This window comes from Euprymna scolopes, chromosome 15 (assembly GCF_053919585.1).
Source record: "Euprymna scolopes isolate OS-2025 chromosome 15, ASM5391958v1, whole genome shotgun sequence".
NCBI classification, from domain to species: domain Eukaryota; kingdom Metazoa; phylum Mollusca; class Cephalopoda; order Sepiida; family Sepiolidae; genus Euprymna; species Euprymna scolopes.
The window spans coordinates 39,113,090-39,185,178 of NC_136496.1; the positions used below are offsets into that span (position 1 = coordinate 39,113,090).

General features: G+C 33.4%; 1 non-coding gene across 1 annotated transcript; it reads left to right on the forward strand.

The window, feature by feature from the left end:
- Window positions 1-33,653: 33,653 nt before the first annotated feature.
- LOC145294314 (U2 spliceosomal RNA) lies at window positions 33,654-33,840 on the forward strand. Its single transcript, XR_013869858.1, has one exon. It is a non-coding gene; the product is annotated as a U2 spliceosomal RNA (small nuclear RNA).
- Window positions 33,841-72,089: the final 38,249 nt, after the last annotated feature.

Genomic DNA, 72,089 nt, shown 5'->3' on the forward strand with positions numbered 1-72,089 from the left:
CGAAATTGGACATGAAAAGACGTTTCAATTATACCAGTCATCATAGGAGCAACTGGGCTTATGAAAAAGAACTTTAAAAAGTACATAGCAAGCATACCCGGTGAACCAAGTGCAAGTGAAATACAAACGATTGCACTGAAAGGGACGGCTAGAATCCTGAAAAGATCTCTTGGTTGGACTCACTAAAATAGGGGTAAATGTCAGACATCTGGTTGGATGTCCCATCCCCTAGAAGAAAAAGTTTAAGAAAAATGAAAAAAAAAAAAGAGGTACTGGAGATAATTATTGAATTGTTGAGAACACAATGGAGTCAGCAACCCAACAACCAGTGACAGTCAAGGAACTCACAATCCAGTTTCACAAAGAAAATGAACGTCCTGCGAGGAGGAAAAATTCTGAAGTGAAGCTGTTGAATGGAGCTAATGACTGGAACATCTCGGCGGATCTGATTATATCTCTACAATTTCAAGCCCACATAATCCAAACTGAAAAACGACCAGACATTGTAGCATAGTCTGACACAAAGAAGAGTGTCCTCCTGATAGAATGTACGGACCCCTGGGAGGAGAATGTAGAAGACGCACATGAACAAAAGAAAAATCGTTATGAAACACTACGCGCCGATTGCATAGAAAAGAATTAAAGGTGTGTTATAATTCCTGTTGAGGTGGGTTGTCGTATGTTTCTAAGCCACTCAGTCATTTCGCTTCTTACCAAACTGGGAATAACTGGCCATAAGCTGAAAGCTGCCTCTAATTGACTTAAAACCATAACTCAACAAGCGTCAGCTTGGATCTGGGTGAAGGAAAAAAGACTTCAGCGTGAACAGTCGTTAGAATTGAATTACCGTCGCAGGTTAAAAAACCAAAATTAGAAGACCATTAAAAATTAATATGAGAAAGCATTCAAAATTAACCGTTACTTGGCAAAAAAAAACCAAAAAAAAACGAACATTAAATATTTATTTTTTATATATATTTATGTATTTATTTATTGTATTGGTTTAATTTTCTTATTTATTTATTTTAGCATTAATTCTTTATTTTTATTTATTTATTTTATTTTTATTTTTTTAATTTTATTTATTAAAATTTTTTTTTTTTCATAAATTCACAAACAGTCTATTTCAACAGACTAGCAGTCACATGATCTGATATATTTTTTTAAAGAATAAAATGCACTTCGTTAACGGCGGTTTGTTTTATTTAAAAAAAAAAGGACGTTGCGTCAATTAAATTATCAAACTACAAGGGAGATAACTCAAATCTCAAAATATCTTATTTAAGAGAAAGAACTCTTATTTTTTTTATTTTTCGCGTGTATTCTCGCACGTTCAATGTTAGTTTTTTTTCTTTCTTACTTTTTACCACGATTCCAAATGCGCTGTTTGTAACGGTCGCAAATTCGAAGGGATCTGATGGGATACATTCAGTATCCGACACATGAAAAGACGGTATTTTTACTATATTTTTTCTCTTTTTTTCTAGTTGATTAAGTTTCTTTGTTGTGATTGTTTTCATTAATACCCTGCTCGGCGGCTAAGTTCTCATAGCTGCTGGTGGCACCAATAGTTTAAGTCCTGTCTTGGGCCACCGAAACTGTGTTATCACTCTGGTTGACAGCTGATGAGAGCAGTGTATTGCACATGCTTTCACATGGTGTATGATAAAAATAAAAATTAAAAACATAAATAAAATAAAAAACATGCAAATAATCGAACCGGCTCCACAATGTGACGTCAAAATGTCCCACTTGGGTGGAGAAACAGGATTAGAAGCGTAGGTTACGTCATAGCAGAAAGTGAAGTTAAACATAAGATAAGCATGGATAAAGTTTTTTTTAAACCTGAAACAGTGAGTTTAATTTTTGGTCCTTTTTCTTTCTTTCTTTCTTCTGTTTCCGTTCGTCGGAGTCTACATATTAACGATACGTTACAAGACAAAATTCATATTGCTTGGCACGAAGTTTGCTTAGGTATTTAACAATTTCTTGAAGTATCAGAGAATTAAACTTAGTCATTATACAGCACGTTCTATGAGGGTAGACGTCGTTTGAAACTGAGATTCTCGTATAGACCCCGCCAATCTTACCTCTAAGCAATGTTTATATATTTATTTGCATAACCGATTCACGAAGAACTCAATTTTAATTAACAAGATTTATACTTTACACCTTAAATGGAAAGCAATATTTCCCATACATATCGCTCACCTGACGAGTTTAAAGCAAATCCATAGGTTTTTATTGCGCTTTATAACGCCTGTTCTTATAGAAAAGCTACGTAGCTTTCTCTGGATGAAGGGATAACACCAAATATTAGGTCAAATGTAAGTGCAATATGTCTAGCTTCAATCAAACATCGAGGAGGGTGTTTTTTTTATAGAATGATGTATTGGTTTGCCAGGCCGAGAGCATGCCAAAGCATTTCCTCGAAAAATGAAGATCAATCTGCCGGTTTCAGGGTTAGGTAGCTGTGTGAGCTAATATGAGTAAAAAGTGCCTGAAATCGATGATGAAAGAATCGCATCGCTGATCCCCCTTGATTCATCTGGAAATGTATTTTGGACAAAAATGTGAATGTAGTTTTATATAATGGCGATAAAACAATCCTTTTTTTTCCGTTCAACTGATTTTACTGATTTATGTTTGCAATTCATCCTGCGAGGCATACGTTGGCAATTAATTTTTTATTGATTTGCAAAGATCAATGATAGCTTCGCTGATCTGATTGGAAGCTTTAATAGTGTTAAATTGTGCGAATGGACGTTCTTTAAACTTTCATAGATTTTTATATGATGATTTATATTTATTTTACTTTTAAACGTTAAAAACGAATTCGATTTTAGAAAAAAATGGAAAATAACATTTTTAATATTAATTTTATCATTTTCTGTCCAATCAAATCGCCAAGAGCAAAATTTGATTAGAGTCAAACTTTCAGATTTTGTTTTATTTGTTTGATTATTTTTCTCACACATATTTTCAGTAATACTTGTTGTATTCACTCTGGACACGCATCCCGCGTTTACTTAAATAGGAAGTTTTTTTGGGAATATTAAATTCAGATGTAGTTCCCAGTCAGAAAAGATGAGGTACAGCGCCCAGTATTCTCAAATGGTCACCCATTTGGTGATGACCACAGTGATTACGCTATGACTATGATATTAACCTTTCCAAATATGAATGCAATATAGAAATCCGCGATTAAGAGTAAATATACACAAACGATAGCAAATGTGCCTGAAATATGTTAATGATGGTTTATTAAAAAAAAAATAATATCTTTAAATATTTAAGGATTATTTTTCTTTTATAAGTTCAATTTTATAGTTTGACATATTCCAGAGAAAATAATTAATAACTTGTATTATTTAGTTTATCCGAATTACTGTCTCCCCGCATGTATTCGAACAACGTTTCGTCCGTTGTAACTTTGAATGTGTGTTTTGGTGCATTTTGTTGAACTTAAAATTCCAAAAGATTGCGAGACTATAATTTGATATGAGAACCGTAGTTTGAATAATTTAAATAATACAAGGTGGCTACAATAAGTTTCCAGTTTTTTTTCGTATGGGCACTTTTATTGATAGTACTTTTATTGAAAGTACTTTTATTGATAGTACTTTTATTGATAGTACTTTTATTGATAGTACTTTTATTGATAATACTTTTATTGATAATACTTTTATTGATAGCACTTTTATTGATAGCACTTTTATTGAAAGCACTTTTATTGATAGAACTTTTATTGATAGTACTTTTATTGAAAGCACTTTTATTGATAGCACTTTTATTGATAATACTTTTATTGATAGCACTTTTATTGATAGTACTTTTATTGATTGCACTTTTATTGATAATACTTTTATTGATAGCACTTTTATTGATAGTACTTTTATTGATAGCACTTTTATTGATAATACTTTTATTGATATCACTTTTATTGATAATACTTTTATTGATAGCACTTTTATTGATAGTACTTTTATTGATAGCACTTTTATTGATAATACTTTTATTGATAGCACTTTTATTGATGGCACTTTTATTGATAGTACTTTTGTTGATAGTACACACATAAAACTAGTCCATTTCCAAGTAATATTTTCCGGCTGAAATACAGTTGTATCGTTCTAACACTTTCTTAAAGGCCCCCTGGAAGTCCGCTTGTGTGAACTTATCAATTACGCTCGTAACAGCCTCTTTCATCTTCTCAATAATCTAATGACAAAGGAGGGTTTCTTTGAGTTTAGTGAATAACCAAAAGTCGCAGCAACATTTGAACTATAGGGAGGGCGATGAACTGTTTTGATGCTCATCTTGGTCAAATAGTCTGTGACAATGATAAAGTTGTGAACTGGTGCATTGTCCTGACGGAAATGCCACTGACCTGATTTGGAAGGGGGCTGATCTCTTCCGACGGAATCTCTTCCTGAACTCTCTTAAAACCTCAACACAATTCCTTATTGACTGTCTGTGCAGTGGGAACCCAGTGCATGTAGATCATGCCTGGGCTATCAAAGAAAAAAGAAAAAAAAGAAAAAAATTATCATATGTTTCTGAGTGGATTTGCTTTGTTCAGCCTTCTTAAGTCTGGTAGGGCCAGGCTGCTTCTACTGGGAACTCTGTATCCTTGTCTCCGGATCATAGCAGTAGATTCAGCTTTCATCGAAAGTCACTAGAGCATCAGGAACTGCGGAATCTGTATTGATCAGCTCGACCATATCTCTGCTGTCATAACAATGGCTCTCCTTCTGATATAGTCATAAAACTACGGGAAAAAAAACTTCGCACAAATCTTCCGTATATTCAGTTCCTCACGAATAATTGTGTGTACAGTTCGCACCCTGGCATCAAACTGCACTTACTGTCTCTATGATAACACGACATGCAATTCTTAATGTAGACAATGAACTCTGGTGTTCTGACTTCTTTACTCCCCCACTTCTTATCATCCCTCACATACCCCTGCCTTCATTGAATCTCTTATGCCACTCAAAAAGTGATGTTTGATTCAGAAAAGATCTCCCAAAAGAAGTTTGAAGCATTTCATATGATTCTGTTGCATTTTTCCAAGTTTAAAACACACTTTTATTGCATATCAAGCTTTTAAAGTGTTCTCACTTCCAGATTGCAGTTTTGAAATTCACCAAGGCGTTAGTAGGGTGTATTCCAATTTCTGCTGTAGCTGTTATTTGAACATGAAATGATAAAAATTGGTTTGTCATCTCATAAGATGTACAGCAATAAGATACTGATTTTCCAAAGTCTACGATATTTTTAAATGCATGTACGAAATAAGCTTGGAAACTTATTTAAGGCGTCTCGTACTAATAGTATTTCTGATCGATAAGCCTTCTATCGGGTGTATGCATTAAACTTTTTTACTGGGCTTATTTTCACGATACAATTGAGTTAAATTCACAAATTTACTATCAAAATATTACCAATTAAAAAATAATATTAATTTAGTTTAAAAAAAAAGAAATTTGTGGAAAGGGGTTCTAATATAACGGTCAGTGTTTAGATTAACAAATGATGAACTCCACAACGCTAAGTATGTTAGTATTAGTTTTATTTTCAGGAAAATATCTTCGGAGCAACATTTAGTAATACTTGGTGTTGATATTAGTCCTTAATTAGATTGAGAAATCAATAATATCGTACAGACTGACGCTTTCGTTTTTTATTTATAAATTAACATGATCAAGAACCTTTCGATGCCTTAACAACTTTTCTTGAAAAAATATAACGGTTTTGAAACTAATCCAAAAAAGATTTTAAAAATAAATATTTATTTGTTTACATTTTAATTTAATTTTCGACTTATATAAGAGTCTTCGTCAGGAAAAGTAGCGCGGTATGTTCTTGTTGAAGATTGGGAATTTTTATGTCCAAGGACAGTGCAATGGTGCGCATGTGTGATTTGCAGTAGTATAAGTATTTCCAGTGTTTAAATTCATAGAAATTTGAAATTTTATCGATTTAGTCGGATATAAAAACAAGAACAGAAGACGACTAAATTAGAAAAATAATTCTGTATCTTGTTGATGAATCCTCTTATATAAATCGAAAATTATAATTTGAATAAATGCTTACATAAAAAAAGAATTATATTTTGTTACTGAACCATTATATTTTTTCAGATTTTAGTGCACTCAAACAATGAAAATGTTTTTACTACAACTGACTTTTCTTGAATGTTATAACTGGTTACGAACATCTATTAAAGGGTTTCACCGTTTCATAATTAAGAAAATACCTGGCAATATTTGGTCGGAAATAACGGACCACAATACAATGAACAAAAAAAAAAACGAAAATTGCATTTTCAGTTGTTTTTATGTGTTTCAGAAGGTGCATGTCAGAACACAAGAAATCTTCGCATGCATGGAATGTTTGAAGGATGGTTTCATCGACAAGGCAAACAGATTTCAATTCTTTCACGCAAGCCGTCGCTTCGCCCGCCGACAGAAAGAATTTATTAAGTCACTAGACTTGCTCAGATATATATTTTAATTGTTCTTATATTCCGTCAATCTCAATTGTTCATATATTTTATATTATTGTAAATATATTTTACAGGAATCTCCATTCGCCTTTTCATCCGCCTTTTTTCGTATATTTCCGTGTATTTGCTCTTGCGTGACAATTAAATTCGCCCTTTTGCATCTTTTGACGACCAACACTTTGTTGGTAAAAAAAAAAAAAACCTTCTGGTTTGTTCGTATATTATTTTCAAAGCACTATATATATATATATATATATATATATATATATATATATATATATATATATATATATATATATATAATCTTTACGCAAAAATATTTCGTTGTATGCAAGTATAATATTTTTGATTGCTGGAAAGTTTATGGCTATTGTATCCCAGCCTTAAATTCATGTTTTCGCTTTACTTATTATTTTCTACAAGTGAAGTTCTGTATTATTTCAGTATAGATGTCGGTGAGAATATGAAAGCGTAAATATAAGTAATAGAAACTGTAGATAAAGCAATGTTTTATACTAATATTTATTTATATTCATTTGATTGTTTTTAATTAAGACTTTCATTTAATTACTAAAAATAAATATGTTTCAAGTAAATATTTTAATAGAATAAATCGACTAAGTCTATGAAACTGCATTACCACAACTTCAGTCACTATGCTCCAGTTCCACTCACGCACTTTCACGCACACACACACACACATACACACACACACACACACGCTCGCGTGCGGACCCCATATATATATATATACATATATATATAGTGACTATTCAATATTTACACAAATAATTATTTATAAACACGAAAGAAAAACACATGTACTAACAGATACACACAGATACATTGATATGCCTACACGCATGCGTTATTTTTGCGATGAGTTTACTTGCTATTTTGTGTAATATTAGACACCCCATAAAACTCGGATGTACTCAGCCGGAAGTGGTTAACATGAATATCTCTGTTTTATTCCTTGTAATATTCCCGAGGCAAATCCGCCCATTTTCTATTTTATCGCTCTTATTCGTGTGATTAGATAATTATTTGTGAAATCGGTTGCGCATGTGCAGTATCAGAATGGCCATAAATTTATAACATGATGACGGGGCATTAAAGATTGCTGCAACAAACTTAACGGCAGAATGAAATAAAAACGGTAGATTAGAAAGATTTTCAGATTCTTTCGTGTCTTGTAATTTGCACTTGATACAAATTTCGAAATTTTTTTTTCGATATTTCTTCATTGATAAAAAGGAGGAAAAAGAAAAAGAATAGTTCTCGACATCTCTATTTATATATTACTAGCATTGGTACCCGGCGTTGCCCGGGTGTTTGGAGGTGTATGCTGAGCAAAAAACAAAACAAAACAAAAAACAAAACAAAAAAAACGGTCAATTTTTTTAACTTTGACCCCTATTATGACCCCTTAAAATTTATTGTTTTGAGCTCAAATAAAGTTAGTAAGTTAGATCCATGTCCAAGGAACCTTTATCTAAAATTTCAAGTGTTTAGACCCAAAATTGTCGGAGGAGTTTGGTAGAGTTCTCAAAGGTTAAATCGTTGAACTTTGACCCCCTAACAGCCAAATTTCTGGCCGAACACCGATCACCTCGATTTTCCGAAATCTCAGTACCCTGTATATCAAATATCGAGTCTTTAGACTGAAACTTGGCAGAGTTATTACGTAGAGAAATGTACACAGACACACACAGATACGTTCACTTTTATAAATATATAGATTGTTTAAATATTTGTATATACAGGAAAATAATATGACGATTCTCAAGGTATTTGCTAGACCTATAATGTGGGTTATATTTAGTTTAATTTATTTTATGCAAAGGGAGTAAAGTAGAGGATGAAAACAGTTTATGAAAATTCAGATGTCACTACAATTCTTTGTCTGGGTGAATGAGAGCAAGCTACCCCCAAAAAGTAAATAAAGGGTTTTGTTCAAAATTTCGTGCAGATTGCAGAGTTCGACAGAAACATTTTCTAGTTCGACAACTTAGACAGAAATACACCAGCCTAAATATGGCAACGGTCCATTTTTGATATTCTGTCAATTATGTCATATTCTAATGCGAAATGCAACTTCTAATTTAATCGCTAATGAACATTTACTTTTTCGTTCTAAATCTAATTTTTGTGACAAAGTTTGTTACGGTAGAAATTGTATAGAATCTGAAAAAATATTATAATAGTGATGAAAACAATTTTAACATTTCTTTCGCGTTTATCTGCATGAAATTATGTATCTTTATCTGACAATAGCGTTCTATACATTTCGCACGCGGAAGCTTATCATATCAATCATAGATTCGCTTGCCTGTTGGTATATAATCCATCCAATAACCATAAAGCCACGGTCATATATCACGAAATCTATCCACGTAGTAGAAATAATTGCATATTCCACTAGTCATTACATATTCATAGTAAATTTGGACGTGGCGAGTGTGTTCACTAAGGTCCCTATAGATGAAGCTCCATTGGCATTTCGAGACAAACCGTCTACAGTCTGCTCTTTGAGTGCTACTAGTATTCCGATTAAAACAGTCTGATATAGTTTATTGACTTTTTGGAACGCATAACGTAGTTTTAGATATTGTGTATTGTGACTTGTTGGATACTGCCGTACGCGATGAATATTGCTTATGTTGAGTTTAACCCTGTTTTATTTATTTGTGGCAATTTACGCACTAGTATTCTTTAAAAAAGGAATTGCATAATTAGTGTAAATCGGCAAATGTCAGTATTGAACTTTATTTAAAATACTTTGAGATATAATCTCGTGCGCTCAACGGAAACGTTACACCTACACATTTTGAATAAATAGAGTAGAGTTATCAATAATGAAGCAAACTAAAAAGGTCATTTTTTATATATAAACTTTAAAAGCTTACGTGTGAATCAGTAGGACGTTGGAATGACCATATTACGCGGGAAGATGCGTTTATGATGTATTTCTAAAGCAAAAATGTAATAAAGAGCCGAAGAAAAAAAAAAACACGAACGAATAGAATATTTGAATCACTAAGCTTACATTCTTATTAGAACATTGTTTTAGTTACATTATTGCAACGTTTATTATTTAAGCCAAACATATCTTTGCCACTTATGTACGTAATATATATTCTCATTTATTAGTTTGTAAATTGTCATACACAACTCAAGATTCTTCGTCATTTCTGTAATAACTCAAGGGTGAAGAAGTAAAGAGAAAACTTACGGGAAACATTCGCGTATCTATATGTCTCTTATAGGAGTATCTATATGTCTCTTATAGGAGTATCTATATGTCTCTTACAGGAGTATCTATATGTCTCTTATAGGAGTATCTATATGTCTCGTATAGGAGTCAAATATTTGCCTCAAGAAATGCCGCCTTGATTTTAAGAATAGTTTTTATTGGGGTGTCTCCACTTATCAAGGCACAAAGGTTAATCGAGGATAAGGGCTTAATGAGTGAGACGACACTGCGATGGTTGGTAACGATGATCGTGATTGTGCTTAATTTGATTATTTTAGAATGGCACTTAACAAAATTTGTTCACATCGACAATGTTGTACGCAGTTGGGTAACATTCCCGCTGCACTCTATTCTACAGATGTGTAGTTCTAGGAAAGAAAATTTTCTCATACAACTTTCGTATAATTTTTAGTAGAAAGAGAGAAGCGAGAAAGAGACAGAGACAGGAAAACTATTGTAAGTTCTGTGCGCGTATATATATATATATAATTATATATATATAATTATATATATATATACATATATATATACATATATATATATAATTATATATATAATTATATATATAAACATATATATATATACATATATATACATATATACACACACACACACACACACACACACACACACACACACACATATATATATATATATATATATATATATATATATATATATATACATACAGGGTGTCCCAGAAGTCGCACACCATATATTTATATTTATATTTTTTTTGTTTCAGATTTTATTCGGCCCAGAAGTCGCGCACCATATATTTATATTTATATTTTTTTTGTTTCAGATTTTATTCGATATGGGCGAGAAATTAACAATGCAAGAAAGAGTTAAATTGATTTTTATGTTTGGAAGAGATGGGGCTACATACCGCTCGGTAGCTAAAGAATTCAACCGCACTCATCCCGAGCGAGAAAAACCATTGAGCCATACCACTGTCTGCCGTTTGATCAAACGTTTCCAAGAAACAGGTTCAGTTGCTGACCGCGAGAGATGTGGTCGACGAAAGAATGTAACTGATGAGGAAACATCAAATAGTTTACCAGAATCGTCCACGCACTCCTGATGATTCGAAAGATGCGATAATAATTGAATGTCAAAAATTACTACTGAAACCCTCATTAGAGTAAAAAATAGTTTTATAAAGAGAATCGATGCATGTATTCAGGCTGAAGGTGAACAATTTGAGCATCTATTGTGATTTTGATTAATAAAATTGATATTCATTCATATTCATTGATATTCATATTTGTTTTTTTATAAATCTACATGGTGCGCGACTTCTGGGACAACCTGTATATATATATATATAGGGAGAGAGAGAGAGAGAGAGAGAGAGGGAGAAAGAGAGAAGGGGAGAAGAGGGTACACAGTGTATTTCTATATATGTATGAGAGCCATTTGCTTTTTCCCTATAAAAAGAAAAGTTAAAAACTATATACACTCTAAAAGTGTATGTTTATGTTAAATTTACAAAAAAGGACATTGAAAGTGTTACTGAATGTGTACGTCACTCCTAAGAGTTCAACAAGAGTCTGATCCTCATTTATTACAAATCTATATATCTATAAAAGGGAAAGTGTATGTCTGTCTGTCTGTGTATCTGTCTGTCTGTGTGTCTGTCTGTCTGTGTACTTTCCCTACACAATATCTCTGTCAAGCTTGACCTTTCAGACGAAATTTGATATACGGGTACTGAGATTTGGGAAAATCTAATCCGTTTTCGGCCAGAAATTTGGGTGTTACGGGGTCAAAATTTTGGGTATAAACACTTGAAATTTTAGATATAGGTTCCTTGGACATGGATCGAACTTAATAACTTTATTTGAGCCCAAAACAATAAATGTTAAGGGGTCATAATAGTGTTCAAAGTTTAAAAAAATTGACCGCTGCGGTCTCTACCAAATTACTCAGACCATGTCTGGTCTAAACATTTGAAATTTTACATAAAGGGTATTCAGAGATAGGGCAAGCTTTTTAATCGATTTGGGTAGAAAATTTGAGCTCCCAATATATAAATGTATGTATGTTTGCATGTCTGCCTAAAACTTTCGACAGAGGCGACGGATTTTAACAAGATTAGTGTCGTTTTTAAGCTTGACCTTTCAGACGACAAATATCGAAAAATTGGCTAAAAACATTTATTTCTCCACCTTCAACTGGGCACTTTTCTACAGGAAGGGGTCGTTTTTTTCGCCGATATTGTAGAAAGTCATCCCCTCTTTTCGATTGTCTAGCCTTAATTTAAACCTATGTCACTTCCGGTTTGGCGGTAGTCGTAACAGCAAAGATGTCACGTTTTTTCCCCATTCTTTTCCTCCTTCTCGGTACGGGTTCGAGCCTGCCTGAGGTACTACTCTTTTTTTTTTTTTTGCTCAACATACACCTCCAATCACCCGGGCAACTCTGGTCTGAAATGCTAGTATATTATATTTTCATGAAATTTAAACCTGTGTATAAAACTTTCTATAAAAAGTTAATCGATATGGTCCTAAATGACTTCATATTAAAGGAACCATGTATGCTGAATCTCTTTTAAAGATTAAAATACATTTTGATGGAATTTATATCATGCTTATGAAATTCTCCAAGGAAGACAATGGAAGTGGTCTAGAATCTCAAAGTTACCATCTATGTGCCGAATACTTTCATTTTTTTACATAGGCATCACCACTTACCAAGGCCCGGGTGCTACCTGAGGATAAGGGTTAAAGAGTGTACAGTAGTAAATTGGATAATATAGTAATTGTCAGTAATGTAATTCAGTAAATTTGTTAACTAAAGGAGAACGGCTTATCAAGAATTTGTTAACATTGGAGTTGAAGACAACCATATTGTAGTCAGCTGGAAAGCAGGAAAACGGGAGATAGTTCCGCAGGCGTGCAGTTCTAAGAAAAAAGCTTTGTTCATGAAATCTACGTTTAGGTTTAGGCACAGATAAAGCGTGGGGAGAATTATTGATAGTGTTTTCAGCTAGACGAGTGTTTCTTGTGAAAGTTTGGCGAAGGGGAAACCATAGATCGAAGCTCAGTCGAACACTTGCGATAAAAATAAGGATAAAGCAAAGACAAACTTGCTACATCTGTTCTGTGAGATAGAGGTTGCAGGGAAGAAAAAAAGAACATCTCCTATGAGGCTACTCTATCAAGGCAGGATAAGTCCTCTCTAGCAGCTCTTGCCCAGATGTGGCAACAGTATTCCATCCTTGGACGAACTTAACTCTTATAGAGATAGAGAATTGCATCCGCAGTGATATATCTACTGGATCGATAGAAGGATCCCAGCATTTTTCCAGTGGCTTTGGCAATATATTTTATGTACGTATTCCATTTCAGATCAGGAGTAAAGGTACAGCACAGAAGCTTGTCAAAACATGAGGCCTCCCCAAGACGAGAGCAATTCATTTCAATTGATGCCAGATGTGGATCAGAGCGTTGAGGATGTAAAGATAGAAGCTTGGTTTTAGATGCATTAAACATAACTAGCCACTCCTTTCCCTATTGTACCAGGTACTCAAGATCAGAGGAGAGAGAATCGAAGAGAACTTGGTCGTTTACGGTCTTAGATGTGCTATCATAGATGGTAGTGTCATCAACATAAATGTCTACGAATGATATAAGGATGTGATTTGGAAGATCATTAATGCAAATCAGAAAGAGAGTTGCGCCCAAGATGGAACCCTGAGAGACTCCAGCATTAATACTGTGAGCTTCTGATTTCTGCCCATCAACTATTATTCTTATGAACCTATCAGAGTGAAATGATTTGATCATTGAGAAGACATTTCCAGCTATATCATGACTGGAGATCTTGTGGAGTAAACATTTATGCCATACCCTATCAAAGGCTTCTTATATGTCAAAAGCAATTACCCTAGAAAGGTTGCCTCCACCGAGATTCGCTAATCCTATGAGATATAACCGTAAGTACATCTGCTGTAGATCTAGCAGAACGGAAACCATATTGTGTGTCACTAAGAAGGTTATTTTTGCTGAGATGGTTGATTACTTCTCTATTTAACACAGATTCCAGCAACTTACTTATGACGCACAGGAGACTTATTGGCCTGTACTGAGAGGGAGATGACCGATCACCTGAATTCTTATATATAGAATAAACTGATGAGATTTTCCAGGGTGATGGGAAGCAATTCTCCTAAAGACAACGTTTACACAATTTTGTAAGTATGGGTTGTAGTTCTGGTTGAATTTTTTGAGTACTATAATTGGAATACATGCGTGTACCTCTGAGTGACCCACTAAGATAGAACACTTAAAACTTTAAATACATATATTCGATTTTTTTCGTGACTTTTATATTTTGAAGTATATTCGACAAATTTCTAGATTGTTAAATTTACAATGTATATATCCTAAAACATCGAATGTTAAGTTTATATTCCACCCACCAATTAAAAAAAATAATATTACATAAAATCCAAAAAGTATTTCTATCCATCTATCTATCTATCTCTTCCCCTCCTCTCTCTCTTTCTCTCTCTGTATATATATATACATATATATACAGAGAGAGAGAGAGAGAGAGAGAGAGAGAGAGAGAGAGAGAGAGAGAAGGAGAGAGAGAGAGTGAAAGAGAGAGAGTGAAAGAGAGATAGATGGATAGAAATACTTTTTGGATTCCATGTAATATTATTTTTTTTTTTATTGGTGGGTGGAATATAAACTTAACATATATATATATATATATATATATATATATATATATATATATATATATACTTGTATTTATGATAAAACTAATATTTTTCATGGTTACTACACGTTCATAACGATGTTTTGGTCCTTTAGTTATAAATGATTAACGACCTTGTCATGCATCAATAAAAATGTTTACCTAAATATAATAAAATTATACTTTGCTCTATTTATTAATGAGTACTATTATAATAACCTCCTAAAATTTATTGATAATAATCTTTGAATATTTTAAACCTAAAGTAATATATACCTGTACCTTTGTCCCGTAAGTGTCCGACCACTGGCTGATTAAGGTGAGCGCGCTTACAACTAAGAAGCTGATTAGCTAACTAGCAAATTCAATATCGTGTGTTTATATAAACATGCTTGATAACCACAATTCTTCGCATAAGCCTGACGAATTCTCACGAGGATAAAACACAGAATATTCTATGTAGATTAATTGCCATTTTTATTTTCATAACTATATATATATATATATATATATATATATATATAATGAACATACACACACGCATATATTATTTCTTATATTCAAATGTGACTTATTTATAAATTTAACAGTAATAATATCTTGAAAGTAGTTGTTTAATAAGAAATAAAACTTTAAAATATATGGAGTAATGCCGTGTAATTTTTGCTCAATTATAAAACTTAAACCGATAAAAAATAAGAAAAAATCGAATTGAAATGATAACATAGGTTCAACTCTATAAGTGGAAGTACACAGAGTTTCCCATTAGTCCACCGCCAGATGAGTTATCGACTAAAACAATAAAGCATAATTATTTAAAGATAAAAGAGAACTTTATAAACATTATAAGCAGTTAATCATAGCCAAAGGTATAAAGGACAAGTAGTCTCACCTTGATTATAATCTTGTCATTTGAAACGAAGCCAACAAATATATTGGGTTTTCAAGTCGTTAAGACAACATTGTGACAGAATTAGAACACCATAAGACCCATTTTTAAGCCGATGTAATTGGTGTATTGCCAGAGGAAACTCGTAATTACTCTCTAGTTGACAATACAGTTCGGGTTTCTGATCATTGTCCTACATAGACAAAATCATTGCAGTAAAAGCTCGAATTTCAGATTAGCCGAAACTTACAAAAATTACCAGCGTGCACCATAAATCAATGTTAGAGCTAATTACCTAAACAAAATGTGTCATACAATGTTTCCACCGCCAGACACGATTAATAATAAATAACCTATTACAGATACAGCATGGGATATAAAGAAGCAAGTATCTAAACTTGTTTAGTTAAATAACAACAGAGACAACAACCATGCAAATAAAAGATGAAATAAATAATTACTCTAAACCCCCATTAATCTTGTTTGCTTGCTTGTTTGCACACTGAATGATTTAGGCAGTGAGAAGAAGTGCGAATTAGCTTCAAAGTGTTGAGATAAGAAATGTATAGGAAAAAATTAAGTGGTGGGAGAGAAAAAAACAAGGGGGTAGCATTATAAAAGAAAGTAAAAGCTCAAGAGGACTAAGGAATATAAGTAATCAGACAATATGTAAACGATAGTTTGGCTAGTCAATCATCATAGCAACAAGAGTTTTAGTTGATGTAATCAAACCGTAAACAAAGGCAATCACATATTCAAACAGATTTCCCGCCACTTTCTTACTTTTCTTTACTCTCGTAACTCTAGTTCCCTTATTTTGTTCTTTAGTCTTAGCATTCCACGAACGATGCTTTTGACAAAGCGGAAGGATTACGGTTTTTGGGGTTGTAATCTATTCATATAGCATATATTGTTCATCATTTCAGTTTTCGACTTTGAAGTAGTATTTTCAGCTGATTACATCAAGTAGTTTTATGTCTTGCCTGGTTAAATTTCCATATTCAAAGTTTCCGATGCAAAGTTTTCTAATCGTCATATCGTTTGGGTAAGTTGTTCTCACAAGAAATTTTTTTATTGGCACAGTGACATCGCCGGACATTCTCCGTGAAATCCCACTATTTCCGTTAAGTAGAAGATGTTTGTAACTTATTTTCCAATTGCTTTTAATGAGCATGCGTCTGTTTGCTTTCACTGGACAAGGCAGGATTGCCTGCTCGTTGTTTTGTCCGAATTTGATGATTTATTTCATCATTTCCTTTTGCAGAAAGATCACCAGTCAAATTTCAAGCAAGCAACTACGCTTATGTTGATGTTAAAATACACCCAGTTTATCAATCGACTAAAAATAAACAACCAATAAATGGATACGAATATCCCCCAACCATATGTAAACAGTCACTCAGCTTAAAACTCTAATATTTATCTGTCTTTGAAACACATAGAAAGACAACCGACTTTCCTCTGTCAGCTCTACTCACACACACACACACACACACACGCACACACACATACACACACACACACATATATATATATATATATATATATATATATATATATATATATATAAATTCCATTATCACGCCAAACAAGGCACAGTGCCACTTTGATATAGGGAGCTACTATCGAGGGCATACGTTACAGGGATACTATGCAGGGAGTTGGGCAACAAGATGTCTGTTCACATTGCACTTGAACTTCTGCATGTCAGTGCAGTTGGGAAAGCAGGAACCCGAAGAGAGTTCCAAAGTCCAGCAGTTCTGAGAAAGAAACTATTAGAGTAGAAGGCCTTCTTACATATAGGGATCACTACTGTGTAAGGGTGGGATTTTGCTGCTTGTCGAGTTTGTTGGGGGTATTTCGTCTCGAGGGCACAAGAGATTGTAGTTTGTCAAAGCATCCACCATTAAAATACTTGTAGAACAGGCATAGGGATGCAACATTTCGTCGATGGGACAGAGGCCGAATCTAAGATGACAGCTCAGGACCTATCAGTTTTGCGACTTTCTTTTGAACCCTGTCCAAGAGACAGAGACTAGACTGCTATATCATCAGTTGTATAACATCGGGATGGTTGTAGTGCCATGTCGTGCATGGAAAGGGACCCTGCACTAATCGCTGGTGGACTTTTCCGAGACTACAATTCTGTAGAAGTCGACTGATGGTCTACTTGTGTTGCATGTTTGCTATTCTGCACAACCACTTTGTGTGTATATATATATATATATATATATATATATATATATATATATATATATTCATTTATATATGAGAGCGAGATATATGACAGAGAGATACTGGTGTCGTTTCGGAGAGAGCATACATTTATCCCACTGATGAGAGCTAGATTCTTACTGGAATAAAACCTGACTGATCAGAGGATTCTCGTATATGGTGAACCTAAAATCACAGTGCCTCACAATCAAAGCATAAAATCTTATATCCAAGAAAACCTTACTATTTCAAAGACTCCAACCAACTTCTTTTGTAGTACTTTTTCTTAACTAAATATTTTTCACTTGCAGGCTTACCGTCCGCATCTAAGCATCGCAACAAACATGCAAACTGGTACATGCTTTCATTTTTATATACTTTTAGAATATCTCCAGTCTTTTAAGATGACGAATAGAAGGATTAACTAATTAGTGTCGTGGAATATAAAAAAGCCTGGTTATATTGTTTGTTTTTGACGGTGGGAGGAAGTGCAAATAGTCCGAAAAGTGATGGCATGGGAGAAATAAGGAATATGAAGTTGTAGAAGTGGGAGAATATACGAATTGGCACAAGAACTTTAAGATTAGATTTAAGGGATGGCGTAAAAAATCAAGTAAAGAATTGATCAACCTATTAATGGTTATTTAACTAGTTATTCACCATGGGAACAAGTCTTTTGATTGGATGGCATAAATATATTTATGCAAGTTAGAAAAGCATTTCATCCAAGGCATGAAAATTGTTAAACAAAATGTTTTTACTATAGGCTTTAAAAACAAAGGTACAAGATTCAATTTGAAATTTATTCATCTTCAAAGTGTGCTTTTATAAATTTTACAAAGTAAGGTATAAAAATTTAATACCTTACTTTGTAAAATTTATAAAAGTGCACTTTGAAGATAAATAAATTTCAAATTGAATCTTGTACCTTTATTTTTAAAGCCTATAGTAAAAACATTTTGTTTAACAATTTTCATGCCTTGGATGAAATGCTTTTCTAACTTGTATCGTATCTTTTTAAGATTATATTTTATTTAATTTATTAATTTGGATTTAAAAAAAAGATGAATGTGCTTTTGTATGTATTTATAAAAAACTCTCTGTCTCTCTATTTCAGATTGTATTTCTCCTCACACCACAACTCATTTTTGCAACCCCCTCTTTGTATTATTACAGGTCTGAATATTCTCTCTGTTTCAGTTCGTAATTCTACTCACACCACACTTTTTTGTGCAACTCCCTTTTTGTCATACATGTCTGAATAATGAGAAAATCTGAATTTTTTTAACAAAAACTTTAAAATAACTTTTTTAGATTAATTTTTTTTAAAACTTCTTTCAGAATAGAAAATCTTTACAATTTAATAAGGGACATATTTCATATAGGTTTCATTAAAATATTCAGTAGATAACGAGAAAAATAGAGATGAAAATTTCAAAAGGAGTCTATAACTAGTTACGCTCAATAGTAGTCCTCGCTAGCGAAATACTTTGTTATTGTTATTCTATTATTATTATTATTATTATTATTATTATTATTATTATTATTATTATTATTATAAAAATTATTATTATTATAAACTCAATGTAAATAATATAAAAATGTCAAGTTATGATAGTATTTAATGACAGATTAGTTTTTTCGCAGATATTTGTCAGTAGAAATGAGGAGGAAATAGAGTGATGATGGAGATGACGTAATTATCACCCAAAGAACATATACATAAACAAAATAATTAAGTCTATTTAAGATACATTCATTTACATTTATCAGGAGATGCTGAGAAGGTCACAACTCTAATCGCTGAGTTGTATACCAAATATTATTAGTGTAAGATCGACAAGAAAACTTGAAAATAATCAATTTTTTATCAATGTGATGATACTATCTCTCCGAACAGAAATCATAAACTCATTAATAATTAGTAAGTTTGTTGCAAAAAGACAACTAGGTAACAACATTGTACGCAACAATTTGACGTCTAAGACATTCATGCTAATTTCAGATAAATTGGAAATCATTTATATATTGACCATTACAATTGCTAATAAAGATTCGCACTCCGTCGCAAAGATACTCATCTCACACTTGGAACAAATTATCAGAGCACGACTCATCAAGGTTAGAGAAAGTAGATTTTTCTTATGAATATCACACAATGTGACGAAATTAAATTTAGATGTTGAAAAATTAAAAAAAAGTACTTCTATAAATGCTAAAAGTGTCAATTCTAACATCCACTAACGCAGACTATCTTTACTTGCGTTTGAACTATGTTTAAAACGAACATAATCCGAAATACTATGCGTGTTCATAGATCACATACCGAAACGGTGCTGCCAACATAATCTCATAACATTTATCTTAGGCAAAAGATGGAATCCGTTTCAAAATTTTATCTAAACATAAGGAGTGATTTTGGTCAGGGTCTATGTTTATAGGGTGAATCCTGAGTTGTGAGTTTTACAGAAACATTTTTCTACATATTACATTTAAATTTTACATGTTAGTGTATTCGGAGCAACAAAAAAAAACACACAGGGTGGGAATTCCATAGACAAACGATCCGAGAAATTTTGAAAAACCTTTTCTCCATATCTGGTACATATAAACTGAAGTAGTTAGATCTTATTTCTAGTCGAGTTCGTTGGAGGTATTTACACTTATGGGATACAATAAGTGTAGGAAGTTTACCAGAGTAGTCGGTGAAAATACTTCTAAAACATTCACAAGAAAGGCACCCAATCTTCTTTAAAAGTACTTGACTTAAGATGCAATTCTCTTCTATATATATATAAAAGGCAAAATGTGTGTTTGTGTGTTAGTGTGTGTGTGTGTGTGCATTTTTGTTTATGTCCGGCAAAGGCTTTTTTGCAGGGAGTTCTCCGGGGGATTACTATGTCTTAGGACTTTTTATATACTCCTTAGATTATAATAGTTACGATTTACGACGTTGTAAATATGTTTTATTTCAGCGACTTTTAGGTTACAAAAATCGCGCTGTGAATTAATTTTCTCTACTACTACTACTACTACTACTACTACTACTACTACTACTACTACGTGATGTTTGACCTAGAAAACCATACGTTGACGTTCAACCACCTGCGTTTTAAACGTTTACTTTCAGCCGTCCTCAAATCCCTAACTTCGTAGCGTCAGGCTATGTCATCAGACTAGTAACCTCAAGGCTTCGTGTTCGAGCCTATCTTAATCCCAAAACTTTTTTTTCTTTTCACACAGGCAACCCCGCGTTGTTTTTTTTCCATTATTTTCGCTGTTTTTGTTTTTGTTTTTCAGATTTTTTTACGAAGTTTAACATCGTTTTTTTTATTTTATAATATTTAAACAGTGCTATTACTTCGCTTTGTTTTGATCTAACTCCCCAACACACACACACACACACACACACACACACCTCCAAACATTGATTGATTGTTGATTGTTTATCTCTGTTCTACCATGGACCATGCTGGTCTAAATCGAGGTTCCTCCTTGTAAGACATTCACAGTAAGGAGTATTATTGTTATCACAGCTTATAAAGACAGTCATATCTCCTTTAAGACTTATTCACATGATCTTTTCACACATAACATGCATTACCGCGGGTAGGCTTTTCATGCAGATTACAACTAAATTCCCTCGAAATCTAATCTAAGCAATTAAAACATTTTAATCCACAATATGAGTAATCAAACGAAATAAATTTTGTAATGGTATGTGTCTTTTGCTTCTATCTCCACCGACGATGTTTGATAAAGATGATTTTCTTTGGAAAATAGAAACACCAGAATGTGAATTTATGTTTGGATATAATCATTTATTTCCATGCGGGGTTCATTCGTCTGAGTTGAGCACACTTAGCAAAAGTCTACACTTTGCTATTTTGTCTCTTTGGCGTGTAACACAACCCCTTAGAGGGGAGCAATTGGTGACTTAAGGAGAAGAATATCGATATAAAAAGAGTGAAATTGTTACCGGATTGAAGATTTATTAGATAAGCTCTCCCGGACAATAGCGGGTGACCTAATAGGTTTCTAATATATCAAATACAGAAACGACGTAGAGTTGAATATAATAACAAATAATTTGCTGAATGCAGAAATTGAAAAAAACAGTAACAGTCATGTTTTGTCTACCGAGGTTACTAAACTGACCTTGGGTCAAGGATAAAATCCTCGAGTGAGACGATATCCATGGGAAATCATTATCAGTGGAAATGACCCGATATGAATGTGGGGAAGAGGTAGCCAACTATCCAATCAAACGGAACCAAGCTGTGTCGGATTTGATGATGATTGGCTGCCTTGAGCATCTAGAATGGAACCTACTCACCCCACCCATTCATATTTAAGCCCGTGTAGAAGCAAGAAATGGCAGTTGAGTTTAAGTTTAAGTTAGAGTTGAAATTGAGTTTCAGAGTGTAGAGCTACGGTTTCTGAGATCCATCCAAGAGAAGAGTCGCCCACCTCTTCCCTTTACCTCTCACCCGCCACCAATTGTTAACTGGAGAGGTTAGAATCCGAGAGACATTTAAAACGAATTATCAAATCTTGTAAAAAGAAATTGTATATATATATATTTTTTCTTTGGACTGAATAATTAGTATAGAAGAAAAAAAAACTATGTTTTTTTTTACTGAATCGCTGGCGATCTGTTGAGTTACTGCTTTTTTTCAGGATACGATTGACCTGCAGAACGAATGGTACATCAAGCCTTGACTAAAGGAGGACTGAGAACACCCAACCACGATTGAAGACTGACATGGCAAGGGAGCAATCAGACTATATCCTGCTACATGAGAAGGTCACAGATGTCCATGGGCATAAATTCAAACACCTGGAGCACAAGACCCTCGTCTGTTCATAAAAGCATTTAATACCAAACTAAACTCTCTCTGAACTATCTTTTCTTTCTCTGACCACGTGACCGATAATAATCTACGTAGCACAAAAAGAACAAGCACCTCATTCTTGCTACGCCTTTTTGTTTATGTTAGTTATGAAAACTAAAATTCCGTTTCATCAAGTTACATCAATGGTACATATTTTAACGTAAATATTTTATCTTTAAATACCTATTCCGTTTCGAGAACATTCTTTTTCTTATTAGAATACTAGCTCGCCGCCGGCGTTGCGCAATCATACAATATGCTTAAACATGATATTTTAATTTATGCAGATTGCACATGAAATATTATAGAATACACCCCCTAGTTATTATTATATATAACGAGGAATAATTTTCCCAGTGGACTAATTCGCAAAAAGATAAGAAATAATAAAAATAATAATGATAATGACGTTCATCAAATTCTGTCTGTGTTTGTTTACAATATCACATCAGTTGATATTTTGGGCTTGACAATGAATGTCCTAGAAACGTCATAACTAATTACTGTTTAGGCTTAAAATGTGCAAATGAAATGATTTGCGGCAATTTTAAATAGTGCCTCTTCTTTTATCGTAAATTAATAAGAAAAAATAAAATGAAATGGTAAGGTACATCTGGACTTAAACAGAGGACTATTCGATCTGTAGTTAAATGTTCTACTATGTTCTGATAATAAATCTGTTTTTAAGAAGAAATGATTTGCTGAGATTTTATTATTTCACTTAGCCGGTCTAATGTAAAATATTACCCTTATAAAATTATTTTTTATCTAAAAGAGAGAAGACTATTTTAAGATCGGATTTTTTCGAGTTTCGGAAATGATTTGCTAAAATTTTATTATTTCCCTTGTCCGGTGTAATGTGAAATATTCTCCTGTAAAATGCCTCATTTTCATCTATAAGAAAGAAAACTAGTTTTAAGATCAACTAATTTCGATTGTTGATACTTATCGGATAAATTTATGCAGAAAACATATTTAAGAACACTGGCAGACATATGCATTAAAAGTGTGTGAAATTTGCAATAGATAGGATTAGCCGTTTCGAAACCTATGAGTAAGGACCCCCCCCACACACAGAAAATGGCTTTTATATGATAGTAGATAGAAAGATTCATCGTTGTTATCAAAATATCCATATTAACTAAACACTGATCAGGTTACGCGGAATTTTCCGGAGAACCATTAATATAGCGCGGGGTGAACTTTTGCAACTATTCTGTTCTTCCACCTAACGATTTAATAAACAAAAGATATTAAAAAGAACAAAAAAACAAAACAAAAGAGCTTAAAAGTACCACAAAAATAATACTGTACCTTATTTTCATAAATACTATTATTTCTTTTAAAAATATGATTTTAGTAAATAAAAAGTTCAGAAGAAATATTGCAAGACATTTCACTAAATGATTTACGTGACAGAAATAGGAATTGAATTTATTTATTTGGTGTAAATAAGTTTATTGTTTGCAGCAGTATACAAGATACACATATCACAACTGTTTTATTCCATAGAAAGAATTCATCAGACTAGCAGTTAAACCTGGTAAATTCTCTTAGTAAAAAAACAAACGTGTGTGTGTGTGGCTTACTTTCTTTAAATATGTATTTTGACACTATTACATATACACATACATGCGTTTATATTTGCTGAATATTATGGTTTGTTCTTAAAATGAAAATGTTTTTTTTATGTGAAAAAAATTTACGTCTTCTTTATTAGTAGAAAGCATAAACATGATTTACTCATGCATTTTTAAATTTTATTTACAAAATTAATTGATAAAATTCACGAAAAGATCAACTTTCATAAAAAATAAAAATAAAAAGGTGGCATTAAATATAAGCAGGTTATTTGTAGCTAACAATGACCAAAACACTTGTAAAACTCTTTTATTATTGACAATTTGACTGCTCAACAGATTCTGCTTGCTAGGACTTTAGACCATGACGTCACATTTCAGTGATAGAGTCTAATATTACGATATTAGTATATAAATATACGACGACCACAACCATGTCAAGTGGAATGGCAGCATGCTATCACCAGGGGTAACATAAAATGTTCCCTTTTGACATTCTGTGGAAATTCTCGAGTTCGACATAAAAATTTCCGAGTTCGACAAAATACACATGAAGAAGGTGGAATGTTACAACGGCTGAAACGTTGTGCGAACAACACTCAAAATAAGAACAGAAGTCCGAATAATCGTACATATATAAAGTTTCTTTCATATTTTGTTTTAGAAAAATTATTTTATATTTGCATTATTATTATAATTACTTGCAATAATACGTCACCTTCTAGTCGCATAATTTTGAAGTATCTATGACGTTAGTTTTTTTTTGTTTAACCATTTGATTTTGACTATTTCTTGTTGATATATATTCCTGAGATGAGGTAATAACTGAAGTGATGGTATTCAGACAAAGATGAAATATTATAGTACTAACCCTAAAGGGGACAGTGATACCTGGGAAAATAATTTGATGACAACCGACTATACACTATACTATCCCCCCACCAAAAATGAGGAGGTAATACTTTGGAGGATAGTATCATGACAATCTCCTCTGTAAAAAAATAGTGCCTTAGGAGAATAGTCACAGGATAACAACAGAAACTACACTAAGTTACTCCCTAAACTGAGCACCGAAAGATAGTATATTAATAGAACTAATAGTTACGGTGCCACTATCTCCATTAATAAAGAAGTAATACTAGGGTTTCGACTTTAAATATTATACCAAATCCCTACTAATAATAAAAGAAAAATAACACATCAATAAAAAAAAATAGTATAGTTTCGGCTTCAAACAAATAGATACTAAATTCCCGTTGGAAATAAGAGTAGAAAAGCAAGAGTGCAATTACGGTTTCAGACAAACAAATACAACATCTCCATTAATAATAACAGTACATTTATATAGTCAATAGTATAGATTCGGTTTTAAACAAAACAGATAAAAACTAACCACTAGTAATCTGTCTGTGTGACAGATATTTCGCCAGTAATTATAATCTTCTCAGAAGATCAATTAACGAAGAGAATATATGAAACACTTTCGGATTTCTGTTAATGGCAACTTACCAAAGATAATATTTATTGCACAAAAGCAAGCAAAACTAAACGAGTTGAAGAATTCCACTGAAAGAAAATATAACAAAATAACAAAATGAAACGAGTTGTCATATTTGCTATTAAATTACTAGCGATTGTTATTTCATATTAATCCTTGTATCCACATTTTCTTCCTTTAATTAAAATCATAAACTTTGCATAATGCGGTATATCATAATCCTTAAAACATTACATTGCTTCCGAAAACGATTATGCTTAAACAATAAATATCAATTACTGGATATTTCCCAGATTTAAGATTATTTCAGAGAGTATAATATAGGGACAATCTTCACTTTCAAAATATAAACATTTCAGATTGTATTAAATTTTATCCATCGTCATCAGAGAGCAATTAAACAAAATGCGCTTTCAATATATTATTAAGATTGCATGATTCTCACCACAACATCTTCTGAAGTTTGAGGATCTTCATATGAAAACTTTGATTTAATTTTAATTTTAATCCCAATTTTTTTGCTGAAACATGTGTAAGATGTATTTACTCTGATATATATATATATATATATATATATATATATATATATATATATATATATATATATATATATCGTGGCATGCTGCACGATTCGAATTCGAAGGAATTTACTTGCACTTGTGTGGTTTTAAAAACCTCTAATTTATATATATATATATATATATATATATATATATGTGTGTGTGTATGTGTGTGTGTGCGTGCGTGTGGTAAATAACAGTAATATATATATATACATATATATATATATACTTCATTTAATCACATAAATTAATATTCGGGAGTATAAATTTATGCGTAAACTTTAAGTATTTACTTCAACAGTGCTCAATACGTAGGTAGAGCTAGGTAGTAAGTTATTATATATATACATACATATATATATATATATATGTATGTATATATATATACATACAGTGCTTTTTAAATAGTGGACGTCCTAAATTTTTGCACACACACGTGCGCACACACACACACACACACACACACACACACACACACACATATATATATAGTGCAACGGTTATAAGCTTCGACTGTAATTTGTGCGATCGGGTTTCGATCCTAGCTTGAGGTAGTTGCTTGTCTAGCCGCACTGATGAGCTGTAAAACAGCGAAGCAGTACTGTGCAGATGACTATAATGCTCCCAATCTTAGGTTGAGACTACTGGGAAGTAATATACAAATTACCGTTATCATATAAAGCGATGCTATTTGTGTAAACAAATTGAGCTTAGGTATTTGGACAATATCAAAACATTGTTAATTCACTGCCTGCATAGCAGCCGTATAGCGCAACGGTTAGAAGCTTTAGGTAGTTGCTTATCTAGCCGCACTGTGAAACAATGAAAGAGTACTGTATGTGGATGTCTATATATATATATATATATATATATATATATATATATATATATATATATATATATATATATCTGTTTCGCTACATACAGGGCACAGTGGTACTTGGACGTAAGGGGCTATTATTTGAGATAATATCTACAGGTACACCATACATGCAGGAGATGTTTGTTCACATTCCACTTAAAGTTCTGCACCTCTGCATGTCAGTACAGTAAAGGAAGGAGGAAACCGGTAGGGAATTTCAAAATTTAGCAGTCTGAGGAAAGCAACTATTAGAGCAGAAAGCCTTCCGGCATCTAGCGCTCTTAACAAAGTATGGGTTGGGATTTTGCTACTTGTTGCGTTAGTGGGTGCTATTTACGTTGTAAGGGGACATAAGTGCTACGATGTCCTCAGAACCCATCCCACTAGAATACTTGTTTAATAGACACATGAATTCACGTTGCTGGTATGCGACACAGGTTTTAGTTAACAGTGGGGACCTATTGGATTTGGTCCTATTTTATACCCTGTCTGAGACCGAAAGACTAGTGGTAGATGCACCTGCGTAGATATGGCAACAATGCGTATATATGCCATATATGCGCGAATGGTAGCTCTGTAGAAATATAAATGCTCCCCTATGTTGGTGTTGTATCTAAATCTTTGTATATATTTATTCATTTATTTGCGAACTATTATCCTTGCCTTCACAGTTGCTGTTGTTTGACTACGTTTCGATTAACTATTCCTCTGGCCTTCTTCAGGTGGTTAACCGCGACGGGATAGAAATGTTGAGTCTCTTAACTGTATTCCCAGTAATTACTGCCTTCCATAGTTGTTGTTTTCTCACCGCGTTTTTGGCCAACTACTCACCTGGACTGCTTTTTGGGTAGGATTAAACCCGTTTTAATGATAATTCCCACCTGGAACCGTAGAGAGTCAACGCCTCTATCGACTGAGCCACAAACGTATAAAAACAACGACTATGACGATCATGATAACAGTCCGCAAATAAATAAATATACAAATTAGCTAGGCTTTAGTATAACAATAGATAGACGCATAAAAAATCACACATGTTGAGTACTGACCTGGATAACTAGTTGTGTTATATTCGAGAACATTCTCATAAAACCCACACCTGAACTTTTGTCTATCCTCCTAGAGAAAAATGTAAACAAAATAAACAGACATTTGTTAATATCTATTAAGTAAAGCTTAACAATAAAACACAACAAATCCCTGAAGAAATCTCAAATAATAATTAATCGTGTTCTATGTTCATTATGTTTTCGTAATATTTTCACCATACTTAATTTTATCCACCATGGCATCAATAGTTACTATTAGGGTTGTGACAACAGTATATATTTTTTTATTGGTTTGACTCTTGAGTATATATCTGTTAATATCTTATATGTTTTTATATAGACGGATGTGGTTTCTGGTTGATTAAGTGTGTCTATCTATTTCGGATATATACATTAGAGTCAGAAGAATGAAAAGAATATTCTGTTGTCACAGCACTAGTTAGGATAAACGTACACATACGTTTTTCTTTTATTCTTATTGATTTGGTGTTGTTATTAAACTTTTAACTGGTAAAAAAACAACCTCCACTCACTTTGGTCCTGGATATGACCTTAAACTATATTCAATGGCGAGGCCCCAGCTTGCGGACTTTGGGGAGTGTGGAGCCACCCTTTACTTGCCGCTGCTCCCAGGTCCACTCTGACCTGGAGTGGTAGTACCCGTAAGGGTCCAAACTATGGGTTAAATAGAAACCGACTTGAAAACAACAAATATATTCCATTAAAAAAATTTCTTCAAAGTCTTTGGATTCGACATTAAATAACCTGAAAAGGGTTGATATGCCGTAAAACAAAAACAACCAACCAACCAATTCACTCACTCTGTGGCTTAAATTCCCAGAAGCAAGAAATCTCTTTTTTGTTACGTACTTTCGGTAGACTTAACCATCAACGATAAATTCCATTTTCTTGCTTATCAAACCTTACCTGGATTTTTCTTTTTAAATCTCTTATTTACATCTGGAATATCTAGTCCTGTTACCCTAAAATCTTACATGAATGGATTAATACATAGGAACATTGTTCTTATCCTGTACGTATGCATCTTTTTATATGCATTGACAAATATCTTTATATGCATTAATAGTATCTATTGATTTATCTGAATTGATAATAAGTATTCATTTATATGCCCTAATAAAATATCTATATGCATTAATAAAATATTTATATGTGTTAATAAGAATATTTATATGCGTTAATAAAAATATTCATATGCATTAATAAAAATTAATTTATATACATTAATAACTTTTCCCTGGAGACGTATGTAACAACCATGTATGATTGAAACTTGGCTTAATTCTACTATTATATAAAAGGAACGTTGTCCTGTGTGTCTCTGTCTGTGAGTTATTTCCCTAGAGAACTCGAAACAGTTGGACCGATTTTCATGAAATTTCACACAGATGTACTTTATGTATCTGTCAGTGTTCTTAGATAGGTTTTTTATCGCAATATCTTCGATAATCATCGATAATCGATAATCGAAAAAATCCGATAAAGAAAGAAACAGACGATTTTGACCAAAGCTAACACCTTTTACAGCCTAATATCACTAGCATTTGAGAAATTTTTTACTACACAAGAAGAAAGGCATATGATATAAAATCAACAGAAGGTTCTTAGATATGCCAGAGACGCGTTTGAAATTAATATTTCAGTTTAAAGAAAAAGTGAGCAATGATACTTTAATCTTTCATTTTAAACTATAATTCAAGCCATTATCACCGCACAAACAGAAAGGCCAGGCATATAAAATCAGTGAGTTCTTTGATATAATATGAAGGCCTTCTGAAATGAATGATTCTGTTAAGGCACAATTAAACTATGATATTGATCTTACCATTTCAAGCTTTAATAGAAGCTATTATATATCAAAATAGTTTTATAAATTAAGAGCAGGATCTCTACAATGCAATGTAAACTACAATGTGGAAAAGATGTGAAGCTTCTCTTTCCGGTGCACCGTGATGGGTCATCAGTTAGAGCATGTGAGTGTGAAACATTCGTTGATCATCATTTAATCTCGGTCAATGTCGCGACTCCCTTAAAACCTTCGCGGCTCATTTAAAGCCTTCGAATTTATATTCTTAAAATTATATCTACTTGTGTAATTAATCTCGCACTGTTTTCCATTTGCGTTTTGTTAAGTGAAAAGGCGTTGAGCTATGACGACAAACATATACCAGCTTCAAAGTGCGTCGTATAATTGTTGTTTTTAGAGAAAAAATAACTCATGTCATAAATACAAACAGTTTATTTAGGTAAAAGTAATTTGTATGCGTGATCAATTGATTTGCATGTGACGAAAGCGAATAATTTTAGAATGCAACAGATTTACCGAGTCGAATATTGGACAGTTAAGAGAAGGAGTTGGCATGTGAAATTTATCAGGGTTCATGTTGCTGTTGAGATCAGTTCCTTTTGAGATTTGTACCGTTTTTAGTCGCGTGCAAGCGACTCTACAGGTCACTCCGTCGGTCCGTCGGTCGGTGGGTCGGTCTGTCGGTCGGTCTGTCCGTAACACTTTTGTGCTTGGCCTTTCTGATTAAGATCAAAGGTCTGTTGTTAATAAATGCTGTTATTAGCTTTTTAAGTGTTTCTTGGCCTTTTGGCCAGCGCGCGTTTGGGGTGGCAGCAGAGTGAGATCCGCTCCGCGTGGAGCTGGGCGCCAGGTTCGAGTCATCTGAACAATTCGGAGTTCTCTCTGACCTGGCGATTGGCCCGAAATGCACTTCCACTCAACAACATACAATGCAGTTCCGGGTTTTTGGAGTCGCCTGATTGTCCCCGTTGTGGGACAACGGCCGTAGAAACTACTGATCACGCTTTCTTCGATTGCCGCGAACTCCACCAGTACTGGTCGTATGTCAGCGGAGTGACAGCTCGCATCGATCCTGAGCATCCTCGCCCAATTACTGTATCCAATGTTGTGGACAATGTGAGTCCGCCGTGGGACCGGGAAAGACAAATGGTCTACGTTACGGTCCTGGCCGTGGCGAGAATGGTGATTTGGACGTCGCGGCTGCAAGGTTGCCGGGGGGTGTTGTCTTTTTCTGATCAAGATCTGATCGCGTTCTTTAAACACCAACTACGGGTGAAGATCAGATGTGATAGAAGAAGGCTGCATCGCGCGGCATTTGACAGAAGATGAATACATGTGGCAAGTCTGTGTGTACGAAGAGGAGCCAAATTTGAATACGTGTTCCCCGCCTAGGTGTGGAACGCGCAGTTCTGTAAAGTTAAATTAAACAAGTAGTCTCTCAGCTAGCTGAGTGTGTGTTCCATCCCTCCCCGATTGGAAGCCTCCAAGATCCCCATCCCCTCTTACCTGCAATTTTTGTTTTCACCCCTTCCTCTAAATTTTACCCATCTTGGAGAAAAAGAAATACGAACTAACCTCCATCCCTTACCCACAAAAATTTCATTTCTCCATTCACCCCCATCTAGAGGGCATCCCCACCTAGAGATTGACCCGCAGAAGCGAGGTTCCTTTTACAAATCTAGTGGTACGGGCAGTCTATCAACTAGACGGGGTTGGGAGGGTCCTACTAAACACCTTTTGTTTTTTTTCTTCCCCCGCCCTCGACACAAATGAATTATTGTTACCATTTTATTGTTATCTTTTTTGTTTTTACACGTCAATAAAAAATGTTTTAAAAATTGGGAGTTACTAGGACGTCCCCCAATATGAAAGGGTGAATGCGGTATTATGGTGAAAGAAGATACTAGCTGGGAGAAACTTTTGACTTTGTTTAGTTCTGGAGTGACAAGGATGACCAACGACCCCCAAAATCCCCCCTTTTGAGTTGGGATAGAGGAAGACACTGGGCGAGCAGACAGGTCTGTATTCAACGTCCGTGTGAGGGAGGTTTGGGAATGCCAGACTTGAGGTGTCATCGAGACGCCGAGAGGCTGGCCTTCCTTAGCCACTACCTTCAAGACGGTCACCCGTGGCACCCCGCGATCACTGCCGCCTTTCCCGACCGCAGGCCGCGAGGAGATTAAGGCTTCCTGAAAGAGTGCCGAGCCACGCTAAAACGACTACCAGGGTCCAGCGACCTTGTGACTGCCACCCGTAGGGAACTCCATAGGGATCTAGTGAGAGGGGTCGCCGACGACTCGCTATGCATGCATTTGGGTTGGCAGTAGAGTGAGATCCACTCCATGTTGAGTAAAGACCATATGTGGGGGAGACCACACCGGGTTCGAGTAATCTGACTTGGCGATAGACCCGAAACGCGCTTCTCCTCAATGCAGTTCTGGTTTCTTGGAGTCACCGGCATGTCCCCGTTGCGGTACGACGGCAGCAGAAACAACTGATCACGCATTTTTCGATTACCGCGAACCCCGCCAGTACTGGTCGTATGTTGGCGAGGTGACGGCTCGCATCAATCCCAACCATCCTCACCCGATTACTGTATTCAACGTAGTAGACAACGTGAGGCCGTCGTGGGACCAGAAGAGACAAATGGTCTACATCGCAATCTTGCCCGTGGCGAGAATGGTGATTTGGACGCCGAGACTGCAAGAGGGCCGGGGGGGGCTGCCTTTTTCTGATCAGGATCTGATCGCCTTCTTTAAACATCAACTACGGGTAAAGATCAGATGCGACAGAAGAAGGCTGCATCGCGTGGCTTTTGAAAGTCTGTGTGTATGAAGAGGGGCCAAATTTGAATACGTGTTCCCTGCTTAGGGGTGGAGCGCTCGGTTCTAGGGTTTCTGTCGGGTCCCCGCCCCTTTCCAATTCTACTTCCTTCAGCCTCTCGGCCAGCCGAATAAATCTTGTTTCCCTTATTAGAAAGCCTCCAAGACCCACAACCTCCCAAAACAACAATTTTTTTCTTTAGTCCTCTCCCCCCTCGTCTCGAAATTCAACCCAATTTGAAGGAAATCAAACCAAATACTAACACCCCCGCCCCCACCGTCAAATTTTTCTTTTCTCCCCTATTTAAGACACAACCCCTACCCCCTCCATTTAGAGACTGCCCGCGAAACCCTGGTTCCTTTACAAACCAGAGTAAAACGGGTAGTCTAGTATTTCAGATAGGGGTGGGGGGCCTTACTAACCGAGTCTCTTTTTTCCCCATGTCCCTCCACACAAATGAAATTTTGTTAATATTATTATTTTTTTTTGTATTTTTTGATATTAAAAAGAAAATTTAAATTGAGTTTAAGTAGGAAGACCCGACCCACACCCACCACATACACATAAATACAAATTTAAAAGGGTAACCATGATTAAAGATGCTGGCCGAGAGACAAATCATTTAAAATTTCCAATAGAGACGAGATGGATCAACCAACCTCACCATCCCCCACTTCTTTTTGAGTTGGCCTTGTGCCTAAGTTTTTTGTTTATTTTCCCTATTGTATTTTTTCCTGTGAATAAAAAATTTAATATCTCAAAGTGTAGTATCTGTTCCGGCAGATACTGCATGCAAAGACCATATGTGGGGGGCAGCATAACATAAGACCTTGGTCAATGTAGGGGCAACCCTTCATACCAATTGTCACTATCCAGCTTCCCTACTCCCCGGGGAGTTGGCCCCCATTTCCCCTGTACTCCTCACATTAAAAATCGGCCTTGTGCCTATTTTGCTCCGTGGGGGAGCAAATAAATACCCTTTTCTTGACCTTTTGGTCAAGATCAAAGTGTAGTATCTGTTCTTACTACATGCTGTACTTATAGTAATTGTCTGTATTTTTGAGATGAGATGTTTTCATTGATTGAGATTGTCGGACTGACTTCCTCATCTTGGTTGGTATTGTCACAACATTTCGGCCGTTTTGCCCTCCGGCCTTCGAACAACCAAGATGAGGAAGTCAGTCCGACAATCTCAATCAATGCTGTACTTATGTTTGTAACTTTGTTATATAAAGTGGGGGATCACTTTTCCGTATTAATTTAATGTAAAATAATAACCCACTTTACAACCAGTCAGTCTCAAAGGCATTCAAGTCATTCTCCAGATCATTCAAGTTGTTTTTGAGGGATTCCAGTTATTTTTGAGCATTCAAGTCATTAAGGTCATTCAATTTATCCTTAAGTTCATTAAAGTCATTCTAAGTCATTTACTTTTTATTTATTTATTTAAGTCATTTCAGCCCATTTTTCGATCATTTTAGTTTATCTTTAAGAATTTCATGTCAATCCTACATTCACACATTCATTCATTACACGAGAGCACGCGGCTAATGGCTATCGGCCTTGTTATAACTTGAATATGAAATCAGGATAATTACATGCAACTTTTTTCGACATGATTAAATATAATTCTTCTAAACTACTCAGATAGAATAGCCATAATTTTCTGAAATTAAAAAAAAACTAAGTCGATCTGCTGTCGTTAACGAATATTATATTAGTTTATTTATCCATACTTATAAATATATGATAAGTTGAATTAATTATAAAATAAATACAATGATTTACGCCCATATCTTCAGTATTTTTTTCACAGAAAATGTTTTATTTCTTTTATATATGTTTTGTTCTATTTGTCTAAGGGTTAACGCGTAGGGGTTCTACGATCCTCATGAACTGACTGTTATCTTTTTCGTCGACAAAGGTAGCTGTTCTTTGGTTAACACGTAAGGTAACAATTAAAGTATTTGTGTGTTCCTTTTTTATAATCATGTGAATATAACAAAATGGAACACAAACGCCAAAAGCAACAATGTTATTACGCGCTCTGACGTTTATTCCTTTAAGCATTACGTTACTTCCCGCTCTAACACAGTTCAAATGCCAAAAAACAAGCCTTTCTTTCTCCTTCGGTATTTTGGATTTCTGTTACGCACCTCTAACTTTAGTCCTAAACATTTGATGGAAATTTCTATTCTTATGCTTAATATGACTTTAAGTGGAACACATCATATTTAACACTACATGTTCTCATCAAATGGCTTATGCCAATCGCAGTGTTATCAAACATCTCAGAGACAGTTACTTCACCAGGTTTATTCATAGTTTCTGGATACATTAACCAATCTTCTCAAGTTATGTTTATCCTAGATAAAAGGTATGTATCTCTATGTTTATATATTCTTACTGAAACGAATTACTTACAAAGTAATTAACCGATCATTATGAATTTTAACACAAACTTAGCGTATGAAATGGGGTATATTTACTTAAACTTAATTTCATTTTATAGGGTAAAAACGAGACTGCTTATGAAACTTTAGACGTACGATCTTTGTGAACTTTCTACGATACGTATTAGACATCATTTAATCAATACTAGCGGACTCATTCATATGGAATATATTGACGTTAGCATTCTGTAAATGTTCAGTAAATGGTGATGCTCTGATATTATTATAGATCTTTTGTTAAAACTGCAAAAGAATTTATCAAAGCTAGCAGGGACGCCCAGCATAGACCGATTGTAAAATACGCTTTAATATGATATTTTAATTCTTGCAGATTTCTTACATTTAATTACATAGTTGAGTATTTATTTTTTTATATTTAAATATAGAGTTGAAAGTTGAATATACATTCATGGAGTAATGTTACATGAAAGGGCTGTCCACTTTTCATGTAAGTAAGAAGACATACTAGATAAGTGAAAATGTTAGTAAGAAAAGGCTAGAATCGAATCCTGTATGCAAGTGGATAATTGAAATCCTAGGAATGTAAATACTTTAAGAAATAACTAAATATTATTTATGTAAAAAAAGAGATTATCTATTCTTTTAGAATAACTGGATATTAAATATGTCAGTTTAAAGATTGGACAATGCGAATTAAAAAATATTGTTTAGAAATAAGTTCGATATTAAACAATTAGGATTGAGAATCTTTTGTTTTTCAAAAATGTGTTTGGACAGACATATGTAAATCCACGTGATAGAGGCACGCTGGAAACCACACTTCTGATGTCATAAACAAAGGAGATTTTTCAATATAGAAATCTGTGGGTTCGAAGTTAGTGAGATGGGGATCAGATAATCAGAGGAGATCACACACACGGTGATAGAGTCAGTTGGAGAGTTGGGGCCCCCTAGAGGCGAAGAGAGAAGAGTAGACCATGTAGTCGAAAAGACTTGAATTCCTGGCATCACCCTTCGGCCGGTTGAATAATAAAGGAACAATCAATGTTTGTAACTGTTTGTCTCGTGTCGTGTTTTATCATCATCTTATAACGAACCCTTACAAGTAATATTCTTCCTCCATCATAAGTGAAGTATCTCCTCCCCCTCTAATATGTGTTAGCTGTTGCCTCAATATCTCCCTCATCGTCGTTGTCCCTGTTCTAAGTCTCCATTAATATGTCCCCATCTGAACCCGCCACACAACAGTAATAGCCATTGGTTCATGTTTTAATTTTTAGCTTTGCGGCAAACATGTTTTGATAGTACATCCATTAACGTCCTAGGAAAAGGTAAATCATGAGCTAAACGTTTTGGTTTCAATTCTCGGTGATGGCACATGTGTCATTTTTTTTTAAAAACTTTTAAAATCATTACTATATATTAAACCCATATATATAATAATAAATACGAAATCTGCAATAATCAAAATATATACGCATATTTTACGACCGGTCAATGCCTGACAGCCTGCTAGTATATAAATAAAATTATTTATAAAAAAATACATTACTAGAGTCCCATCAGCTATAATCGAAACTGAAACCAAAATTCTTGATAAAATTATTTATACAAAAAAGTGACTTGAGTGCCGTAACCAATAATCGAAACCGAAATCCAAACTTATGAAGAATTCTTGGTAAAATTATTTATTACAAGAACTGGAAGTCAATAACAATTAAACGACTCAGATGTAAGCGTGACATAGAAAATAAATAACACACACAGTATCGTATTAATGTATAGATTCCACAATGGTCAGCTTTATTGCATTTAAAAGTGACCCAAGGAGCATAATATGGATATTACAATCATTTTTATAAATTCAAATATTTTTGACTGAATTAATTTCATTCCCTAATAATTAAACATGCATTAGCATTTCTGCTTAAAACCTCTTAAAAACCTTGGAATTTTATACACTTTCTAGAATTAATGGATTTTGCTCTAAAGTTGAATAAGGAATCTAAGTGTAAGGTTTAGAATCATTATATCTTCATTTTAAGCTTATTAAAAAGTATAAAATTTGTTATATATGCTCTATGACATTTACAATCGAATAAAATTTATATACTCCGTTCACATTACGGTATACGAACGATTCATATTTCACACACTCATAAAGTCATTTAATCGAAGCACATATTTTTAGTAACTCAATTAAAAGACAGTTCATTCAACTCTTGGTCTGTGATCGTCTCTTTTTTATATATACATATAGATATTTTATATGTATACATACAGATATTTTATATATGTACATATAGATATTTTATATATATACATATAGATATTTTTATATATACATATAGATATTTTATATATGTACATATAGATATTTTATATATATACATATAGATATTTTTATATATACATATAGATATTTTATATATGTACATATAGATATTTTTATATGTACATATATATTTTTTTTATAGATAAATATAGATATTTTTATATATACATATAGATATTTTATATATGTACATATTTTCTTTTTTTTTTTTTTACACAGTGATCACCACTTATCAAGGCCCGGAAGCCACTCAGGGATAAGGGTTATTGCAAGTACATCACGTTAGTGAGGAGATTTTATGAAGTGTTTAATTAGGGGGGCGGTTCATTAGGAATTTGTTAACATTAGACTTGAAGACATCCAAGTTGTAGTCCGGAGGGAAGCAGGCAGACGGAACAGAGTTCCACAGGCGTGCAGTTCTAAGAAAGAAGCTTTGCTCATGAAATCCGCGTTTTGATTTAGGCACAGACATATAGATATTTTATATATGTACATATAGATATTTTATATATATACATATAGATATTTTTATGTATACATATAGATATTTTTTATATATACATATAGATATTTTTTATATGTAGATATAGATATTTTTATATATACATATAGATATTTTTTATATGTACATATAGATATTTTTTATATATACATATAGATATTTTTTATATGTAGATATAGATATTTTTTATATATGCATATAGATATTTTTTATATGTACATACAGATATTTTTTTTTATTTGGGCACATCAGGAACGCCAGCTTTTTCAAAAACTTGTTTTGTACTTTCAAGTCGGTTACGGTAAATTTCTCTCTTGATCTTGTTCATTGTTCGACGTGACAGATATTATTTCTTACGAATTTTCCCTTTGTCAGTATGTCCGTTGAAAAGTTGAGGATGAGTACAGTATTTTTTTTTATTGTACGATGATCACGGTGTAATTCTTTGGCAATTTTTTATGATGGAAATCTTATTATGTAGCCTTTGAACAATTTTAGCCTTCTCAGCTTGACTTAAAGCAAATTTACGTCCCATCGTGCATATAAAGTTGGCACGCTGAAAAAAACTGCAAGTCACCAAAATGGCTGCTGTTTGTTCGGTATTGCGCTGATCAGCTTAAAATTTTATATCTGGGCATGCGTTTGTCTTGCCGTATAAGTTGAGAAGTTTCACGAATTTTCCTTGCAAACTAAACATCACGATTTGCATATAATTCTGGCACGTGGTAACGGGGTATATATATATATATATATATATATATATATATATATCTACTAGCAAAGATACCCGTGCTTCGCACGGAGCTTTGTTGCGCACTCGGGTACTAAAATCTGTGGGCACCTTTCCAGTAAGTTGATGTTGTAAGAGCAACGATTGCATAAGGTGATTAACATTTTAACTACCTCTTGTAGTGACGGAAATTCAATCAGGAACTTCACAAAACATTTTCATCAAAAAGGAAGGTTACTTGATGTTACATAGTAAATTTTTCATTGAAGTAATTTTCAACTCTTGCTTAAATTTTATCTTGCAAATTCAATACTAAAAACTTACCACAATCAGATCATGTCAGTTTTTCCTCATATCCATTTCTCGAACTTTTCACTGAAGAGCCTCAGGGTAAACTACATTTCTGCTGCTTTGATTTGGAGCCAGAATGTAGAGTTTTTCTGAGCTTCCTGTCCGGCTGATGGAGACGTAGAACATACCGTGACTGAAGCAGTCTGATGTCAAGTCTACGCCAATGGTGTTAAATGTCTGACCTTGACTTTTGTTTATGCTCATTGCAAAACACACCTTCACAGGAAATTGGAGTCTCCGGAATTTAAATGGAAGTTCTGAGTCCGATGGAACTAAGGGGATCCTTGGCATTAGAACGGTTTCGCCTTTGTAGGGACCACAGGAAATGGTGGCCTCAAGTACATTGGTGTGCAATCTGGTGATAACACATCTGGTTCCGTTTGTTGTTTTTGGCGGTTCCAAGGATCGAAGAATCATGATTGGCGATCCAATTTTGAGATTTAAAATGTGTGGAGGCATTCCAGATATCTCCAAAGAGTTTAAAAACTCCACAGGGTAGTGAACAGCTTCATATTCATTAGTAGCCGAATCAACTGACTTGTATTGCTTTGTGTCTCCTGGAAATTCATCCATTATTGAATTGTTCAAATGATTCACATTGCTTTTTAATGGCGAAATAATAGCCCTCTCAGAAAGCCAATCAGGTGATTTTCCATTGTTTTGCAGGTCTGGGTACACTTTGTCTTTCAGTTGCTTCTGATTACCGACACATTTACCAAGCGCAGTTGGAATCTTAATTGTGTCAGGTGAAGAAGTGATAGGAAACTGACCATTACCGATTTGGAGAAGCAATTTTGAGAAGTCTGCTGCAGCTGTGTTATCAGAGATATAGGCTCTCATATTAGTAGTCAGTCTCTTCACTATAACGTGCCTCCAGAGATAGGATTGTTTCAAACTTGCATTGACAATGTTAGCCCTTGTGCCATTTTTAACCACTGGGAGGATTTGACGGAAATCACCGCAAAATAAGGTTGGAATGCCACCAATGGGATTCTTGTTTCCTGTGATGTCTTGCAGTGTTCGGTCAATTGCTTCATAAGCACTCTTGTGCGTCATTGAGGCTTCGTCTACAATGATTGCAGAGGTGTCTCTAATTACATTTGCCAAGGCTGAGTTACCAGTAATTTTGCAAACTGGCTGATCCATTCTATGAGTATCCAAGGGTAATTTAAAAGTGCTGTGAAGAGTGCGGCCACCTTGTAGTAGAGTAGCAGCAATGCCACTGGATGCTGTTGCAAGCACAATCTTTCTCATGGATCTAATCTTTGCAAGGATCAAATTGATTACAAAAGTCTTGCCCGTACCACCTGGAGCATCAAGAAACATCATGTTTTTGTTCATTTTACCTTGTGCTTCCAACATTGCCATGAATGAATTGTACACTTCTCTTTGAGAATCGGTCAGTTTTTCTTGCATATTTTCTGCTTGTAGGGAAAGTTCTTCAAGATTACTAGTAACTTCACGTTGATACTCTCTCGCGAGTCTTTCATCTCTCCCTTGCGTTGGTGCAGGTAATCCATAGCTTGCCAATGGTTGACCGCACATAAGGAGAACTTTTTCTTCAATTAGACAAAGAGTTTTATTGTAGATGTCCTCATTAAAATCTGCTTCTGGATTGTTAACTTCTTGCCTGTATCTGTGAAGAATGTCTTCAGATATTACATCACGAAAAGCCATCCAGATCTCAAGAGGATTGTTTGGCTCACAGGCTGTTAAAATTATCACAAATAGGCTTCGCAAATTTGAAGGTGATTGAGTGGCACTTGCCTCTCCTACTGCTTGATGCAAGTGATGGTCATTTTCTAGAAGGCCTCGAGCAAGGCACGCTGCTCTGTATGTTTCAAACACCTGACCATTGTATGCTCACAAATCTTGAAATGAAGTTGGACCAGCAACCTCATTGAGCAACAGGCGTAAGAAATAACACTCCCCTACTTTTGGACTAATCGTGTAGATTCTCCCAATGCATGGTGCCTTCCATACATCATCATTTTCAGTACCTTCAACTTGTACCCCACGCATTCTTCTCATCCATTTCTTTGTCGATTTGTTTCAAGTGTAAAACTCAAGGACTTCTACGTATTTGAGACCCCTTGCAAAGTCATCCTCATGGCAGAGTTGAAAAAATGCTGTCAAAGTTGTGGCAGGCGGTTGACCTTGGGCTCATTCCAGAGCAGTATGAGCTGAGAACATGACACGCTGCCCATTTTCAAGATGAACAGAAAGTTGTACAATTGGGGGGAAATGTTCATGGATGGGATGTTCCAATATCCTCCAGGCCGCCTCTGAACTGCCGACATACCTTGCATTCTGGAACTGCTGGATCTCATCCACAATGTGACTTTGTACTTGGCCTTGTTGGTTAGCTGCTCCATCAGTTCTTTGTAGTTCAAACACTGCTTGATCACATCCTTTATTCACGTATTTGAGGACATATTTGATGCTTTGGATCGAGCTGCAAATTTCTACGTTAATGTGAGCGTTGAACTGCTGAAGGAGGACCTTGTTGTACGGAACAATCCACTGGTTTGTTATTTCTTGATTAACATACCGACCATTTCTCTTCATCCTTATTGTACCAGTCTGGCCTCCATCTTCTGGTTTTCTTCGCCTGTACTTGGGGTAAGAGTCTTGGCCTTGCTCGGTACACTGAAGAAATTCTTTTGGGTATTTTTTGGAACATTTGTTGTCAATCATACATGGACAATTTGGATTAAATGGTCCACAAGGTCCATGCACGATATGTGCCATCACTTTAGCATGAAGATCAGGATCTTCCTCTTTGTCAGGGATCTCTGCAGATATGCAGAGATCCATTTTTTCTGGTAGAAGTTTGTCCTCTGGGGCCTGCTAGGTGATGATGTGTGCATGCGGCAGTCCTCTTTTTTGATATTCAATACTGTACAGGAAAGCCCTCAACCTGCCAAATCCTCCCTTTTTAATCAATTCAAGTAACTTTTTTAGCTTCTGCCTGAAAACCCTGGCAACAATATCTGGACGATCCTTAGGGTCTTGCCCTTGAAGATAATTTTCTGTAATTTCTGTCCACTTTGGATTTGTTGTGAACGTGATGAAGAGGTCGGCTCGGCCCATTCGCCGAACATATGCCATGGCATCACTTTGACGCTCAAACATGTATCGAGGGCCTCCTGTATAAGTTGCCGGAAGTACAACTTGTTGACCAAACTGTTCTGGATTCCCATCGTCCCTAAGAATTGAATCTCTCAAGTTGCTATAATTGTCAGCTCTCAGGGTCTGTTGCTCACGCCTCAGGAACTGTAAACGTTCTGTTTCAATCTTGCACTACACATCCACCAGCCATTGTTGAAATAGCCTTCGGTACCAGAGAAAATAGTTTCCAGGCCGAGTCATTAAATGGTACGAATAAAATTGCTGTTGGGTAACTTTTCGCCCATTGGATGCCTTCATGTAGATGTTGTAAGATGGAGAACCATAGGGGTACATTAACGGGTACATTAAAGTATCGTAGAGGGGATGTAGTTCGGAGATCCGTTTTAATGTATCATTTCTAAAACGCAAGACAATATCCCGGTTAGCTGTTGGTTCATTCTCCATTAATATTCCAATCTCATACGTTGTTGTTGGAGCATTGAATCGCCGTGGATGCTCTTCTTGCGGCCTTCGGTCTTCCCTTATGACAACTTTATGTTCTACCAAGTGTTCTTCTTCAATCCTCTCCTTTGTTGTTTTTAGCTGACAAATGAAGCTGTTGTTCTCATGTAAAAATTCAGTCAGACTTCGGAGAATGTCTCTATTGAGTCTACTGTCACGTCCCCGATTATGTAGTTCCTCTTCCAGACTATCCAAGAAGTAGACTTGAATAAACTTTGTCTGTTTCATCTTCAGGTGGTAAAAGACTCCCAATCTGGTGGCAAACCTGGCCTCGAATACTAAAAGAAGGATTCCACCCATGTACTGCCGCAATTTTGTGACCAAATGATGTCATTGCAAAACAATTGTTATAACTGCGTAGATTTTGCAGAAAATCTTTAGAGATGGGACCATTGCCGGAGAGCAAATCTTGAAGCAACTGAGGCAGTGGTGGAAAGCTATCAAGCACAACTTTGCCAGAAGAACAACAACAACCAGGGTTTTCTCCTTTAAATTTTACAGCTGAGCAATGTTGACATACTTTGTCCATTTTTCCTATATTAGCTGTAGTGAGAGAGTCATTTTTGTTGTAGAGCAATCCTTTTCTATTGCAGTGTTCTATTTCATGGTGTCTCAAAGCAGTCATTCGTTGTCTAGCTGCCTCGTTTTCTGTCAATTGCTGGGGCAAAGTCATACTCTCTTTCCATGCAGCCTCTCGTTGTTGCCCTTGGTATAGGCGAAAGCTTCGTTGGGTTTCCGATTCATTCTGATGTCGTTGAGCCACTCTCAACTGATCTTGTGTACGTCTACTTACCTCATATAATTCATTCGATCGTAATATTGCTTCTCTTTCCAGTGCATATCTTTGCCTTTCTTGAATTTCATCTTGTGATGAATTTAACCGCCTTACAGCATGTCTAGTTCTGTCAGCTTCACGTTGGGTTTCTCTTTCCAAATCTGACAGTCTTGCTCTCCTTTCTCTTTGACGTATCCTGTTAAGTTCTAGACGTCTTTCTCTATCTGAATTGTTTTCATTGGAGCGAATTGCAGCAACTCTTAGTCTATTAGCTTCCAATCTTTCCATTCTTTCTTCCTCACTTTCGTTTCTACTTCGTTTGGGTGGCATAATTTCGGTTTTAAACGGAATTGTTTAACGATATTAATGATTGTAAATTAATTAAGCGTAAAGGAAATGTATACTAACTGAAATGGACGAACTATAAATAATATTTCTGAATAGTACAATTATAAACAATTATATTGTAGCAAAAATGAATAAAAGCGACCTACTTGTGACTCATTACTTCCGGGTGTAAACGTCACAGTCTAAAAGTAATAATTAAAAAAAAAAAAAGTAAATGTAAAATAAATGTAATACACCAACTTAGGTTAACTAATATATGTAAACAGTACAATTAAAACAGTTCTATTAAAACAAATAATTACTAAGATCTAGGTAATTGTTAGTCTTATTGTTATGGTTTTAAAGAAAAAAATGTGTAAAAAAAATCTGCTTTTGTGAGTACGTGTATTTCTTTTAAATTACATAACCTTTTTATTTTATTATTTATATCTCTTTTAAATTTATATATTTTGTTAGTAAACTGGAAGAAATTCAGTTGAATAAAACCTTGTTCGTGTTCTTTACGTTAAACTCATATTTTTATAAAAGGTTCATCCGGTTTAAAGAAAGCACTAAGTTTAAATAAGACTGGAAATAACTAATTCAATATATAAATAGAAAAAATGAAATAAATATAAGCTTTAAGTCTTAAGATAGTAATAATCAAAATATAATAAATTATTTGTAGTTCAAATCTATGATAAGACAGGCTTTCGAAATAGGCTCGACCAGAAATATTAAATTGGAACGAAATTATAATCTCCGTGCCATTTTCAAAACAACCCCACAAAAGTAACGGTATCCTGCAGTTGGTTAAATGACAACGTTGGTTGTAAGAAAAATGTAAAAGAAAATGCGCTTATCTGTTTATTTTGAACTGTTTTATTTAATTAAAAAAAAATTGGCTATAACTGGAAGAGAGCGTTATGTTTTGGGGGTTGTTTAAAAATAGAATGGGAATAAAGTTAGTTCCGTTTTAATTGTCTTTAATTGCGGCAAGCGCTAACAAAATCGAAAAATCACTGTTCACATTCGAAATGTTAACTTTTATAGGTTTACAGGTTTGCTGACAAGGCTGGGGGTGTTTATTTAGAAAGCCATACTTAACATGGGGAGGTTGGGATGTTTAATACAATTATTTTACTAAATTGATTTGTTTCATTGAAAAATAAAATTATTTCTTTTTTAATAAAGTTTTATTTTAAAATATTTGTTTTTGTTTATTTATATAAAATTACGATAGTTGAATTGTATTCTTTCAATTATATTGGCAAGTAAAATATAAAAGATTTAAACGGAACGAAATTGAAATTTCCATTACATTTTCAATACAATCCCAAAACAAAGCTTTCCTCACCAAAAAATTGTTTTAGCAATAGAAGAAATTGATAATTATGCACTGTAAGAACCAAGCTGTAATATGGGCATTAAAGTAAAATTTTATCCAACTTTTGTACTGGGAAAATAATAATATCTACGAAAGTATTCAGTTGCGAAGTGTTTGAATATCAGATTCGTTGTCGGCGATTCCGAAACCTTGTAAAAAAATATTGGGGGGGGGGCGTAATTCTTGTAATATGATGTTTTAAATATTTTTTTAGGTTAAATTAAGGTTTCACGATATTTTGTAAATAAGCAGATCATCTAAATAAACAATATGAAAACTATTTGAAATTTTAAACTATTTTCAAGAGTTAACAATTTTTATTTACTTTAAACATTATTTTTTTTAGCTAAAATTGAAGTTTCACGATATAATTTGTTTTTAATTGTTAGTTGGAAGCACAAAATAAGTTACAAAACATCTTTGCCTTCATGGCTTTCAAAATAGTAACGTTAATATTTCAGAACGGTACCACAAATACCGAAGGAACTGAACTGCCTATATTATTGGTAAGTGGTAAATTTTCACAATATAAATTTATAGGAATATAAACAGAACAGTGATATAAAAAATAATTTTGAAAGAAATATTGTTCACAAACCTTTTTTAATATTAATTTCAATTTTTTAATGTTGTATTAACTTAAAATCCAGCAGTTGATAGAGCAAACGTAGATATGTCTGTAGGTTTGGTAGCGTGCGGAAAGAATACGTTATTATTTCGAAAGGCATTCGTAGTGTGAGGAGGGGGTTGGAATTTAAATAAATATTGTGAAATTTCAAGTTTAGATAAAAAAATGTATTAATAAAGTTATGCTTAAAATAAATAAAAATTATTGTTTATTTTTGAAAATAGGTTAAAAAAAAGTGTTCATATTGTTTATTAGAAAAGATATTTTAAAATAGCGCGGTAAAAGAAATGCGTAAGCACCAGAAGTTAAAATTATAAACATTTTCATATTGTTATTTTTTTTAAAAAGGTAAATTTAATAATAAAAATAAGTGGAAAAAAAATCCAATAAAAAGAAAAATATCTATTACAGACAACATGTAATGACGTAAATCTCCGATTGCACAAACAGTAAACCTTTCAGATAATATACGTAAAGTGAAATAAATCGAATATAAAATTAAATGAAAATATATTAAATAATTAAATGTTAAATAGATTTTGTAAATAGTACAGTTGAAATGATTAGAATATTTCCAATATGTAATAAGGTCGAGGTAATTAGTTAAAGAGATTTAATATAATGTGATATGCAAATAAGCATAAGTCATTCGATATGGGGGTTGTTTGTAGAATAGTATATATAGAAATTAGGCATAGATTTTATGTCTCCTATAACAGAAACATCCTAAAATGGGTTCTAATGTTTCTCTACCAGGAGAGATCTACCCTCTTACCTCCTTTATATTTCGTTGATGATGGAGAGCTGTACACACAGACAGAAACACAGAACCCTATTACTTTATAAAAATATAGATATATAGTAAAACTCCTTTAATTTGAACTTCCTCTAGAGTTGGACTTACTGTCATTTGGACTTCTTCTAAACCTGGACTTTCTCTAAACTTGAACTGTCTCGTCATTGAAATTGTATTGGCATATTTTATGCAGAGTTGCAGTAAAACTGTTTACATGGTTTAGTCAGATATTGCGCAGAAATATTAATACTGGAACTATGGAATTAATGTAGATTAGCTATTGATAATTAATTTACACTAACTGTAATTTTGTTCCGATTGCTATATTTAAAATATTGAAAAACAACTCATCACAATGGCTTGCAACTCTAAAAGAAAACAAGTCACTGACTTTACTCGAAAAACGTCAAATTATAGAAAAATTAGATGCTGGAGTTGAAAATAGCGTTATATTCAGAGATTATAAGATAAGAAAAAGTACACTGCTTTACATCAAAAAGAAAAAGGAGGAAATATTGAAGGCTGCTTCTTTCTCTTCAAATAAAATACATGTAAAGAAAAGGAATCTTCGCAGACCAAAGCAAGTTGAATTTGATCGAATATTCCATGAGTGGTTTGTAGCAAAACGGAATGAAGGTGTAGCAATACCTGGGCCCATGTTAATTGCTAAAGCAAAATCTCTTAAGGAAGAGTTGAATATCGCAGAAGATATGAAATTCAGTGAAGGCTGGCTTAGGAGATTTAAGAGTAGACATGGTATAAGACACATAACAATGTCAGGCGAACAACGGTCTGCTGACACACACCCAGCATCAAATTATTATGACAAATTCAAGACGCTAATTGCCGATTATGGTTTAATACCAGAGGATGTTTACAACGCTTATGAAAGTGGCGTAAATTGGACGTGCTTACCTACAAAAACATTAGCCGGATCCGAGGAGCAGAAAATAAAAGGATTCAAATTAAATAAAGAAAGACTAACAGTGATGGTATTCGCTAATGCTTCTGGAACTCATAAACTTACGCTTCTTGCCATCAGCAAATCAAAGTGACCCCGAGCATTGAAAGGAGTTTCGCCTTTGCCAGTATTCTATTATTCTTCACGAAATGGATGGATGAATCAACAGTTGTTTCAAAAATGGCTTTTGCAAGAATTTGTGCCAGTTGTCCAGAGGTGTTTTCTTGAATTAGGTAAGCCTGATTCAAAGTGCTTGCTTCTGTTGGAAAATTGTAGAGCACATCCTCCTGAGTCAGAACTAGTGTCATCTTGCGGGAATAATTTTGTGTGCTACTTACCACCTAATGGGACTTCTCTCATCCAACCTATGGATCAAGGGATTATTTGGAATTTAAAATGCTTCTACAGAAATGATTTCAATATGAATATGATAAATAGTACCGTGAGTATAAGCGATTTTCAGCGCCATTTTACTATCAAAGATACCATATTTTCTCTCGCAAGTGCATGGGATTAAATTCGAGTAAGCACATTAACAAAAGCATGGGGTAAATTATGCCCAGCGCTTCTGAACTGAAAGAATCAGGGAATACATGTCTAAAAAAAAAATTCTTGAAACCAAACGGTTACCGACCAACCACGCTGTTGTTAAATCACTTAATGTAAATGATGTTGAAATGTGGGTGCAACAAGATGAGGAAACTACTGATCAATATCCTGAAGGCAGTAATGGTGATGAAAATAGCGACAGTTCCCATTCTCTTTACCCTAATGTAAATAACCAGGAACACTCTGATGAAGCAATATCAATGGATGATGCAGAAACGTCTATGAAGACAGTTATAACATTTCTAGAAAAAAGTCCTTACTTTAGTGACAACTATGTTTTGCAAGCAATGTCAGTTCGAAGACATATAATCATAAAGAAGCTACAAAACCAAGAAATTGTAGATTTTCTTGATCGCTTACGGAATACAAGAGCAGCCCACGAGAGCCCAATCGATGAAAATCGAAACTGCAATGAGACCCATTCAATGAATAATAAAGAAAAAAAAACTGTATTTTACATAAATGTATGATTTCTATAGATGATAACTTAAGTAATAAATACCTAACAAGTAAGAGTAGATTTAATTTATTTTCAATGTTTTTGTTCCTGGTAATAATATTTAACAATTCTTACTTGCAATACACCGCAAACTCAACTTAATATATACTCGAAGTATCATATAGCAGTGAATTTTATTTACTATTTCTTAATTCTTAGAAAATTAAAGTAAACTGCAGCACATTTTTTTAATCACGAAACTTTAACAGCATCCTCTAATTTGAAGGAAGCGGATATTCAAATTATAGTAGTTACATATATATATATATATATATATATATATATATATATATATATATATATATATATATATATATATATAGGGTAAATGTAGATTTCACAGTCAATCGGAGCATTTAAATAAGCATTTTTTTTACATCCATTTGATGTATTTTTAAATTGTATTGAGTGGCAAGTTGTAATTAAATTCTAATTGTCGTTAAATTTGTCGTTGGTGAAAATGTTGCAAAATATTCCACTCCAGATATTTGTGAGAAACCTTTTGCCACAAATCTTGCTTTACAAGTTTCACTGCCAGAAGCTGTAATTTTTTTTGGAAAAAAACAGCGTGAAGAAATTATATTTTTATCTGTTGGTTTTGCTACTATTTCGTATGTGTTATTTTCAGATAAAGCTTTCAATTCAGATACCATAGCTTGTTCCCATTCTTGGTGATTTTCTGAATTAATCGCCTCATTATAACTTTCCGGTGGGCTGTTCAACGAATAACAGTTATCCACGGCGTAATCTTGTATCTTTTCACTTCGTAAGAAGTCTGGGCTTTTTCGTTCCTTTATTGGGCATCGACGTGTCTGGTTAATATTTTCGTCAGAAGTACTGTAATTGTTGTCGTTATTAATATTTTCATTGTGATCGATTAAGATGCTAGGTAATATTTCACGTTTTTCATCCACTGGGTCGCCATTTTAAAAATTTAATATATCGTTGAATTTTACACATCTAACCCTTTTTATGGCATTTTGAGCTGCGAAGTAGATTAAGTATGCCGGGCTATTTTTATCGTAACCTACGAAAGTACCTTTTTCGCTTTTAGTATTTAGTTTACTGGTGTTTTCTATAAATGCAAAACAATCAGAACCAAATGGATGCATTCTGTTCATTTTAGGTTTTACACCGCAAAACGCTTCATACCGCGTTTTTCCTAGACTCTTATTGAACGATCTATTTCTGATATATGCTGCTGCCATTACAGCGTATGTCCCTAAACTATGCGTTAATTTCGATTCGATAAGAAGGCATCTTGTCATATCAAAAAGGGGTCGCAATGCCCTTTCAGCTGTGCCATTTTGGAAGGGGGAATACGACGCCGATTTCTCGTGTTTAATACGGTGGTTTATTAATAGAAGTTTAAAGCCTTTACTAGTAAATTCAGTCCCATTGTCTGAGCGAATACATTTTACTTAACCGTACGGGGCAACATCAGGTAAATATTTCTTAGTGGCGAGGATAGTGTCGGGTTTGTTTTTTAGAAAATAGACCATAATTAAACCGGAAAAATCATCAATAAAGTTCCAAACATACCTTAGATTATTTCTCCCCATCGAGCTGATCGGACCTGCTAAGTCACAATGCACAAGTGAGAGAATTTTCGTAGCTTTTTTGTCTGGCATTCGACTTATATCTTGTCATTTTCCCCTGTGCACACATATCACAATTTGGGAGATCGTTTGAAGGTATTATTTTCATGTCCTCGACTATATTTTGTAATTTTTTTAATATCAGCTGTATTGCAGTGTCCTAGAATTTTATGCCAGGTTTCCAAGTCGTGACAGGCATTTTTTGAGGGAACCATACTTTTTAAATAATATATTCGGCCATTTTCTTTAAAATACAGTTCCATTAGGGGTATATCAATTTTGATGTATTTTGGCCAAATTGTATATTCGCGCCTTGTTTAATTGCAGCCTGCACGGAAAATATGTCTTGCTTAAATATGTAGGTATGAACAGAGCATTTTTTAGAATACAGTTCCATTGGGGTATGTCAATTTTGATGTATTTTGGCCAAATTGTATATTCTCGCCTTGTTTAATTGCAGCCTGCACGGAAAATATGTCTTGCTTAAATATGTAGGTATGAACAGAACATTTTTTAGAATACAGTTCCATTGGGGTATGTCAATTTTGATGTATTTTGGCCAAATTGTATATTCGCGCCTTGTTTAATTGCTTAAATATGTAGGTATGAACAGAGCATTTTTTAGAATACAGTTACAGATTTCGCCTTTATTATTTTTAGGGATATTATAGCATCGCCTCTTTTCAAGAGTATATCAATTATTTGACTACCGTCGGCAAGTTCGACAAAATGACTTTCAGGATTAAAGTTCGAATCAAAATTAATAAAATCAGATTCCTTGGTGATAACGCGCGCTGTAGCACCACAGTCCACAAGGAGATTTTTACCGTTTGTAGTATTGTCAAAGTTATGTGTGAATAGAAATGTATGTTCTTCCTAAAAGTTTTCAACGTTTTTTATGGAGTCCATTTTTGAGCGTTTATATCGACATTGGAAACTTTTGTGGTTGGGTCGTCCAAAATTATAGCAGATAATTTTCTTTTTCTTGGGAAAATTATTTTTGCAGACGTTGCGGTGAGGTGCGTAATTTGATGGTGTCTGCTTTCGAGAAACGTTTTTGAACTTTATAATATTGCTGGAGTTATTATTGTCCACGAGCAAAAAACAAAAAACAAAAACAAAACAAAAACTAACTATTTTCTTTTTACAGATAAGCAGCATCACAAAAACTGTCGTTTGCATTACTTGACCTCATATTTGTAATTTCATTTTTAAAACATTGCTTTAGGGAAAAATTGTAAACATGAATCATATCTGAACCGCACTATATGTCCGCACGGGTTACGCCATGTGAATACAACTAGTTTATATATAAGGATTTTAATAGTAAAACATGCAGTTTGTTTTTTTTCCTTAATCTAGTTGAAAGTAGTATTCTAATGATGGATAATATAAGCATTGTTCACCGCATTTTCAGAAAGACTGTGAGTTATTAGTGGCAGTGTATAGAAGGCAGTTATGTCTGGCCGTGTGTGGAGAGCTAGTAATGTTTGGCTCTGTATAAATCATTAGCTATGTATGGCCGTGTAGGAAGGACTATTTTTTCTAGCCGTGCACGGAGGTCTAGTTATGTCTAGCCGTGCATGAAAAGGTAGTTGTGCCTTGTCGTGTATTATGGCTTAGTTATAATGTCTGGCAATGTATGGAGGGCTAATTATCACCAGCCGTATATAAAGGACTAGATATATCTGAAATCATTTCTAAGTAATAATAGATGTCTACACGGGTTAGACTGGATGAACACTGCTAGTTTATACATAAACATTTAACCAGTAAAATAATCAAAGTTTCTCTTATTTCTCATCACTGATCTACTCTTATTCAACGACGATTACTCACTGTGTTTTCAGAAATACAATGACATGTATGGGAAGCTAATTACGTCTAGACGTGTATGAAGAGCTAATTATGCCTCATCGTGCGTGAACGGCTAATGTCTCGACGTATATGAAGGACTAGTTTTGTCTGACTGCGTATAAAGCAATCGAATGTAAGCGCCGATCTGGACGGGGTTATATGATGCGAAATGATCTTTAATTATCATAGAGGCATGTGCTTTAAAGTATAAACGCATTAAAGGTGCATATAAGGAGGACGAATTAGGTAGAACAATTAATCAAGTGCTTGTTCGCTGAGAGAACACATGAAAGTTAAGAGTTGCTGCGAATTTCGGCGTCAGTGAAAAGGAATGCTGTCAACTTTTATTTAAATTTACTTTTCTTTCAGGGAATAATTGAAAACATGGCTATATTTGAAATCATTTCCGACGAGCAAAATATCTTCACGTCAGGTGGATATTGCCAGTATATATAAGCATTTAAATAGTAAATAATGAATACGTTTTTGTAGAATTCTCATGAATGACGTCCTCTTATTAAATAACGATTGCTCACCGTGTTTTCAGGAAGACAACAATAGCATTAAAAAGAAGAAATGTCTGAATTAAAAGAAAATAAATACACCCCAAAGAAATGGACTCTATAATTGATTTTTCTTTTCTTTAGTATCGATTTCCGCTTCTTCGGTATCGATCTCTGTCCACCAATATCGTTTACAACGTCTACGACACTCTTCTTATCAAACCGAACACAACAGTTCCGTGCAGGACTTAATCCAATACGTGATTACCAAGTAAAACATCATTGCAGCATCATCATCAATAGCAGCAGCAACAGTAACAACAGTCCGGACGTCAAATCACTGATCTATGTGATCTATTTCAGAATCAATTAAGATTTGTGTAATTGATCTGCAGTATCGCCGATCGAAGGTAACGATTATCGATTTGCGATGATGACAGTGCAGCTTGGAACCGGAGATCGTGTCCGCTTTGTTAAACTTACAATAGGTAATATTATCCCAAAGTGAGCAGCGAAACTATCACAGACAAAGATTCACATTTCCCGTTTAAGTTGAATCTTTGGCAAGTCACCTTCGTATTTGTTCATTTCAACACCTTTGAACGGACGCATGAACAAGCATACATTTTTGTGGTTAGTCTCATGCCCGGTTAATTATAACAGCCAACAAGGTAGAATAATGTGGCCGGGAGCATGTGAACCATTGTTCAGAAGTTAAGGGACATTTAATAGTATTTAGTTAAATAATTATTAGCCATGTTTATGCTATATTTTTTTCTTGGTTGGTCCACTCGTCTGGGTTTTAAAGTAGACAGAAAACCCATGAAAATTGGGTAATTTATGAAATAATACAAGCGTTTAAACTTTTATCATTTATGCATTTTATTTTTATAGAATTAAGTACAGGCTTCACTTAGGTACACTTTTTCATCTTCTGTAATAAATTGGAAACAAAAAATATACCAGCTGCTGCTGATGATGATCACGTTCACGTTCACGTTCTATGTTAAAGTAATGACTTCCTCTGTTAAGGTAATATCATCCTTTCCCAGCGCAAACGCCTTCTCTTTTAAAGTAATTTTAATAAATGTAGTTCGCTTGAAGCATTGACTCGTGTGTATATAAGGATAATTTATAGAAGGCAATAAAATACGGATGTGTAACGGATAGATACAAACTGAACCAAATAAAAATGTACGCAAATTCACCTGTTATTAATACAATATATATATTTTTATACTTTGAACATTGCATTTAGGTGCGGTAAGAGTAATCGTTTTCCCTCTCCATTCTCTCGTAATAAAATATTGACGAACATCGGCAAACGTCCCATTGAGTCTTTCCTTTATGAAAGGTTTTATCCGTTTGAGTCTTTCCTTTATGAAAGGGTTTATTCGTTTGAGTCTTTCCTTTATGAAAGGGTTTATTCGTTTGAGTCTTTCTTTTATGAAAGGTTTTATTCGTTTAGGCGAGGTGGTCGACAGCGATTCATGAAAAGAAGCGGAAATCGCATCCAAGGCCAGCACGTATAAAAACCCCGCATTGTGTATAAAGACTTTTATTTGTTATTGAAAATGTTACAGCTAACCGTCATCCTTTAAGGGCCATCAAGCTGTGTTGGTCTATTGGAGATGGGTTCATGATTTTTTTGGATTCTTCATTTACTTCGTATATTTACTTATAGAATAGTAAATAAAATGTTATAAGTCTCCACAGTTAGTCTTCTTTTTACAAGGAAGTCAATACTTATCAAGACCCGAAGGTCACTCGAGGATAAGGACTTATTAGTGTACAGGAGTAACCGGTACAGCAGCATAGTAATCGTTAGTGATGGAAATTGGGCAAAAGTTAATCATTTAAGAGGAGGTTTAAACAGGAACTTGTTTTAGCCTTATAATGAAACAAACATATATTTTTTCAGTATATATAGTATTTTTTTAATTGGAATTCATTATTGAGATGAGGATTATTTATATTAATTTATTTATTGCGGACTATTATTCTCATCTTTATTAGTTGTTGTTTCACGACGTTTCGGCCAACTATTCCTCTGATGAAGGCCAGAGGAATAGTTGGCCGAAACATCGTGAAACAGCAACTAATAAAGATGAGAATAATAGTCCGCAATAAATAAATGAATATATTTGTTCAGCACAATTTGTGTAACCTTGTTAATAAATAAACACAAGAAATATATGAAGCAATTATCGAAAAAAACACAAATGTAAACATTTCTTCTACCGCTTATCACCGATAATTTGATAAAAATGATGTATAATTAAGTTGATCATAAATATTTTCCTGATATCAGCTTCATTAGTTTCTATGCAGGTCGCATTTATTCTATGAAATTACGCATAACAAGATATATTTTATTGAGACTAACAAACGAACCAAATGTGCCAATATGAGTACATGGTTGTGTACGATGGTATATGCGCACAAGAGATGTAGAATTAATTGGTTATAACGTTTTAATGTTCAAATAATGACACTGTCTTTTGAAGTGGTTACGTTGTGTGTTTAAATAATGGCGGTTAATGTAAAGGTACTGGCGATTCGTATTGACATAAGGCTGTGCTATGTTAAAATGGACCAGATCTGGATACACTAAAAGATTGCTGATAGAAACTACCATGAAAAGATAAATGATTTTCTTATGGCATATTTACAGTCAAAGAGTCATAGAACATCTGGTATTGATTAGTAGAATGACAGGATCGAAAAAGCAAGGTCGACTAAGATGGACTAGTTCATCGATTGGACGGGATTATAGTCAAAAGTTGAGCTTTTCGGGCTATGGATAGCCGTTCACACTGGGGAACCGTTGTTGCCAACGTTGTTAAACGGCAGAACTGCTGCTGCTACTGCTGCTGCTGCTGCTGATGATGATGATCATGTTCACGTTCTATGTTAAATAATGGCTTCCTCTTTAAGATAATATCGTTCTTTCTCTACGCAAACGCCTTCTCTTTGAAAGTAATCACGCTTTATCTTACAGAAATGGATTTCTACGTTGTCACAATCCCGTCCTTCGTTGGATAAATGGTATTATATATTAAGAGAAATGTTACGTAATTCACCACATGTGTAGGGCACAATATATCCTGCAACCAAAACGCAAAAATAATTTTGCATACACAAATACAAATAAATGAAATCATGTAGGTAATATTATTAGATTAAACCTACCAACAAAATAAATATATAATATAGATATTTTCTTTAAAACTCATGAGTGTTACGTTTGTAACCGATGAGATTAACGTGATATAAGAAAAAAACAAATGTTCTGTGGGCATTTCAGAAGGGGACGGGGCATATCTGTAACCCTCAGAATGTTTTCCATTTCCACTAAGTCACAGCAACGCGTGGCAATGTACAGCTGTTTTTTTTTATTATTATACTCTACTTGTTTCTTTCTTAGTTAGTCCGTAGGTTACGCTTTAAAAAAGTCACACACAATTTTCCAAGGCCAAACTGTTTCTAAGAAGACTGAAATCGGGATATTATGCTTAAAAACACTAACATGGCGACTCTGGACAAGAATATTGATGTAGTCTCGTTTTCGAATATCTTTATACGAAGTTGATTGGTTGGTTGGTTGTTTTCGTTTTACGGCATATGAACCCTTTTCGGGTTATTTAATGCCGAATCCAAAGATTTTGAAGAAAAAAATTTTAATAGAATATATTTGTTGTTTTCACGTCGGTTTCTATTTAACCCATAGTTCGGACCCTAACAGGTACTGCCACCCCGGATCAGAGTGGACCTGGGAGCAATGGTAATTAAAGGGTGGCTCCACACTCCCAAAAGCCCACAATCTGGGGCCTCACCACTGGATATAGTTTAAGGCCATATCCAGGACCCCCATTGAGGGACGTTTACCCTCTGCAGGGGGGCAGTCGGCGTATTCTAATGCCCCACCGGCAGGGCCCCTTTATACGAAGAGATGAGTATTGTTGTAAACATGTAAGAAAGGAAGAAGTCAGCGAAACGCCACATAAAAGGGAACATTCGAAAAAACCTGGGCAAAAAGAACATTGTCTGCCAAGAAGTACTAGAATGAAAGAATAAATTAAAAATTGTCTCTTACAATGTGACTTTATTATTTGTATTGAACTACGTAGCATACTATTGCTTTCTGGGTATTTACTAGTTAATTTATCTTATTTGAGTCAGCTCTAAATTTAAAATATGATTGACACGATATTCATGGAAATTTTAATGAATTCATATTTACTGTTTTTTCTGTTCCCCAAACTATTTTTTTACGCTATCCAGAAAAATATCAGCTTCATCAAAATAAATATATATTTTTTATTTCCTGTAATTGTCACGAGTTCTGCTAGTTTATATTATTTTTATTATTTGGACTAATTTACTTAGTTTGGTCGTTACATTAGCCGCATTGCATGCGATGTAATCCATGGTCTTTTTCCGGTACATCTTATCGAACTAAAAATCCTACGGTCAGTTTAAAAGTACGTACATGTTTCTAAATTCCACATTAAATACACGAGTTTTGGATTGATACCCTGAAGAATGTCAGCGATTATATAAGCTTAAACGGTAAGAAATTAAGAATTAAGCAACTATCTGCTCATACATGAAATACTGTTGCCAATAGGTCGGTACTGTCTAACAAAACAATGTTGCATCCTTATGTTTTTATAATACTTCCACAGAATATGCTTCATTAGGCTTACGTCTTCAAGTCTGAGACGTAAACACGGACATTTAGAAACAAAATAATCAAAACAAGAACTTTGGCGTCAAAATAGAATCTTCATAGAAAATGGTTGCGACGGTCCAGATTCTTTGTTATGGGATTGTCGCAACGATTGACATTGTATTCTTGGAATTATCACAACAGCAATTATCGAAGATAGAAATCAAAGGACGGTAACGACATACGGGCATTTTGTTTACTTTTCTTGAAATTGACAATTTCTATTTTTTCGCTGCTTTTCTATTTTCGATTTGATTTAATTTTTTTTTTCTGCGTCTTACCTTTGAATAAATTTTGATAAACATTTTTAAATAAAAAATCAGTAAACACTGTTTTCAGTAAAACAGAGTTTAATTGAAAGGCTATGTAATCGTGTTGGGACAGTTATAAGATTTTTCCCGATTCTGATACAATTAATTCCCGCTTGCGGTTGACATATCATTTGATTCATAAATCGCCTAATCTTCTGCTAAAATATACTTTTATTTCAAGGGGCTAGCGGAAATCCCTCATCTACTTTTGAATGTACATATAATTTTGTTTTTATTTGACAAACTCTTTCACTTTATTTATTGCGTCTAAGATTTTAATACACCCATTATTAGATTTCCATCTACATTTGTTACTTATATTTTTTCATGCCGTTTTACCGGACCATTTTTTTTGGTTATAATCCTAGTGTGAATGTGTTATAACTTTTAAACTTTAGTTTTACTTGGACTTCAACATCAGTAAATGTGTAACATTATACAGATGATTACACACGGGATCCACACGTTGTATGCAGTTTACATCGCAAAGGAACATAGGACAAGTAATAACTGGACTCACTTTTTCTTATCCATATCTAGACTGCTGCATCTATGTTTCCAATCAGGTAATCCCGTACTAAAAAAACAAGTTCAAACCTCTGTCCTATCGTCGCAGATTTACACCCAAGTTTCTGTTTTACAAGTGCTTTAATGGCATGCTCTCTGATGAACTGATAGCACTTGTGCCCTCTTGACGCACATAGCTCGAACTAACTCTTAAAGACAGCAAAATCCCACCCCTTCATCGATCAGATCCTTAGACGCTGTAAAGCCTTATATGCTAATAGTTTCTTTCCTCAAACTTTTTTCTTTTGAATCTGCATCTTATTTTCTGTTTCCATCACTGTACTAGCATGCATAAATATAATGTGTACATACATCTTGCTCCTTATATCTCCTAGTAGACGTGATTCCAAATAGTACCTCTTAACGTCTAAATAGCACTATGCTTTGTTTGAAGTGACCAAAAATGAAAACGAAAATGGGGGGGGGGACTTTATAAAATGCCACCCATCGAATCGTAAATAAAATTTAAACCTTTTCTACAATCAAACAATATTTTGTTAAAATAAACTACAGTATATGCCTGATTTGTCCATCATATTTCACCCAAGAATATCTAACTGTTTTTGTTTTCTTGCCGTTCAATAAAAAGAATGCAAAGGAAAAATGTTCCTAGCTCTAGCACATTCTTATTGTGGCACTGCCCCGATTTTAACTGGGTTAACCCTGTTTAATTTAAGGATAGTAGGAAGATCGGTTTAATATATTTTGTTTGATTAAAATTTGAGAGAGGTTAAGGTACGACTAGTATGAAGCTAATTCCGGATAACATATTTCCAATTGGATTAATGTTCATACATACTTATTAGACACGAATTACGTCAACTCCTTTCAATTGCAATTTCTTCTGAAAACTCCTTACGCCTTAAATTTCAGACATTTTCTAAATCTAAAATCATGTATATCATATCGAAGGATTTAAGACTTAAGTTTTAGTATCATTTGACATACATTTCCATCTTTATAAAAACATATATTAGTATAAAAATGTTTCATTTGGAAGATAAATGGCATCTGTTCTGGAATGGGTATACTTTTTGTATATTATATTTAGATATTAGATTAAATCTCCAGAAATAAATATTCGGCAATGTCTATTTATATACACGCACGGTTTCGAAAATAAACTTTATAAGAGAAATTATATTTAATATTTAAACTGTATATAAATTCCTTCATAACGATATTAAAAGTAACACAGTAGGTATTAATTTAAGCTTTAAAAGTGGTTTTGGTATTGGGGCATCCATTCTATTAAAAAAGATTAAAATAGTGATTTTCATGAGATATGGAAGCAATACGCTAAGAGTATAAATTCTAAAGGGAACAAAATATCCAATCAAATCGTTAACTAATTGGAGATGGCGAAAACGATAACGGCCACATTTTTTTTCTGAAAAGGAAATGATAGGAATTATGAAAAAATCTTTGATAAAGATGAATACATACTTTCTTGTCAATCCTTCTTTGGATGATTTTGAAGAAAGTACCCCGTTGTTGTATGGTTAAGACTTAAACTCATGAAAGGACATTCTAACGCCTAGATAAAAACAAATATATCACAGATTTTTCCCTAATATTTTCGTTATGAATAAGACAGATACAGGCAAATGTTCAAATGCGAATATAAAGTATTTTATTTTAAAAAAGCATACATAATGTGTCAGCAGCTTTTTATATGCTCCCACGAGTAGTAATTTTATTTTACCAATATCATAAACAGCCTTATAGTTTTTATTTGTCATTCCCTATGAATTTATAAAAATTTCCATTATAAGCCATAATACTTAAACAATAAAAAAAAATTGGTTAAGGCATTATAAAGGCGTTTGACTGCTGATAGGGATTTTTTATATAGTATTTTCAAAATATCAGTTTTCGTCGATGTACTTCGAATGCCACCGGACAAATAATGTAACTTGATCGTTTGCTCGGCTCAGTGATTTTGTGTCGATATCGTTGAGACGTTTCTGAACGGCGGTTACGCCACTAGCACGGCAACCAGCTCCCTGGATAATAAACACGGCAAAAATTGGCACATCCGCTAGGGTTCCTTGATGGATTTTGTATCATGTCTCACTTGAGAATCGTTTCAGCAGAGATCTTTACTATTGGAATTGAACGCTTGTATAAAATAAGCGCACAACGCATTTTCTCTTTTATATAAAATATTATTTTAATTTATATAAACATTTATTTTAATTTATATAAAAATGTATTTTAATTTATATATATAAATTTATTTAAATTTGTATATAAATTTATTTTAATTTATATAAAAATTTATTTTAATTTATATATAAATTTATTTTAATTTATATAAAAGATTATTTTAATTTATATAAAAATTTATTTTAATTCATATAAAAATTTATTTTCAGTTATATATAAATCTATTTTAATTTATATATAAATCTATTTTAATTTATATATAAATCTATTTTAATTTATATATAAATTTATTATAATTTATATATAAATTTATTTTAATTTATATATAACTTTATTTTAATTTATATAAAAATTTATTTTACTTTATATATAAATTTATTTTAATTTATAAAAATATTACTTTTAATTTATATATAAATTAAAATAATTTAAATAAATGTTTATATAAATTAAAATAAATTTATATATAAATTAAAATAAATTTTATTTTAATTTATATAAAAATTAATTTTTATTCATATAAACAATTCTTTTAATTTATATAAAAAAATCTTTTAATTTGAAGGATAAGCCTTTTGAAAAACTCAAGAGTTGAGCTAGTATGCGACTGTCCTCGATTAGTCACGCTTTTAAGGCCACCGATTCAAATGGAGCGCACGTTTCGTCTATTAATCTCCTCTCTCTCGTGATGACAAAACAAAAAGAAAGAGAGAAGAAAGTGAGAGAAAAGAAGAAACAAAAAAGATGCTTGTTAAGACGAAAAGACTAAAATGATATTGTTTTTGTAATCGCGTCATCCTCAAAAAAGTTCGCTATCTCAATGTATATTTCACTGTAGTTCTTGTGTTAATTATTAGTGATGCTGTACTTCTTTACAATCCCAGTTTCGGCCATTTTTGATCTAACATTTTTACTTGTCAGCCTCGATTGCATAGACAACCTGGTTTGACTAAAATTTAATAAATATCTCAGCTAAGATCAAATTTGATTGACAAAACACTCTGAAGTTACCATGTCATAATAACGTGATTTGAATTATGCCTAAGACACGCATGAGGTTTTTCAACTTGGAGAGCCCAAGCTCCCTCTAAAGGGCTCTTTATCAGTGTGACAATAATTTCTTGCTATTATAAAACAATGAAACAAGCTTGACTGTTTCTACTTATAACTATCCAAGAAGACCCAGCTAATTTATACTCAAAAGTTATAACCTAAAACGAGAGAAAAAAATAAAATACTAATTTTAATTCTCTGCTTGAATCTTAATTTAAAGTATGAATATTAATTACTATTATCATGGCTAGACTTGCACAAACGAAATTATTTTTTGTCTAATGTGTGTCCGTCTACAGATAGAAATATTCTCTGGAGAGCAGAGACACTATTTTTTTCCTTGCAAATTACAAACAAAACAGAACATGGGGCGAGTCGAAGATGTTTCCATCGTAATATTCAGATCAATAGAATTTTATTTTGGAAATTATTAATTATATATCACAATATCTAGTAAAATATTTGTTATTGCTTTAACCTTTACACTGATGTATAATTAAGCATTAAAATGAGTAAAGTTAAATGCCTTAAGACAAGACGGATGAAATAGTTTCCGTTATAATAAATATAGAATTAACCCCGGGTGCGAAAATGTTTAGTTGATTCTCATCTAAATAATTACGTTGCTTTTACGACTACTACCCTATCCCGACGTCTGACCATGAATATTTTAAATTCTATTGCAAGATATCAACATCTAAACATAACTCTTCCTCTTCTCGATTTTAGAAAAATCTTAGTAACAGAACAAGTACACATCCTGAAGTATATTTTAAAAAAAGTTACAAATACTTTCATCAACAAAAATACCCACCAGGTGATAATTAAAAGTATGCCGATCAAACCAGTAATAATATTTTAAATGTTTGTCGTAATACTACGGTTATCTATTGGACAGATATCATGACCCAAGAATCCAGCTAGCTAACATTCCAAAATATTTCTAGCGCCATATTGTGAGCACATACTAACCCAGTGCAGCTATTAAAATTAATCTTCTCCAGCTTCTCCAACTCACTCGTTCATTTTCTCCCTCACCCAAAAATGATTCAACGCTAAATCGAAAATTTTCGTGACACTTATTTTTACACAAAAAGATGTGAAAAATCGATTATATATATATATATATATATATATATATATATGAATAATAAAAAAAATCAAACAATGTTTTTTTTTTCTTTAAACGAGGTGTTTATTTACCTTTAAAGATATGAAGCAAGCTCTTATTGCTTGTAAAAAGGTAGATTGCTTTTGTTTACATGGTTGGCAACCGTTTCATTTATTTCATATTTAAGCAGGTTACTCATGACGCACAGAAGCCTGATCAGTATTAACCGAGATGATCACCAGCAAAAAGGGCGACTTTCTAAGTAAAATAAAAAAAATGAGCTCCGAGGCGAAGCCAATATTAACCGTATGTATCGCTTGAAAAATAACAAATTATATATATATATATATATATATATATATATATATATATATATATATATATAATTTGTTATTTTTCAAGCGATACATACGGTTAATATTGGCTTCGCCTCGGAGCTCATTTTTTTATTTTACTTAGAAAGTCGCCCTTTTTAATTTGGACGTATATAACATTTTTATTTATTTATTGTTTTTTTAACAGTAATCTACGTACACGGGTGTTTGAAGGTCTTTACCTCTCATCAGCGTAGTTTAACTGTTTCTAGGGATCGAACCTCAGACCATGTTTACCACAGTCCGGTGCCTTAACCGTTAGGCCGTAATCCCTAGATTTATTATACTGTTTATTTTTATCGCTTATAAATTTAGATTTTGTTATTGTTGTTATTTTTCAATAACAAAAAAAACAATAAATAAATAAAAATGTTATATACGTCCAAATTAAAAAGGGCGACTTTCTAAGTAAAATAAAAAAATTAGCTCCGAGGCGAAGCCAATATTAACCGTATGTATCGCTTGAAAAATAACAACAATAACAAAATCTAAATTTATAAGCGATAAAAATAAACAGTATAATTAATCTAGGGATTATGGCCTAACGGTTAAGGCACCGGACTGTGGTAAACATGGTCTGAGGTTCGATCCCTAGAAACAGTTAAAATACGATGATGAGAGGTAAAGACCTTGAAACACGCATGTACGTAGATTACTGTTTAAAAAAAAAAAACAATAAATAAATATAATATATAATATATATATATATATATTTATATATTATATATATATTATAATATTATATATGTATATATATAAATATATATAATATATATGTATATATAATATAATATTTATATATATATAATATAATATAAACAAAGATTGTATAATTTTGTTAGAATAAGAACATGTTCCGGTTGCAGATCCTTTTATAACCAGTTGTTTATGTCGAGGTTTATGATAATTTTTTAACATCATGAACCGATCTACACATAATACTTAGAATATTTGTAATCATAGAGGGAAATTACGTAAGTCAAAGTCCAGAATCGCAATGAGTCGCTTTTATAGCAAAGCTGTTTTCGAAACAATTTGTATTTCTTTCAAATGCTGACGAGGTTATCTTACGACCGTTATTAATGGATGGAATAAATATCATACATTCAGTCATTATCTTGTTTACTGTTTTTCAAAATTTGCAGTGGATAAATCTGATTCAAATTAATTCGGCATAGGATTATTTGAAATTTTAGTTAACTCATTTTCAGTAGTATCGAGTAGCTTTAAAAGTGGTTTTGGTATTGGGGCATCCATTCTATTAAAAAAGATTAAAATAGTGATTTTTATGAGATGTGGAAGCAATATGCTAAGTGTATGAATTCTAAAGGGAACAAAATATCCAATCAAATCGTTAACTAATTGGAGATGGCGAAAACGATAACGGCCACATTTCATCTGAAAAGGAAATGATAGGAATTATGAAAAATCTTTGATAAAGATGAATAGATACTTTCTTGTCAGTCCTTCTGTGGATGATTTTGAAGAAAGTACCCCGTTGTTGTTTGTGTGGTGAAGGGCAAAGTTTATTAATCGATTATATTTAATATCTTTATGGAAACATATAAATGACATCTTAGGAAGACTTTGTTTGTAAATCAAACCTGGTAGTAAGATGTTGGATTTTGTTTAGGAACTTTTCATAATGCTATTAAAAAATGTACACTAATTCGGTAGGGGTACTGAAAGCAAAACTGAGGAGACAAGTAAAAACACCAAGGAAGGAAAACCCTAGTAGTTTCTACTAATTAAACACTGACAGAGTATACGGGGAACTATTGCATGGCTCATATTCTATCCATCAAATTGCAATACAACAACCCCAAAATCATGCACCTACTGATAACGCACCCACCTCTAGAATTATATTAGGGTCCAGGTTTTTATACTAACATGAAGATAAGTCCAGTCCAGATTAAACAAGATAGCTGGCATGAAAATTGAGGATTAAAATAGAAGAAGCAATATTACTAAGGCCATCGAAGGTATATTCGCAGTACATTTTCTACTCTCTTTCAGTATGTTTACACATAGATGATCATATTGTGCACTTATCCGACGCACACAGATAATTCTTCTCCTACAGAACCTGTTGTTAACGACGACACTACGAATCCGTTTTATATCAGACTTTTCCCGTTCTAGATGGATGATCTGACAAGAATACAAGCCCCTTCTGTTGTATGAATAGCCACACGCATTCTCTTAGTTTAAAAAGGCACGCAGTAAAGATTTATTTCTGACGCTGACGCTTAGTGAAAAAACATTTTTACGTTTTAAAAACTGGAGACAGGTTCCTCTCCAACAAAGTTGTAGATCAGTGTTTTAGGAGTTCCATTTTCTAAGAAAGAGCAGCGCTATACAATTATATGCGTGGTTTTGTTTTTGGCAATGAAAAAACTTAGAAACAGATTTGAAATACAAGACATGAACTGAAAAACTGAAAAAACTGGAACAGAAAACAGAAACTGTTTAAGATAAAAATCTTCATCTGGAAATTGTTCATTCTTAAATAAATATCCCTTTTAAAAAAGGGAAGATAATTAACAGTTATGGATGTCTTTGTGAGTATAATTAAAAAAACCCAGACAAACTGCAATAAGCGAAACAGTGTATGTATTTCCTCCAATATCGGGTTAATGCTAGACAAACTGATTACTCATACCTATGCACCTACATCGAATGATGAGTAATTGGTTTCCATATCCATATTTTCAACAGTAATTTTGTGCATACAATTTTTATTTTTTGTCTTTCGTTTTTATTTCAGGGTTATGCGCATATTTTTCAAGCTAGTGTATTGTTGGATTTTGTATGACTTGGAGAAAAAGCAGGAATCACATGGCTCACAAAAAGTAGCCGTATTGTAATAAGCATTCACTCTTATAAAAATTATTTCGCTTTATAGCAAAATTTCTGTTTTTTGTGTAATGCAATATTGACACAATTTATTTTAATATTTTCAAATATTTAAATTATTTTTTACATATGTATTTTAGATTTGTTTATTTTTTATGCGTATGTTTAAAATAATTGGCGATTAATAGATTATATTTGTATCAAAATTGATAATCTGAAAGTTACTGTGAGTTGAACCGGAAGTGGGAGGCAGTTCTACTCTTCATAAAATTCTCATTATAAAATTGTAACATCATTACAGGGTTTGATTTTAAAGTCATAAGCAGGATACTATAGATGAAATGCTGTTAAAGATTTATGTATTCTGCCAAGTGAAAAGTTTAAATGAAAACTTTAGATATCTAAGTGTGTGAAAGGTCGCCCATGTGCTTTTACTATACAGGCCGTTATCTTCTGCTTGTTGCCTAGATGTCAAGTCGGTGTTTCATTCGGATTTAATGCGTATCTTTGCTCTGAACAATAACACACTGTAGAAATAACTTTTAGATAGAAGGTGTGAGATTTACACTCTATAAGTCTGTCTTTAATTAAAACCGAGCTTTTAAATAACTATATTTGGAACGAGACTCTTTATAAGTTACTGCAGCATGAGTGATTAACGTGCTTGGCAACGAAAACTGACGGCCGGCTCTATAGTTACCCTTTTAATTAATTCTGTTGGTTGGTTGTTTTTGTTTTACGGCATATCAGCTCTTTTCAGCTTATTTAATACAGTGATTTTGAAGAACAACTTTTTAATAGAATATATTTTTTCAAGTCGGTTTCTATTTAACCCATAGTTGGGACCCTAACAGGTACTACCACTCCAGGTCAGAGTAGACCTGAGAGCAATGGCAATTAAAGGGTGGCTCCACACTTCCCAAAGCCCGCAAGCTGGGGCCTTACCATCGGATATAGTGTCATGTCGTATCCAGGACCTTAATTCTGTTATTAAGCATTACGTAACCATTCCTGTATACACCTTACTCTAATATATATATATATATATATATATATATATATATATATATATATATACATATATATATACATATACATATATATTATGAATATAGAAATGTTTCTGTTATGTAACAAAAAACTATTTTCTTTACATCACAAGTGTCACGCTCATACATTGATTTCATAGCTAATATAACATACTGACCCAACGGGTCAGGGGTAGTCTAGTATATATATATATATATATATATATATAAATATATACAGATATATATATATATACATATCTGTATATATATATCTGTATATATATATATATCTGTATATATATATATATATATATATATATATATATATATATATATATATATATATATACTAGACTATCCGTGACCCGTTGGGCCAGTATGTTACATTAGCTATGGAATCAATGTATGAGCGTGACACTTGTGACGCAAAGAAAATAGTTTTTTGTTACATAACAGAAACATTTATATGAAAGTAAATTAAAATGTAAAAATAATATAGATAGATTTCTATGAGTCGTTCTTTTTTTTGAAAAAACAACAAACTTATAGCCATTAAATTATAAGTGGTTTGCCATACTTATAGGTAAATGTACACTAGAACAGATACCATAATACTTAGTTAAATTCAAATTTTAATATATCTTTTAATTTAAACGCGAAAATAATAATTGGGACGTTGAAAACGTACATAGTAAAACAATATGTTTTATTGTCGCGTTGATTATTTATTTGTAACGCAAATTAAAAAAACATATTTTCGGGGTTATTTATCTATGTTGGTAGTGTAGAAGAAAATATATGAATGTTTTTTTTTAAGAAAGGTGCATTAAAAATGGAGAATAATTTAAGAAAAATGAAGGCGGTGGGTAAATCGCCGCTGTAAAATGCTCTTATGGTTGTCAACGGGTTAAAGTAGATTTATTTGTAAGAAAATTGCGTTAAATTTCCTTTAACGTAATACGGAAGTAAACGGTGCAAAAAAAATGCAGAAAGTATAAACAATTGTTTATTTGGATAGTTTAAATGCGGGGAAAAACAATTGGCACGCTGAAAACGTACAGAGTAAAACAATACGTTTTACTGTCGCGTTGATTATTTGTTTATGTACGCATGCGCAACCGGAAATCGTAAACCGGATGTTGGGTTACAATACTTGTTACAAAGTCATTTGAGTTTTATACTTTATATATATATATATATATATATATATATATATATATATATATATATATATTAATCAGGGAAACAGTGCCAACAATAGAATTAGATTAGTTAAAAATATTACTCTGACTAACGCGTTAGTTGTTTTTGAAATTTGTTTTTTGTACACTAAAGGAAATTTAGCATACTAATGATAAGAGGTATTTTAAACATTTTATTATCTAAATCCCTGCTATAGTTGTGTTAATGTAACTGTTATTAATGAAGTTTTGGTTTTTTATATATTGTTCTGGAGGACGATTGTGATGAATTTTATAGGTATAAGTTGGCGTGCCTGTTTTTATTTTTCTAATTGGTAGCATTCTTCTTCTTCTTCTTTATCTTATTATTATTATTATTATTATTATTATTATTATTATTATTATTATTATTATTATTATTATTATTATTATTATTCCACGAGATTAGACTTTGACGCAAAGTCAATTTTCAATTTCAATTTTTTGAAAATCCAGCTCCTTCAAAGGAGCACTCTAAATTGCAACAAAAATAAAATAGCCTTAATCTAGAAAACAATTCCTCCTCACTCACCGAGGACAGAATAGACTAAATGTAGTAAATTTAGCCAAACCTAAAATGTTCATACGATTTAATTTATTCCCTTTTTCAGGTCGAAATCATTTTAAAAAATAAACTTAAATTCTGTATTCTCCAAAGAGAGATACTTCCTTTTTTTATTAAAATAAGAATCAGGTCTTATAATTAACGCGTTTTTTTTCCAAATATTTTTTCCCGTCAAGGAGAAGTAACTTTGTATTGATGAGTTTTACTCCTTTGAACAATGGCGTTATTTTTACACTGATTCTGATTTGGATAGAGTATTTTCTGGAAGGAATTAAGAAAAGCAAAATAAATTGCAAGTCAACATATTAGGGTGATGCAAAAATGTCTTTTTTATATATAGTTGAACGTCAAAAAACGACATTATTTTTGCACTAACCTAATATTTTGCAAGGTTGGGTAGGTACAGCTATTTATTATTCTTATCAGTAGTGATAATATACCCATGATTGTTGTTTCTTTAGTGTTGATTTTGTACAATTTGTATTAAGCGTTCTGTATATTGACATAATGTTATTTGAATCTTTCTAATTGTTTTCAACATATTTCTTCGTATGAGAAGTGCAGATACATAGCTTAACGTTTCCCAATTCTGGCAATATAATGATATTCGATTTTATCCGGTTAGAAATGATCCGCTTAAATTAATTCTACTCTCCCGAAACTATCGAGGTACTTACCGTAACCGAAATTTTACTAATGTGCATATGGTATACATCTTGTAGAGATAGCCAATAAAGGCTGACTGAGTATTGATTGTTTTTTAGTTCGTTAACAAAAACAACTACTCGAATTTATTCATCAGCTGTCGAGAAGTTATAATTGTCGCTATGGGTTAAGTGAAATTATAATACCTGCATGTTCACATTCGCAGTAAGTACTTATTCTTATTAAAAAGTGAAGATTTTTCATACACAAATTTGATACAAGACCGAAAAATGGGGAGAGGGTAAAGGCCGGTCATGACGAACTGATGCTATCTAAACTTGCTAGATTTTACAGCCTCTCTTTTATCATCCAAATACTACGTTTAAACTATACACCGATCATCGCATAGATCCTTCATAATAAGAACTTATACTTTGTCTAACCTACTTAAAACACATATTTTAACTATATGCAACGAGCAATGAGACATTAAAAATATTTATATACACGGCAATAAAAATGATTATTTACAATAATAAATCATGTTATAAAATAGACGTCAATCATTAGAAAACTGTGGCAGATACATCAATTTGTCCGTTTTAAAAGTTATCTGGATCTGAACGCTTCATTATTTAAAAAAGACCAGCATCATTGGAAAATTAAGTGATTAGTCACCTTATTTGAGACAGGTAATAGAATTAAAAAAAAACTAAACTTAGGGTGGCAAACACCGCAATTGAGAACTGACACATTAAAAACGAGGCCTAATGATCCCACCCACCCTAGCTAAGTGATGGACTTAAAAGGACTAAAGGAAGAACATAAACTAGCTTAAACTTAACTAAAAATGAGTCAAATTAGACACTTATTTTTTTTTTTAAATAATATTCTTTTGCAAATTGTACGTCAAAGCAACACACAAGTTTTGTCCCATTAATACGACAGAGAGGCACAACGCTGAAGCACATTTTAACAAAACCAGTATCAAATCTCTAGAACATTTAAAAAATTTCAAAAACAACTAACGCTTTTGTCAGAATAATATTTGTAACTAATTTAATTCTATTGTTGGCACTGTTTCCAAAGACTTTATCACAAATGCAAGAATTTCTTTCGCCCTATCATGGATTTTCGCAGCTGAGAGACGAGGGAAACAATTCCCAAAAGTCATTGTAGTTATTTCCTTTACTAAATAGATTTTTCTATATGATAGCAAATGCTGTTTACATTTGAGGAGAATTCCATAATTTGAATACATCATGTTTGGAGAGAATACAACGCACGCAAAACCCGCACTCAATACGACCATCTTTCCAATTTCGAACCGCTCAGTCAGTAATGAATTGCTTGCTATATCGTTTTGCTTTGAACTTATTTTCGTCTTTCCGTTTTTATACTAACCGACACATAAGTAAACGGAACATACGTAGCATGCCAACAGACTCCATTGAATGAAGGGATGGTAAAAAGTGGGGTGATCAGATGAACGAGTTACCAAAAGAATAAAAGAAATATAAAAAAAAGAATGAACGCACCAAGCAAACAACAAGTTAAACAATAACTTTATAGTCATAAAATATAGTGTTTCTGAAAATAAAGAAAAGAAAAAAAAATGGACGAAAATTAAAAACATCTATAAGAGTTGGTTTGGCGCGTTATTGACGTCACCAGGCCAACAGATCGATGCTCAGTATCTTTTATCTTTGATTCATTATGGGCTACAAAACCGTCTTCAACCATTTTGATGTGTGTGTGTGTGGGGGGATCATTTGTATCAAACATGAATCTGAGGGATCCGGCATGGCCGATCATAAACATTACTTAATTTCATCTATATCCTTGTTTACAATTATTCCTTTTTCCTTTCCATCTTATTTTCTCCCTATTTTTAAAAGTCGCGTGGTTTTATATTTTCTTATTTTATTTATATTTCTTAACTGTCTTCTTGTTCTGCTTGTTTTTCTTCTTCGTCTTCTTCTTCTTACTATTTTTATTCTTCTTATTATTTTACTTAGCAGGACTTCTCATACAGGACATTAACTCACTTAAGACTATTAACTTTCTACTGGGGTTGAGTTCAATAAGCCTCATCATGCTCTGAGCAATCACGTTGCCACACCGGTTTTATACGGCAAAATCACGTTGACACACCGGTTTTATACAGCAAAATCACGTTGACACACCGGTTTTATACAGCAAAATCACGTTGACACACCGGTTTTCGCCAGATCACCGAAGTTAGTCAACGTTGAGCCTGGCCAGTACCAGATGGGTGACCATTTGGCAAGGCGAGGCGCTTTATGTACCGCGAGGTAAAATACCAGGTTGAAAAACTGGCGCAGTCTATAATTCTCTTGAGGTGAGACGGGACTCTCTTAAGCCGTGGTAAGCACCCCATCTCGTGATGGCGTCACGATAAAAATTCCCTTGATAGCTCTGGTAAAGCACAAAGTATTCAGCTATCGACAAGATTTAAATTACAATATAAACTCGTGTAGTGAGTTAAATCTTGGCTACGACCGCGCTGGATGGATGGATGCTCTGAGCCCGTTTGCACTTTTTTTAGTGATGGTTTGATTAGTGCTCTTCCTTCTCGGTCTTTCCATCCTCACTGACCCATCGCAGCTATTTTGCGTAGTATTAGTTGAGACTAAATGCTATTTATCTATTTATTTTATGCTTTATTTTTATTCACTTGTTTATTTTTATTTGATTATTTATTATTTATATAAGATAAGATGTTTTTAGTTTCAGTCCGCTTTGATTATTTTATTTCTGTTGCAGTTTCCTTGTGGCTGGTTACTGTTCATAGTTTATGTGGGTTAGATACAATACTCAATCATTTTCCTTCAGACTTCAGCTGTTT